At 40.6% G+C, this 65,613-nt stretch overlaps 2 protein-coding genes across 3 annotated transcripts in view; both read right to left on the reverse strand.

The window, feature by feature from the left end:
- Positions 1-13,408: 13,408 nt before the first annotated feature.
- Positions 13,409-39,416, reverse strand: Cpn1 (carboxypeptidase N, polypeptide 1). 2 transcript variants are annotated; one of them, XM_005407682.1, is made up of 9 exons: positions 39,012-39,412; positions 34,636-34,832; positions 29,993-30,148; positions 27,484-27,666; positions 25,267-25,378; positions 21,052-21,191; positions 19,269-19,368; positions 16,144-16,262; positions 13,409-13,684 (listed from the first exon to the last, which is right to left on the reverse strand). In XM_005407682.1, exons 1-9 carry the CDS (start codon positions 39,232-39,234, stop codon positions 13,535-13,537), a joined length of 1,380 nt encoding a protein of 459 aa, XP_005407739.1. In that variant the 5' UTR covers positions 39,235-39,412; the 3' UTR covers positions 13,409-13,534. The 2 variants fall into 2 exon arrangements, with proteins under 2 accessions (XP_005407739.1, XP_013361699.1); XM_013506245.1 differs by lacking the exons at positions 19,269-19,368; positions 21,052-21,191 and having other exon boundaries at positions 39,012-39,416.
- A 19,125-nt stretch (positions 39,417-58,541) lies between these two features.
- Positions 58,542-65,613, reverse strand: part of LOC102019826 (cytochrome P450 2C23-like) — a 39,624-nt gene continuing 32,552 nt past the window's right edge. Inside the window, exons 7-9 of the mRNA XM_013506229.1 lie at positions 65,002-65,189; positions 60,396-60,537; positions 58,542-58,974 (exon numbers count right to left, since the gene is read on the reverse strand). Coding sequence (XP_013361683.1) covers positions 58,793-58,974; positions 60,396-60,537; positions 65,002-65,189 — 512 coding nt within the window. The 3' untranslated portion in view covers positions 58,542-58,792. The remainder of the gene's footprint in view (positions 58,975-60,395; positions 60,538-65,001; positions 65,190-65,613) is intronic.

Below are 65,613 nucleotides of genomic sequence, written 5' to 3' on the forward strand. Positions count from 1 at the left end.
CCGCTCCGCCCCGCGCCCGCGCCCCCTGGCGGCCGCCCATCCGCTGCGCCTGCGGCGCGGCTCTGCGAGCGTCTGGGCCCGGGAAACTGAGACTCCGTCCCACCCCGCCTCGCAAATCCGGACCTCCGCCACGTGCGGGTGCTCAGTCTGACGTGCCAGGCTGAATAAACCCCTCGAAAGCTTTCCTGAACCTCCCCAGATTAAAATCTGCCTAGGTAAAGGTCTCAATGCCCCGCTGCTTGGCTGTCTTGCTTGAATTGCTCTGGGATGTACCTAGTGAATTCTAAGAATTCAGCGAGCCTGGCACGATGCGCAGGTGGCGGAGGAAAACTTTTATTTAAAAAATTTCATTAGATGTATTTTCTCTTTCCTGTTTTTTTTTAAATCGTGATAAAATATGCAAAACACAAAATTTACCATTTTAACCATTTTTAAGTGTGCAGTTCAAAGGTATCAAGTATATTTACCTTGTTGTGCAACCATCATTTATCTCCAGAACTTTTCATCTTCCCAAACGGTACCCACTAAACAGTAACTCATTCCCAGTCCCTAATAATCACCCCCACTTTCTGTCACCATGATTTCACTACTCTAGGTACCTTATATAAATGGAATCACAGTATTTGTCTTTTGCGTGGATTATTTCACCTAGTATAAAGTCCTCAAGGTTTATCCGTGTTGTAGTATGTGTCTGAATATTCCATCGTTTGCATATTCCACATTTTGCCTATGCATGCATCCTTCCGTGGACCTCTGGGTTGTTTCTACCTTTTGGCTCCTATACATAACACTATGATGAGCACAAATATACAAATACCTCCTTAAGTCTCTGTTTTCAATTCTTTGGGCTGTATATCCAGAAAGAGTGATGCTGGATCAGATGGTAATTCTGTGTATTTTTTTTTTAAACTGCCGTATTGCTTTCCTCCTTTACCGTTTGAAACAAATGAACACTATGGGAAGAAAATTTTGTATTTAAATATCTGGAGTTTGAAAGAAATATCTGGAGTTTGCTGAAATTTTTAGCAAATACTTCATTTGCCTGTGAAACAGTGATTGGTTTTCCCTACCCCAAGAGAGTAATTAACATTTCAAATCTAGTGTCTTTGTTTTTAGTAATATTACTCTATTACCCAAAGTAATAACGGCTAACTACAACTTTGTTTTCTGAGGATATATTTTCCTAATGTTATTTGGAGCCAAGTATGTCATATGAAGTAAAAATAAATAAAAATCAAGCAGTTCATTTCTAAAATAAGAACATTTGGGTGTCTTAATATACATCCAACCCAATCTAAACGTTTTTTCTTTTAAGAGCCGGTTTTAAAACCATCTGAGCCAGGTGTGGTAGTGCACACCTATAATCCCAGCACTTGGGAGGCTGAGGCAGGAGTATCATCATGAGTTCGAGGCCAGCCTGGACTACATAGTGAATTCAAGGCCAGCTTGAACTACATAGAGAGACCCTGTCTCAAAAAAATAAAATAATTTGATTCCTGAATCTCAGAGGTGAGTTCTTTAGTCAGTACACTAAAGTTTAAGAATAACTACCCTAGGACATTGCAAAGATTCCAAGTTATCAAAGGCAAAATAATACTCTTCCACCGAATATTGACAGAAAGACTGACTGATCAGCAAAAACTGACTGTGCTTTTGTGATGCATCAGGCCTTGTGCTAGGTGTTTGGGATTCAGCCTGATCCAGGCAGAAAACCAGCTCCCTGCCCTAAGTATGGAGGCCACATACTAGCTGGTGGATGCAACAAGCAATAAACAATAAACCAGATAAAAGTGATGTGGGGAGCTTGGTGAAGGAGCTAAACCAAATGATAGACACTAGTGCCTTAGGCGTCCACTGCATGTAATGAATTAACTTCCCCCTCTCAACAAGAATGGTGTGTTGGAAACAGTCCTGGAGAGAACTGAGGAAATAGTTCCTCAACACATGTTCTGCAGCCTGTGGGTCTAATGAGGAGTTCAGGCTGAATATGAAGGTGGCGGGGAAGTCCTTCCTGGGGATGATTTTCCTGAGAGATGAATGATGAGACAGAACGAGCCATGTGAGAGCTGAGATGCTTTTCTGATAGGAGAAACTGCAGGTGCCAAGCCTTAAAATGCAAACCAATGTGGCCAGTTTCGGAAAAGAAGCCACTGGGAGCAAGCGAGCCAGTACAATATTATGAGGTGTGAGTCAAAAGCAAACAGCAGTGAAGATCATTTGGGTGCGGCAGGGATGTGGTAAAGAGATTGAATTTATGATAAGTCACTGTGTTGGTACATGATAAGTATCCCCAGTTGAAGAGTCTGAAATGAATCGGAAGAGATTAGTGTGTGTGGAACTGCCTTGATAGCAATAAAGGTAATATCTGCATATGTAATATTAAACTAAAATGTGTACACTGCTCTCCCTCCCAGATAATCTGCAATAAAGCAAAACAGAGAATGTCTCAATTCCTGTGCATTTCAATTAATCTTATTGATTGAAACTACTTGGGTGTGTTATCTTTTGATCTAACCTGTCAGGATGTCCTACATCTGAACTTTCACAAACTGACAGCTGGGGATAGCTAGGCCCCATAGCAAAACCACCTCCCTCTGGCTTCCTCTTGCAGTGTATATGTGTGTCACAGCCATAAGCTGCTCTTAGCAATGGCAAGCTGATGACAGTTGCAAGCTGCTGAAACTAATCAAAGCGGCCTTGCTTGTGGAGTCAGCTAGCTGTTAATCCTGGAATAGCCAGGGGCCCAGCTGCAGAAGGGCCAGGAGCATAGATAAAATAATACTCTTTTATTCCTATTACTAAAGAAGGCCTGGTTCAACCACTTAGTGGTAAAATATAAGGACATAAATTTACTCACAAAATGTGAGGAAGAGGTATGATGTGAAAATATTATGAGTAATTCATCCACATGATTCATCCAATGCCAGAGCATGATAGCGTGGAGACTGGGAAAAGTAGGGATTTGGGATGGCTGGGGGTGTATAGGGAAATCCTGCATTCTCACAGAGAAGGCAGGCGTCCAGGTGGTTTTGACAGAGGGTCATCTGCTTGGGGGACTTGTACTAAGGCAGAGGCTATTTGGTTCCACTGAGGAACGGACTCGGTTGGCAAGAATAAAGACAGTTCCTGTTTTGTTCTTCCTGTGAGGAAGCATCTGAGTTCTAAGAAACAATAAGACTATCATGTTTCTCTTCAGGGTTGTCAGACATATTGATGTACTGTTGCTTAGGCATTCTTTGTGGAAGCTCGAACTAGTTTAATGGAAAACAGGAAATTCTTTCACGTTCAGAATTTAAAAACAGGCAAACAAATCTACCTTAATATTCAAAAGTAAAATATTGGGGAGAGCAACCTCATTCATCTATGTACCCATTTCACACTTCCTATTTACATGAAGAAACAAGAAAGAAAGAAGGTATCAGGGTATCTGGAAGGATGGAAGGAAATCAGAAGGAAGGAACAGAGAAGCTGAAATACTGAAGATAATTTTATAGAAAATGTTTATTTCAACCTGGCCTTATGTTAAGATCTTTTCTTTATTAGTAGGAAAAACTATCTCCCCAGAAACAGAACCAGGATTCTCTATTTGAATACAATCAATACTATACTTTCAAAAATAATGTATATGTCATCCAGTTGCTTTTCCTGGTTGTCCACATTAATGGAGCAAGGTAATCAAACTCATCTTTTCCTTCTCCGAATAAGATTGGTTGGTTACATTTAGCATATGTCATGAAGACAATCCAAAAAAGTAGTCCCTGTTATTATCCTTGGCTTATAACTGAGGAATCTGAGGCTCCACAAGATTAAATAACTTGAGCCAGGTGCATGTCTGTGCATGTCTGTAATCCTAGCACTGGGGAGGCTGAGGCAGAAGGATTATCATGAGTTTGAGGCCAGCCTGGGCTACACAAGGAGTTCAAGGCCAGCCTGAAGTACATAGTGAGACTCTATCAAAACAAAACAAAACAGTAAATAACTTGCCTTGTCTATCCACTTTCCACTTTCTCACCTTAGTTATTTCTATACTCCTTTTTGTTATCATTTTGTGCTCTCAGGGAACCATTATGGTAATTCCTCACTGTATGGTATGCCTCCTTCTTTTTTTTCCAGTATTGGGGATTAAAGCTAGGGCCTTCCTCATGCTAGATAACAGCTCAATCACTGAGTGACATCCTTGGCCATTTTACCCCTTTTATTCTGAAACAGGTTATTATTAAATTGTCTGTGCTGGCCTCAATCCTGAAAACCTTCTGCCTCAGCCTCCCAGGTAGCTGGGGCTACAGAGGTGTACCAGCATGTCTGGCATTATTTTTGTTTGATGTATTTATTTAAATTTACTGGCTTTGTTTTTTAAAGCAGATTTTTGTATCACACCTGTAGAAGATATAATTAGAAGATATAATTCGTAGGTGGTAATTATAAAAATAAATACAGTGGAGCTGGGTGAGGTGGCACATGCCTGTAATCCTAGCACACAGGAGGAGAGGATTACCATGAGTTCAAGGCCAGCCGGAATACATAGCAAGACCCTGCCTCAAATAGATAAATACATACATACATACATACATACAAAATTGTTTTTAAACTCTAGTTCTAAGCCCATGGTTTACACTATCATTTGTTCAAAAAAAAAAAAAAAGAAAGAAACTAGCCAGTATTACAGTATTAGGACCAAATAGAAACACTCCTCTTGATGTATTCAGACAGAAGGTGCTAGAGATTGTTAAGAGAATAACTTTTTCACTAAGTGATTCGCTGTTTGGATAGTGCATCCGCTAAAATTAGCTCCTGTATAAAATTATCTCAAGTACAGATTGTCCTCATGGACATCTTGAGTGTTGATTGTGCTTTTTATCCAGATTTTTAGAAATAACCTGATTGACTCAAGAGCAGGTAGAAGGGGCTGGGGATTTAGCTCAGCGGCAAAGAGCCTGCCTGGCAAGCGCAAGGTCGTGAGTTCGATTCCCGGTACCGGAGAAAAACCAAAAAAAAAAAAAAAAAAAAAAAGAGCAGGTAGAAGGCAAAGCGAGGGTACAAACCACCGATTTCCAGGGCTCAAAGTCTCTGCTGTGTAACATGAGCTTCCACCTGCTGAGTTTGTGAACTTTGCTCCTGATGGGCCATGTTTGCCTTCTTTGCAATACTTTATCCCGCGCAACCACGGGGCTTAGTGATGTGGGGACCTTCCATAGTCTTCCAAAAATGTGCCAAGAGCTGAATGTCACACTCCAGAGGGAGCTGGACTCCCCCAGGGCCTCATGGGGTGGCGCTTTTTTGCATGGCATGACGCTCTTCTTCCCCACACCGTCCTGGAATGCACTGCCTGTGTGAGCAGTCAGGCCCCTGACGTTTCCTGTTGAAAGTGTGGCCTAGTTCGTGCCTCCACCCCCATGCAATAATGGTCTGTCTGAGATCAGTGTACAACATTTCTCAGAAATGAGTCATCTGAATTCAGACTGGACTTATCCAAGAGAAGTAGGGAACTGGATGACAGCATGGATCCTGATTCTTGGCCTCTGACAGGGCTGACCTCCATCACCTCTGATCCTGGCAGAGTCGTTTGCCTCTCACTCTCCTCGTGGATGGTGAGTTCATTGCAGGCAGAACTATTGTACTTATCTTTGCTCCCCATTGTCTGGCACATAGGTCTCCCTAGTTCATTCTTGTTGAATGACTGGCTTTGCCTTAGTTAAAAGTCAAAGTAAACCTAAAATGATGCTTAAGGTCAATAAAACAGTAATATTCTCCAGACGGTATGGTGGTGCATGCCTCTACTTCCAGCACTCTCGGAGGGTGAGGCAGGAGGATTGCAAGTTCAAGCCCAGCAATTTATTGAGACCCTGTCTCAAAATGAAAAAAAGAAAAGGAAAGAAAGAAGGACTAGGGGTGTAGCTCAGTGTGAAGGCCTTTGGTTCAATCCTTAGCACTGCAAAAAAAAAAAAAAAAAAAAGTAATATTCTCTTGGTTTTTTGCTACAATCATCCAATAACTGTTCCTCTTTATTGGGTTACAACATATTAGTTTTTTAAAATGGGAATCTCTCTCCTATGCTTAGTACCGCCTGCTGTAAGAGTGGGCACATTGCCCCAGACTGACCAATCAGAGACATAACGGCAACATTAGGGGTAGATACATAATCTAACTTGTGTTTTGAGAGATCAGCCTGAAGATCAATAGTTTGTTACTGGTCTGGTAGAATACAAACTCGAAGGAGCTGTTGGCCATCTCAGTGTGACAGTCTCTGTATGATATAAAAAAAAGAGACATTCTAGATTACATAATAGGGACACCTGGCTCCAGCTATGTCTGAAGTCCCTGCTTATAAATTTTTAATTATCTGAGACACTGAAGGTCTCATCTTCACATTACTGGCTCACGAATGCTAATCTGAAATGAAACATTTAGCAAAAGAGAAAAAAACTGATTTGTAAGATTAATGCTATTAAGCTTTCATAATTTTTGGCATTAAAGTATTTGATATGTCAGTGGTGATAGTAGATAGCAGTTGTATTTTTTCTAGTTTTCCTTAATAGAAAATTAATGAGTCCAAAATAGACAATGAATCTTTTATCCCTTCATTTAAAAAATAATTTATCAGTCTGTGAAATACAAGTCTGCTATAAAGTATGTGTAAACGTTTGAGAATTTAAAAAAAGAATAAAGTGTGGTCATTCTAGTTCTTGGCTTATTTTTACTTTATCTGATTCTAGAAAGGGTTTAAAGAAGCTCATTAACTCCTTTGATCTCATGCTCAACATGGAGTCTTTGATCTGGAGGCCCCCGAGGGACAATCTAAAAGGTTAGTCAAAGAGGCCCTTTTTCTTTCCTGCTGTTGGTGACTAGGGATCCAAGGATGATTTTATTTGCCTCCTCCCTAGGACTGGGACCTTGCTAAAGGATGTAAGCAGCAAAAAACCAATGGCTCTGAAGGCTTTTTTCAGGCAGCTACCCACCGCCCCACAATGGCTGCAGCCCCCTGAGTCTCAAGTGAGCTTCAGGTGCAATAAACCCCATAAGGTGCAGCCAGAGCTGGAAAGGTGAGTTGTGGGCAAAGGAGCTTGTGAGCAAAGGCAGGAGAACAAGAAGCCCAGCTGGGGAAGGAGCAAGGCAAGGCGTGGAAGAAGGTGAGTGGGAGAGAACTTTTCTGAATGGTGGAATTTAACTTTTAGGAGGAAAGGGAGAATTGGTGTTTGCTTAGGCATTTGCCCAGTGGGGAATGTTTACTCATGGTTTAATAGCCAGAGTGAGGTTCCCGTTAAAATAGAAAGGAAGCCCTATTTGGGGCAGGAGGTGGCTATGAAGGAGTCTGTGCATGCTGCATCTTGGGAATGAGTATTGGGACATGAGACAGGTCACGGTACCAGGAATGAGGATGGCACTGTGGACACTGGAACTTCCGCTTCTCTGGTTCTCATGGCAGATTTGTTCCAAGACTTGTAGTCCCACATTTTAGATCCTTGTTTTTCGAGATGGCTGGTCTGGTGTGTAGGGTGTTTTCTGTTGCCATGGAAAAAGTGAGTCTCATTGGCTCACTTATGACCAGGCTTAGTGCGGTTTGGATGCTACACTGTCTTGGACCTGTGCTGAATTTAGACCTCTAGCACGCTGACATGGCAAGTCTGGAAAATAAGTGCCTGCGTGCATACACGTACACGTACCCTTAGAGCAGGAGATGGAGCTGCTAGAACCAGCCAGACTCTTCCTTGCTGCAAGGTTCTTGGGCTTCCTCCTTCTGCCTAGAACTTCTTCTGTCTTTCCCTTTATAAGTCTTCCAGTCATTGGATGGGGACCAATGTTGCCCCTAAAGAAGAGATGGGGACCTCAGCTCACCTGGGGCAGGTTCCTGACGTAGCATAGAAAAGCGTTACAGGGCGCTTCACTGAGAGGCATAGGCAGCTTCATTAGGCAGAATCAAATAAGTACTCAAAGAGAAAGTACACAGGGCTCTAGAGCTAAGGAACACAGTAGTCTGAGGTTGGGAATATTTTTATGGTCTTGGTGTATCTTTAAGACATGGTCTGGGATGATTATTTTTTGAGTTATTTATCATTTACCTAGTGTCTAATTCTTTAAGTCAGTTTTCTCACTAGTCGGCTAAGGTAAAAAAAGTTTGGAGACATAGTATCCAATTAATAATAGTGTTTCTTTGAGAATGAAAGTCTTTGGGGTTTATGGATTTAAGATAGGTAGCACAATTGTTATCCTCCTCCACCCACCTGAATTTGGGGCAGTCCTCCTTCAATTGTCCTGAGAGAAGCAGAAATAACAATAACAAAGCCAAGCTTGGCGGCACTCGCTTTAAACCCAGCACGTGGGAGCCTAAGGCAAGAGGATCTCCATGAACTCAAGGCGAGCCTGGGCGACGTGAGTTTAAGAGCAGCCTGAATTACATAGCAAGACACTTTCTCAAAAACAAACAAACAAACAAAAAAACAACAAACAACCCCAAAGAATAATAAAGACCCAGAGAATCTCTAAAGCTCCAGGCCAAGGGGCTGGGGATTTAGCTTAGCAGCACAGTCCCTGCCTGGCAAGCCCAATGTCGTGAGTTTGATTCTCGGTACCGGAAAGAAAACCAAAAAAATAAAAAAAAATAAAGCTCCTGGCCAGAGCATATCAGTGTTAGATCTAACACCCTGAACTTCAGTAACCTTTTCCGCATTCCAACTTCATTATTGGTTTATATGTAGGGACCACATATTAATTGTGTATTAAAATGGAGTGTAGTCTGGGAGAGTCATATGTACTATGGGGCCCAAGATGACTCATGCCCTCCCAATCATTTCTGTCAATCATATTCAGAGAAATGCGGTGAGAGGCACGCAGGGCCAGGGTGCACACCTTTTAATGTCTGAAAGTCTGATTCATTTTCATTCTTCTTATTCTTCTGTCCTGGCACCACTTTGCCCATTCATGCCGCCTTCTCATTTCTGCTGGCACGAACCCAACCACACCTTCCCTGTTGGCTTCAATAAATATATCTGCTTTTTCTTTTATCAATGGGTATACACTTGCAATCCTTTGTTTGCCATACACAGCAACCTGGAATCTATCTCTCCAATACACCATGCATGGTATCAGATTTATAGTATTGGAAGCAAAACACAGGCTGAACTTACACACTTATAATATCATTCAGGCTCTTAGAAGTGAGAACCCTGAAAGAAGAAAAAGTTTATTGGGTGAAAAAGTCACTGTAATCTTGGGTAACTTTGATTATGACTTCAAGCTACAGTTTCCTCAAAATTACAATTTTATTTTATTTATTTATTTATTTATTTATTTTTGGTATCAGGAATGGAACTTGGGACCTTGCACTTGCCAGGCAGGCGCTTGTACTGCTGAGCTACATCCCCAGCCCAAAATTACAATTTTAAAACTACGATTTCCTTGTCTTTTTGTTTCTTTGCTTTTTTTTCTTTTTTTTTCAGTTTTTGAAAATTTCCCCGTTTATTTTTATTTTCTCAAGTTGCTACAATGAAAATACACTGCTTAGGTAAAAAGATTAAATAATTAAAATTATTTATTCAACTGAAGACAAAAAAAATCCAGAATAAGCTTCACAGACTGAAACAAGAAGAGCAGGCAGGAGCACAGGCACCTCTCCTGGGAGCATTACCTATGCAGGGCATCCAGCGGACCTGGAGCCAGGAAGCTATCCCCAGTGGCATCAGAGGATCTCACAGTAAAGGCAAAAAAGCGGCATCTTGAGAATGCCTCCTGTGCTTCTTTGCTTTTTTGTGACAGGGTCTTACCATGTAGCCCAGGCTGGCTTTAAACTCCAAATCCTCCCTCCTCGGTTCTCCAGGTTCTGGGCTCACAGGCATGTGCCACCACCCGTGGCTTTCTTCTTACTTTTATTTCTCTATCTCACCTTATTTTGCTTCTTGCGCTTTTCCTATCAGCCTAGCATCATCTCTTCAGATCATTCTTCCCTAACCATGATATCTCAAGTCCTCTTGGCATTTCCTTTCTCAGTATCTCTTCTCAGATACTAATTCTTTTTACGTTTTTGCGTATTAACTTATTTTATTCTTATTTCTTCCTCCCAATCTCCCCAACTTCAAAAAGGTAGAAACCAGGTCACTCTGGTATGCCCACTATCTTCCTCACTTTTCACACAACGCCAGATTCATAAGTGAGACTCGGATATTTATCAGGTAAGTAACTGCTCTACCACCTAGATCCCTTTCTACCCACAGAACACTGCTTTTTAAAAAATTTTATTGGTACATTTTAGATATACATAATGATAACATTCACCATAGGGAATCTACACGATACATCTTGCTGCTGCTGTTTTTCTTTTTCTACAACAAAACCAATTCTCCAGCCCTCTGGACATCACCTGTCATTCGATTCTGACACTGACTACAATCCCATTCAGTTATGACACTAACTTGTAGTTATCATCAGCCCCGCAGGTTAAAGGTGTTGGTCTCACAAAGCTGCCTCCAGGGAAACTGGGAATCCTATGAGAAAAACGCTCAAAATCATTAATACTAGATAAAAGATGAAAAATAATATAGAGAAGAGAAAAAGGGGAAAGTAACCATGGAGATCATTCACTCAGAAAGTATAGGTGATGTTTTCTATCTTTAGGGACTGAGCAGAGCGCTGGGCACACAAAGAAACAACAGGCGGTCACGTCGTACCTGGGCAGAAGCCACGGGGAGCCGTCTTCGTGGGAACCAGCAGCGGGCCCACATGGCAGGCGGCGGCGTCCTGTGTGGAAACGGGGAATTCTCCTGTGTCCTCAGTGGAGAGGGGATTACTGTGTCATAAAATGTTCAGTTTGGAAGGAAAAGTGCCAGGAAGAATAAGGAACTAATAAAGGCCGTCTAGTAAATGAGGCCAGCATGTTTATAAAAAGATGGTGTGGACTTGGTCCAGTCTCTCAGGAAACTGCTCCACTTCCGAACTCATCTTGCACCCCGCATGCCTGATGCTCTGCCAGACTCACCAGCTGGCAGGTGGCCAGCCTGAGGGAGGCACCGTGGTCCTCCAAGGAGGGTGGACAGAAGGTGTCACGTCACCCTTACTGATTTATGAGAACGTCACTTTTAATTCAACAAAACTCCAAGTGAGTCAGATGTTCCCATTTTGTTTTCAGATGAGTAACAATAACTCGGAGAAAGTAAATGATTTTCTCAGGATCACACAACAAATAAGGAGCAGGCTAGGGTTCAGACTCAAGTCCATCAGGGTCTAAAACTCCTGCCTTTAACTGTGACTTATTACCTGCTTACAAAACACCAGCTATCCATGCTGGCATTCAGCGTGGGAGATTTCCCCTTTCAGATAAGATTCTAGATATAAAACAGGAAGGAATCAGCCAGGGAAATGTTGGGCTGGAAGTGAAGGGATCTTCTCTCCTGTCCCGTCAACTCTGTCCACCCTTGCCCCACTTACATGTGATTGAACATTTGTCTGAGTCTGTTTTGTGCTGCTGTAAGAGAATTCCTGAGGCTGGCTAACTCAGCAGGCACAGCAGTTTCCCTGTCAGGATCGTAGTGGCTAGAGGGGCCAAAGAGCATGACACCAACATCCTGGCTGTTACAACATGGTAGACAAGTGAAAATGAAACCACAGGCACAAGGGACCAAGGGCATGGATGGTCAGTCTGTGGTCTCTGCATTTCTAGAGAGAAGAACTCAATAAGAATGAAAGGGTGAACCAAAGGAATTCTGTGGCTGTACCAGAGGAAGCATCATGGCCACATTTTGCACACAGCTTTTTCCAGTGTCTTTGCACAAGGGAAACTGATTGACATACATACAGACAACCTGGAAAAATCTAGAGCATATACGGCAGTCTCAGGCAAAAAGTTTCACTGAACTACCAGGTATGGTGGTGCATGCTTGTAAACCCAGCTCTTGGAAGGCTGAGGCAGGAGGATTGTTGAGAGTTCAAGGGCAGCCTGAACTATATCACTATGCAACAAGATCGTGTCTCAACAAATAAATAAATAAATTTAGAAAGTTTCATTGCACTTAAAAGAGCTTTCTCAATACTTGCTTCTTTATAATAACCAGAAGAGAACCAAAGAATATGGGATAAAAATTGAGAAGAAAGTGGCTGTGGTATAGCTCTGTGGTTGAGTGCTTACCTAGTAGCGCAAGGCCCAGCACTGGGGGAAAAAAGGTAACAAAAATTAATCTTTTCACTTAAGGAGAGAATTCTCTAAGTGGGAAAAGACTCATTTTCTTTTGTTTTCCTTTTGATTGCATGCTGAGAAATGGCTCAGTAATAGAGATATAAATTCCGTGTCAATCCTAACTGGCAGCTGGCAGAGGAGTTTGAGGGCTTCTGACGGGTGTGGAACTATGCACACAGAGGTGTAAACCACTGGGCAGTAAGAAAGAGCTGGGCTAATTAGGGGTCCTGGTGGGTGAGGCAGAGCCTGCCCTGTCTCACTGAGGCTGAGCCCTAAAAGGAGGTGCATAATGCCGAACCTCCCCCCAGGCCTGGGGACAGGGGACCCCGGAACCCCAATATATTCAGTGAGCATTTATGAATCTGTTCTACAAAGTGTGCATTGAAAAACTATATATCCCTTCAAAATCTTTAGTAACATCTACTGTGCTCACTAACACTTTTATTTATTTGCTTATTTATTTTCGCCATTCTGAGGATGGAGCCCAGGGCTTCATCCAAGTGTACTACTGAGCTATACCCCAACCTTCCATAATGCTTTTAGCACAAATGGGTTCATTCTGGGAACTCAGAAAGGTACAAAGCACTCTGTACCACTGGGCCCAGCACCCACACAGAGCCCAGTTCTCCTGGGGCATTGGCATTATACCCCCACACACAGAAAATGTCTTGAAAGACGCTAAATGTTGCACGGCAAATTTTCTTCTCAAGGAAACTACTGGCTGTGGTGGAGATGACCTGCAGGATTTCAGAAGCACCAAGTTTTACTTTGGGCGCAGTATTCATGATGGATACCTCAGCCTTGGTCATCGTTCAATAAATCTCCGTGGAGCCCCTGCTCTTCGCTAGACTCTGCAGACAGAGTGGCCAATCAGGCAGAACCAGTTGTTGCACGCACTGCGCCCGGGCCTAAGTCAGGCTCTCAGAACCAGAAACATTCTGAATCCTGCTGGATATATGCACAACTGGGCCAGTTTTCATCCCCCTATACAAGTATTTGTTGTTTTGTGGCAGCACTGAGGATTGAACCCACGGCCTTTGCTCTGAGCTACATCCACAGCCCTTTTTTAAAATCTGAGACAGGGTCTCACTAAGTTGCTAAACTGCCCAAGCTAAGTTTAAAATTGCGACCTTCCTGCTTCAGCCTCCCAGAGTGTTGGGCTTATAGTTGTGCGCCATTGTGCTTGGTTTCTGATTCCTTTCATGACAGCCTAGACAGGGCTTGTCCTGGAACAGATTGAGACCATTCTGAATTGGTCCGAATAGGCTTATATTTAAATATGTCCCAGATAATAAAGCAGAAAGCATGCCCTATGGGATCTGAAAGCAGGAGTACAGTTTGTGAAGTACCGCCCCAGGCTCGGCTCCTCGGGTTTCAGGCAGGGCCTCTATGTGGCTGCTTCACGGCCATGTCCTTCTTTCTCTGTGTCCTGGGCTGCGCTTTCACTCTGCCCCCTTGCCCTCCGCTGGGAGCTCTCCTCCCAGGGTTCACTTCAGTGATGCTTCTCTTGAGATGGAAGTGAACCTGAAAAGGAAAGAGCAGAAGCTGGGAGGCCAGTGCAGATTCTCTTTCAGCACTGCAGGCTCCGAGGCCCGAGACTTGGAAGAATCCTTACAGCGGTGACCCAGAGCAGAGCAGTGCTGTCCTGTAGACTCAGCTAATACTCTTCCCCAAAGCAGTGCAAAATCACTGGTGGTACGTAGGGTGTGGCTGAACAAATTATACATTTATTTTATTTGTCTTAGAAAAAAATATTTCTACCCCTTAAACTATGATTTCACCAATACCGTTCTTTGGACAAGAGCTATGATTGATGGTGTCCTAATACCCAGCTCCCCTGTGCTGACGGTGAGTCACAGTGGCTCTGCTCAGGCCTGCCAAGTGCCTCACCTGAGCCGCACTGCTTGGCAACAGAGATAGGAGAGATGACATAGATTGCGGTACGGATCCTGAGACCCTAAATTTCCACGGGCATCTGCATCCTTTTGAAGGAAACAAACTGGGGCTTCCCTTCTGGCCAGGCACACATGAAACGATGCCTTTGACTGACGGATGTGCGGGGAGCAGCAGAGCTCTGGCAGGCAGCAGCAAAAGAGGGAGTGGTGGCGTTCTCACCGCACCACACGTCCCTGGGGCTCGCCTGGCTGCCCCGCCCTTGGAACACTTGAGCTGCTGAAGCCAGCTGGGAGTTAAAAACATGCCCCTGACTGAGAGGCCTCTGTGGTGCTATTTCCTGCCCTTTCCACAAAAAGCCACAGCCGGTTCTGCTATTTCTTTAAGAGGGGGAATGGGGGAATCAGAATTGACTGTGCTGTACCATTCTATTTAGTAGTACAGAAATTTAGGAAGGAAAGGAGGGCTGAAGAGGGGAGAGAGAGAGACAGAGACAGAGAGAGAGAGAGGGAGAGGGAAAGAACAAAACAAGCAAAGGACACAGGAAAACAAAAGGAGCCACACATCTGGACGCCATGGGGAAAGCAATGAGAACACTGGACCTTGGAAGACATTTTAGCGTGTCTAAAATAGGAACATGAAATCCATTTAGTAAACAGTCTTTTTTCCTTTCTTTAGCCAGATGGCTATCTGCTTTCAAATGGGGAGAGAAACAGACTGTTCTGATCAATAAACAGACTCTTAGTTGTTACTGCCTCCAGCTACTGGCCCGTGATTTGCTTTTTGGGTGTAATAAAGAAGAAAGGAAAGAGGCTGCACTGGTTGGAGAATTGGGATCAGCTCAGTTTGCAGTGGAAAAGTTACTTTTCTTCCTGCATCTGCAAATACAAGTAATTGTAATATGTAAGAGTTGGTAGTAGAGGGGCTGAGGTTGGGATTATCTTGAACTTTCAGAAAATTTTTCAAATGACTTAATTTTTTACCCTGATCTGTTAAAACTGCGGGGTACGAACACTGACCGTGGCAGTGAGCCGTTAGCTTAGGAGGCAACTCGAAGAGCCTGTGGTGAGTTTAATGCCTCGCTCCCACCACTTTCTCATGGAGTGACACGGTATGACTTATTTTCTCTAACTCTCAGGCCCCATGGGCAGAAATGAGGGTACTTATTTACCGTATAAGGTTGTTGTGAAGGGCAGTGATGTAATTCTGGAAAGCTCTCATACAGTGACTGATACACAGCACCTATTCCACAAATAGTTCCCATTGCTGTAATTAAAAAGATGCTCCGCTTGCCTTCGCTGTGCTGAGAAAGGGAGAGGGAGCCTACTACACTCTACAGCTGTCAGAGATGGAGGAGGACAGAATGAGGGGGCCTTACGAAGGCACTGGCTTAGGAAATAAGGTCCATAGATGGGCATTAAGCAGGACCCCATCTACTTTCTCATTTTAGACACCTAAGGATTAGTGTACTTGACCTCTGAGCTCTTAACGCTCCGAGAGTCCACTCTACTCTAACCTAATTGGAAAAGTTCCAGGCTGCAAATCAAGGAGGTTCTTCACTTCTTGTCCTTCCTCTACATGGCCACAGAGACGCGGGGTGCAGCTGGCTCTCAGCTGCAGCAAGCAAAAACCCAGCCTGCGTGCACCCACGGGGCACTTGAAGGCCGTAGAGCGCCACCTGGTGACAGTCCTTTCTGATGGCAGTGATAATACAACTATAGGAACCAGGGGTATCTGGGCCAGCGTTCCGGGATTTACAAACTAACCTTTGTTGAGCGCTTGCTACCGTGTCAGTCACTACTAAACGCTGCATGTGCAATTTCTCTTTTCAGTCTCTTGCAAAAGAGTTACTATTCACGCCAGTTTGCTGAGAAGAAAACCAAGGCTAAGAGATTAGGCAGCGTATCCAAGTTAAACAGAAAAATGAGGAAAACCCTAAAGGATACAGGGAAGTACATAACAGGAGAGTGATCAAAGAAAACTGAGGATAGGAGAGAACGAGGTGAAGCTCAGCAAAGATTATGCAACTGGTTGTTGAGACATGGTAAAAGTGATATCTGAACTGTTGTGTGAAACACAGCCGGACTCACCAGTGTTGGTTCTGCGGGACCCACAATTGCAACCACTGTCTCTGGGTTGAACCCGGGTGCTGTGGCTGTGACAGTGTAGGTACCTGGGAGCAGCAGCCGGAAGTAATCACCACGTTCACCTAAGAGTTACAAGGACATAACTCAGTCTGCTGACGAAAGACCCAGCCCAAACGCAAACTTGATTTGAAAGGGGATCTGGACATGTTAGCTGACCACAGGTTTGGTTTTTCCTAACAGAATGATAAAACTGACGCAGAGCTAAATCAGTCATAAGCACGGTCCTTAATGGGAACAGCTGCTAGAAAGAAGGTTGATTGTGCTCTACACTGAAAGATTTGTGTTCTTTTCTAGAGGCTGTATTTTAATACAGACTCATTTCCAATACAGATTCAGTAGGAGAGAGGAAAGGTTAAAGTTAATTCTTCACCTGGTTAAGGAAATCATTTGAGACCTCTGTTTTGATGTTTGACAAGCCACTCTGAAGAGATGGTGTTTACTTAAAGAAATAAGAATGAGAACTATGGTTTTAACTTGCAGGGAGGCTGATTTTGCTAGACAGAGAAGAAACTGTCATGCTAAACACAGTTACTACAGAAAAGCATAATGTTTGATAAAATTAAGAGCACTCAAACAGAGGCTAAGTCAGAAACCTTGGAAAAGCTGCTCAGTTGAGCAGTGCACAACCTGCCTCAACAGCCATGGCAATCTTAAATTGGATAATCTGTGGTCAGTAGTGTTGTACGCATGTTATTTTATATGTAGTGGGAGGAGTGGACTAAATGCCTACCAAAGATCTGCTTTGGAGAATCATATTTTTAATATCTCTTCCGTTACTTTCAAAAGTATGCTAAAGGTGAAATAAAAATCAAAAGAAGTCTATTTTTCTATGGCAACATAGCATTTTGGCTAATGACTTTCTGTTCTTGTGGCACCATGATATCTTTAAATTTTCCTTTAAGTGCACAGTAATAGATAATTGCAATAATAAATGCAATAAAGAATGATGCAGGCAATAATGAGGAAATCTTTTTTTTCTACCACCTATTAAAGGTCTATAGTAATTTACAAAAATTCTTTAGCAAAGGCAGCGTGTTATTATGTATATATCGCCAGGCATAGTGGAGCACGCCTGTAATCCCAGCACTCGGGAGGCTGAGGCAGGAAGATCGTTGCCAGTTCGAGACCAGCCTGGGCTACAAAGTGAGCTCAAGGCCAGCCTGAACTGCATAGTGAGACCCTGTCTCAAAAAGACAAAAAAAAAAAAAAAGAGTCATATTATGTATATATCGAATAGTTTAAGTCATAGCCCAGGGGCTGTCATTTTCTTAATTGATGGCTCACACTCAGGAGTAGTTAGCATTGTATCAGAAAGACCCCATTCCAGAAGCATCTAGGAAGGGCCCAAAAGCTGTCTTTATCTCTAATCATCACTAAATGCTTTGCTAAGTAGCATAATGAATGCTAGCAATAGGTTTTCTCATTATTTCATCTATTTCACTAGTCAACTTGTTAATTTTAGCACAATGAATGTTGCTAAGTGAGCACCTCTTGATGAAATCAGTGGCATTCACTACTGATGCCTAAAAAGTTTGAGAGACAATTAAATATTTACTGATCTCTTATGTCCTTGCTTAACCGGAGTATGAGAATTAGCGAGCCTTGAAGCCTGTGCTGTTAGGGATGGTGCCTGAAGTCTGATTCCTGAACAGCATGGATCCAGCTACTGGATGGGAGGATTCTGGTTGTCTGATGCCTATAGGCCAGTGATGGTGAACCTTTTAGAGCTTTCAGTGATACCAACAGACTGCTGCAGCACGCATGTCATAGATTTGCCACCACTGCTATAGGGGATAGAATTCTGCTTTTCAAATATTTTCTTTCCCTTAAAGAACATAAAGCAGAGGTTTCATCTAGCTTAAACAGACAGCCTGCTTGGTAATAAATATTTGCCTGGTGAAAATGTGGCTGAATCTTGCTGGATTTGAGGTATGGTGAGTTAGGGAAATTTCACCTACCCTTAACTACTGCTAACCATTAAAAACAAACAAGCAAAACCCTCAAGGATTGCGCAGGATCAGGTTGAGTTGGGTCAGTCAGCAGCACCATTCTTCTGTGAGATAATTTGTTACGGTTTCTATCTAAATGTCGCCTTAAAGCCTCATATAGTCATAGGCGGGGCTTTTCAGAGGTGGTTGGATCTAGGGTGTATGATGCTGGAATCAAAGATGTGACTCTGGGATTGATTCATGATAGGATGCTAGGATTAAGGCTGCCCCACCCTGCTGTGAGTGCTACCCACCCTAAAGGTGTGTAACCTGGATAAACTATAAGGGATAGAAAGAGGGTCCCTGCTTGCTGCTTGTAGCTTGCTGCTTGCTGCCTTGCTATCTTCTCTGCCTGCCATGAACTATTTCTCCTCTGCGATGCCCCTCTGCCATGCCTCCCTGCTTTAGAACCGGCCAACTATGAACTGAAACCTTTACAAACTGTGAGCCAAATAAGCCTTTCCTCCTTTAACTTTGGGTGTCAAGTATTTTGTCTCAGCAATGAGAATAGTAACTAAGACAAAATTCTGTACCCTTCTAGGAGGTTCCAGGTAACTCCAAGATCTGCCTCCATCAATCTTGCCCTGCAGCAAGTCCATTTAAACCAATGTTTCTAATTTTTCCCCAAATAGACATGTAGTAAAATGCATGAGTCAGGGACAAAACGAAACTTGAGTTTTACAGCCCTCTTTTCTACCACATTTCACACCAGCATGTGAGCCTCTAATAGCTTCCAGCCCAGAAATATTTCCAACAAAGTTGTGCGCGACAGTGACTCCTGGAATCTAATGAGAAGTTACGTTTTCCTTCCCTGGTCCTTGCCTCTCAGGGATTTCTTGCTGCACAAGTGAAAGGTTTTTTTGTTGTTTGTTTGTTTTTGTTTTTTCTATTTAAACATCTTGGTTGCTTGATCCAGCCCCTGAATTTACTGTCCTTCTGTCCAGTAAACCCTTCCTTCCTTTGAGCTCCACCCCAGTATCTTTGTCCTTGCTGGTCTCATCAGCTTTCAAACTGGCCTGTGAGTTCTGCTGAAGATAAGGAGTGAGACTCCCTTCCCACTCTCACGCAATGGTGACCCACCTGTTGTGACATCATGATTAATCCCAGTGACAGAAATGACAGCCCCTGTGAGATTATTATTGTTATCATCAAGCACCATTCCCTTGATGCCCTGGTGAACCTGTAGGAAGAAGTGAACACTACAGAGTTATGATCACAAAACAGGTACAGTGTTTAGCGTCTCAAAGCCATTTCTCATGTTTTCACATTTGATCTCCCCAAGGTGGAAATAGCTCCTTCACTGGTCCATTCTCCCTCGCCCCAGTAATCTCTTCTCAACAGAACAGACAGAGTAATCCTATAAATCTGAGTCAGATCATGTCACTGTCCTACTCAAGACCTGACTCACTCAGGGCAAAGGACAAAGGCTACAGTTCTTCTTCTTTTTTTTTTTTTTTTGTGGTGCTGGGGATGGAACCCAAGGCCTTATGCATGCAAGGCAAGCGCTTTACCACTGAGCCACATCCACAGCCCGAAGGCTACACTTCTTATGATGGTCTGTAAGGCTGAGGTCCCTATGAGCAAGCTGATCCTGGAGACCCACTCCAATTCTAGCCACAATGCTGTCCTGATCTTGGACTTTTTTAACTAAAAAAGCTTAATTGTGACAAAATAAATATAACAGAAAGTGTACCATTTTAGCCATTTTAAGTATACAGTTCAATGTTATTAAACATATTCATAATATGCAGTCAGCACCACTACCACCCACCAGGACTCTTTCCAGCTTATAAAAATGAAACTCTGTACTCATTGAACAGTAATTCTCCATTTCCCCTCCCCCAGCCCTGGAGGCCTCCACTCTACTTTCTGTCTCTATGATCTTGATTATTCTAAATGTCTCATGTAAGTGGAATCACATAGTATTTGCCTTTTTGTGACTGGCTTATTTCACTTAGCCTAATGTCTTCAGTATTCAGCCATGTTGGGAAATGGACGAGAATTTATTTCATTGTAGGCATTCTCTACATTTTTATAAATTCATCCACCAATAGGCACTTGGGTTGCTTCTACTTTTTGGTTGTTGTGAAAACTACTGCTATGAACAAAGGTGTACAAATAGTTCTTTGACACCCTGCTTTCAGTTCTTTTGGAAACATATCCCAAAGTGGTACTGTTGGTTCCTATGGTAGTTCTATTTTTTTATTTTCTGATGGGTTGCCACACTGTTTTCTATAGCAGGAGCATCATTTTACATGTCCACCAAAGGTGTGCAAGGGTTGCAGTTTTCCCTTATCTTTATCAACACTTGTTAATTTCTATGTTGTTGTTTTATAGCAGCCACCCTAACGGGGGTGAGGTACTATTCCACGGTGTTTTTGATTTGTATTTCCCTGTGCATTTTTCTAGAGTTAAGCATCTTTTCAGATGCCTATTGTTGGCTTTACATTTGTTGTTGTATCCATTTCAGGAAACTGTTTTTTCCTGGATATCTGCATGGTTCTCTTCCTCAACTCCTTGAAATCTCTGTTTAAAAGTCCCCTTCTCAGTCCCCTTCCTACCTTCTCTCTTTTCACATGTTATAAAACTTTCTTATGTTGCTTATTGTGTGTTTATTGTATGTCCTCAACAGAAAATCAGTTCTGTATGGATAAAGATGTTTTTTACTCAATTCCTACCTTATGGTAAATTTTCTACAGATAGTTGTGGTCAGTCATATTGAATGACTAAACCTCACCTATAGAAGCAATTCAAATGTATTGAGTCATAGCAAAATCAGACTATAGCTACACAAAAAAGCTAGCCTTCCACTAAAGGACACTTCTCTTTCTGTAATCATGAAAGCTGAAAAGTGAGATTTTACCTGTTCCAAGAACTGGATTAGGGCTTCTCGATTACCAAGCCACTCCCGTTCTAATTCCTCTTGGGGGGGAAATTTATTGCAACTGAGTTCCAGTGTGATATCAAAGCAGTTGGTGTGGAGATAATTAAAATCTTGCATTCCTGGGGGGAAAGGGAGTTGGCAGATTTGTACAAATAGGTTCTCACCCCATCTTATCTCTTTTTAATCACAATTTCACACCATGACCTTCATCATCTTCTATTCTCCCTCTTTTTTGTTTTCAAACCAGGGTCTTGCTATGTAGTCCATGCTGCCTTGAACTCACTACATAGTCCAAGCTGACCTTGAACTTGCGGTGATGATCCTCCTGCCTCTGCCTCCTAAGTGCTGGGAATATCTATGCTACCTCTTGATGTGTGTTTACTCTTCTCCATAAATTCTTTCCCAAGGTTCCCAGCTCACATGTATTTCTCTCTTTCCAGTATACTTTATTAATGCCCATTCCATCACTTACATTTTCTGGTTTTTTTTCTACTTCATGACTTAATTTTCCAAAGTCACCTTATTAACTGGACCTGATTATTAAGAGTATATACATGTACTGCTTTTAGGAGAAGATATTTTTTCCTTAAACTATGATGTTCTTCAGACCTGGGGTGAGGGGACTACAGATGAGATTAATATTTTGCTTTCATAGCCTTCACACCAACTGAAAACACAACACTACTATGAAAATAGTTCTCACTGAGAAAGTGATGCATGAAAAAGCATAAGGCAACAGTATTTTATTTTTTCTCCACTAAATGCTTGACTGCTCTGATCTTCTATGTTATTCAGTTGGATGTACTATTTTTAATGTTTCTGATTGTTAAGGTGGCATTTATGTAACAAATTCGTTTGGACTAAAAATTATCCATTTAAAGATGTCTATATTACCCAAAGTGATCTGCAGATTCAATGCAATCCTCATGATTATTTATGAAGAAATAGAAAACTCTATCCTAAAATGTATACAGAATTTCAAGGCACCCCAAATAGCCAAACTAACTTTGAAAAGGAACAAAGCTAGAAGATGCACTTCCTGAGCTTAAAACTTATTACAAACCTCCAATAATCAAAAGAGCATGGTATAAAGATAGACAAATACAGTGGTACCTTGCTTTACAAACTTAATTTGTTTTATAATTTTGGGGACAATAGCTGCACCTGTATTTGTTTGGGGAAGATGGCCATAGCTGTGTTTGTCACCCAATGGCAACTTTATTTGTCACCCAATGCAGAATTTGAGAATAGAAGCAGTCATGAACCAAGGAATTACTGTAGACCAGTGGAATACAATGGAAACTCTTGCAAACATAGTCAAATGATTTCTGACAAAGGTGCCAAGGCCATTCAATTGGATAAAATAGTCTTCAGCAAATGGTGCTGGGAAAACTGGATATCCATGTGCAAAAGAAAGAGGAGGAGGTGAAGGAGGCAGAAGAGAAAAAGGAGAAGGAAAAGAAATGCGACTCTAATAACACCATATACAAAAATTTATTTAAAATGGATTGTAGACCTAAATGTAAGAACTTAGATTATAAAACTTTTAGAAGGAAACATAGGTCAAAACTTCATGACATTGAATTTGTTAGTTACTTCTAGGCTCTGACACCAAAGGTACAGGCAACAAAAAACAAAAGGCAAATTGGAGTTCAGAAAAACTGAAAAATTTTATATAAACAAAGAGAACGTTAACAGAGTAAAAAGGCAACCTATGGAACAGGAGAAAATATGTATAAGTAAAGTCTCTGATAATGGCTTAATATCCAAAATACATAGAACTCCTAAAATTCAACAATAAAAAACAAAAACTATATTAAAAGATGAACAAAGACTCAAATAGGTATTTCTCCAAAGAAGACACACAAATGGCCAACAAGCACATAAAAAAATGCTCAACAGAACTAGTCACTGGGGAAATGCAATTCAGACTACTATGAGATGCAGCTTTGCACCTATTAGGATGGTGTCTATAGATACACACACACACACACACACAAAACACAGGTTCCTCACCAACTGGAACCTGTATGCTAAATATACACTTGATCTCAGCTGAAAGGCCAAGAAGCAGTGTGTGCACTGAATATAAAGTGGTACAGCTGCTATGGAAAACAGTTTGGTGATTTCTTTGAAAAATACAGATGGAATATATGACTCAACAATTCCACTTTTGGAAATATGTCCAAAAGCACTGAAAGCAAGGTTTCAGAGAGATACAAGCACACCCATATTCGTGGCAGCATTATTCACAACAGTCAAAAAGTAGAAACAACCCAAGTGTTCACTGATAGGTGGATGTATAAACACAGTGTAACAGATACAATGGATATCATCCAGCCTTCAAAGGAAAGAAGTTCTGACAGGTGCTGCCACACGCATAAGCCTTGGGAACATCATGCTAAGTGAAATAAGCCAGTCACAAAAAGACAAACAGTGTATGATTCCACTTCTCTGAGGAACTCTGAGTTGTCAAAATCATAACCGCGAGAAGTGGAACGGTGGTCGTCAGGGACCGCGGCCAAGATGAACAGTGCTGGAGGTGGGTGCTGCCGGTTGCACAGCATCACCAATGTAACAGTAAACTGCATACTGAAATGAAGAGAGAAGACTGTATCGTGTGTATTTTACCATAGTAAAAACCGAAACATAATTATCCATTTAGCCAATTTTCACTTGCTCTTGGAGCAGACCAGAGTAAGAGGGAAAATAGTAATTGTAGTTCATTATATTGAGAATCACCTGACGTTCGAACCTTCCAGTGAAACAGATTGCAAGGTCTTATCCCAGAGTTTCTGATTCGGTGGGCCTAGGTGGGGATGGGGTCTCAAAGTTTATATTTCTAACAAATCCCCAACAGGTGTTGATGCTGAGGAGCCGTAGACCCCTCTTGGAACAATCACTTTTGATAAACTAAATCTTGGAGTGGTACCGGCTTAATTTAGAGCACTCACCCTCAGGGGCACGGGCCCTGCTTTCTCAGGGGGGAGGAGGGGAGGAGGGGGAGAGAGAAGAGAAAGAGCAAGTGTAATTTGAAAAAGTACATTTGCTGTTTTTGGTGTGGAGGGTATATATCCTGCTTTCATAATACAAACTGAAGAAATCAGTGTATAACAAAATCTTCTCCCTTGTGTTCAAGTCAGCTTTGGCCGCAGGAAGTCTACCTTCCTAAGACACGGCAGCTCCTTAACTTCCTTGCCGTTTTCCACAGGTGCGGCCAGCGGCTCAGCTTTCACCAGTGTGCTACCTGGGCTGACGCCAGTTCAGACTTGAGAGGATGGGGAAAGACAAACGATTTCTGAAAAAACCTAGCTTTCTGCCTCAGCCTCTTGTCTTTGCTTAGGCGTCCTATGTGCCACAAGTTCATAATGAGAGGTTTATTTTGACCTTGTCCACGAGCCAGGCCCAGAGAATGAGAGAGAACTCTGCTAGAGCTCTCTTCTCTTTGAGGCTATGTTATCAAGGGTCTGTGCCTATGGCGACCTCCTGCTGCGGAGGTGGGCAGTTAGGGTACTGAAGAACTGGTGTTGTCAGGTCAGCTTCTTTGGTTGTCAGTTGTTCTATGAAGCATACTCTACGCCACTTTTAAAAACCTAACATTATAATCCAGGCATTCCCAATTGCTGTACATGTGCTATTTCATTTAAACAATCAAAATTACGAGGCAAATATTATTATTCTAAATTACAGATGAAGAAAACAATGCACTGGGAGGTTACTTAGTCCAAAGCCACATAAGTGGGCTCTTAAGTGGGCAAACTGAGTTTCAACCCATTACTTTTTTTTTGTTTTTTGAGAAATGGGGTCCTGCTATGTAGTTCAGCCTGGCCTTGAACTCACTATGTAGCTCATGGCAACCCTCTCGCCACAGCCTCTCAAATGCTGGGGTTACAGGCATGTACCGCCGCACCTGGATCCAATTTACTCATAACACCCTTCACCAATTGGTCCCATTAGGTCTTTTCCCCTATGCCCTAATCTATTGCATAAACAACCAGTTCTATAGGACCACAGTTTTAAAGAATCACGAGATGACACCAAATGCCAGCCTGAGACTTTTCCATGTTTTCAGGTCTCCATGAGAGTACAAAATGCTGCACTATTCCCATTGGTTCCTTGAGAAAACTGGTCAGTCAAAAGGAGAAATGGGCACTGTTTTACCTAAATGCCAGCACTTCCCAGGACCTTTCTTACCCTTGCTGAGAGAGTACCAGGAAGCCCCATTGGTGATGCCATCGGGAAAGTAATCCCCACAGTTCCAACCCTGGTGCATCCAGCCATGTGCATAGGAGTAGACCTTGGCCAGCTGGAAGGAAAGCAGGCAGAAAGTGACCCTGAATATTCCCAACTCAAATGGCAATGCTTACACTTAAAAAGTATAAGCCAAGAAGCTCTACCAGGTATAAATACTGTATACTTTAGTGTAAGGTCATATGATCAGGGATAGATGGTGTGTGCATATGTGTGTAAGGGTGTGAATGTGGGTTAGTGTGTATGAATACGTAAGCCTGTTGCTGTGTATATATATATATATAAGGGCGTGTAATGTGGACTGGAGTTAAGAGGTCTGCATTCTGATTTTTCCACTTTCCCAGTGCTGTTTCCTCATGTGCAAAGGGAGGGTGCACCAGATGATGCAGTGCCTTCTAATTGTACCATTTTCTAGCTGAATGTTATAAAAGAAATCAAGGAGCAAGTAGAGCAGTAGTACCGTTTATTGGCTGGCAAGAGATACGTGTTGGAAGAATATGTTCAGATTCTCTCTATAATTTTCTTTCATTACTTCTTTTGTTTTGTTTTGAGTTTTGAGATAGTCTCACTGTTGGAGACCACGACAAAGTAGCTCTGAGCAGGATTTAATATTAACCAATTGGCTTTCCACGTTTACTGGTGAGTTGTCTGAAGCTTCGGCACCTTGTCTGAAGAGAGGCAGTAGACTCATAGTAAACAAACCTCTGTGAGTCCCTGGTCGCCCTGAGGCCTGTATTGGCCTGTGAAGCTGTGACATCTCAAAGGACAAGATAAGGCCACAGCTGAGGACGTCTGGCTCCAACCTCAATTAACTTAAAGGAGACTGTAGCTGCAGGCATCTCACTTCTGCTGAGAAGGCCCTCCTGGAGATAACACAGTTCTCCTAAATTAACATAATGTATTACTTGGAAAAGTCCTGCCCAGATTCCCATTTTCTTGAGTATCCCCCTCCTTTGTTTGTAAATCAAATAAATATGGGCTGCCCAGAAAGGTCTTTGTCTAGACTCAGAGAATATCAAAACTGTAAGAGAGTTAGTCCCTGGAGCCCTGAAATCATTTGCATTGTCTCATTTATTTAAACCTTTGCCATCCACTTGCTTGGGAGATTACGGGCCAGCCTGCAATAGCTAAGGGTTACTTAACCCAGTATCTCACTATGTAGTCTGGGCTTCACTTGAACTTGCTATGTAGCCCTGGCTGGCTTTGACTTTGTGATCCTCCTGCCTCAGCCTCCTGAATGCTAGGATTACAGGTGTGTGCCACCGTACCAGATTCTTTGCTTTCTTATACTAGTTGAGGGGCTGGGGGTTTAGCTCAGCGGCCCAGCGCCTGCCTGGCAAGTGTGAGGTCGTGAGTTTGATTCCCGTTACGGGGGGGGGGGGGGATAAAAAGATGACATAGTAGTTGATGAAATGAGATTACTGGAGAAAAAAATATAATAATACACTTGCTTAGTAAAATTTTTGGTATTATTCCCTGTATAATTCATTCCTTAATGACTATCAATATTCATTATATATCAGTATATATGTATTTCATATAGCAATTACATGTCAATGTATAGGTATTTTATATACCACTACATAATTATATAGTAATATATTTGCATATCATATATAATTTTATAATTTAGTTGATACATTTTATTAGAAAATAATAAATTTATTATATTATTCAATATATTTAATACATTATGGATATAAAAATTAGTATATATGTTAATACTGTATTGTTTCAAATAGTTATTTAAACCTTTTTCATGTGCATGGTCTCATTTTCATTAACATAGGCATATTAATATAAAACTGTCAATCAGGTTCCCAGAATCCATATTTAGAAGTCAATAGCTTACCGAGAGCACTATTAGCTTTTTGGCATATTTCGTGTTATTAGATTAGGTATTTTTTACATTGTGGTAATTATATTATGAAGCTTTCCTTTTTTATATTATGAAGCTTTTCCTTTTAATTTACTTTTTCCTGAATTCATGGCTTATTACTTACAGCAAAATGTAATTTAGTAGAGTGTAAGACCCCAACAAGCCGTGGTATTATCTCTTATTTTTTGTGGCCTTGTTCCTACGGGGGTCCTGTGTCACTGATGTGGAGCCCGCCCCGAGCCCCGAGTTCCCCTGGCAGGACACACCGCTGTTCTGCATACCTTCCGGAAAAGCTTATCGTCAGGCGTGGGGGTAGTGGTAGTGCGGTGAGAACTTCGGAGCCGATGTCTGAGGGACTTGTCGTACGGGTAATTGGCCACTACCGCCCCGCCATGGAGGTTGGCTGACAGAACAAAGTTGATGGAGTGCATCCACCGGATCACGGCCCGGGTCTCAGGCTCCACCTGTGACAAGAGGAGAAACTGGCGAGGAAGTTGCAATGGGAGCTGCCCCATGGCCGCTGGGATAATTGTGTTGGGAAGAGGAGGCAGCATATCTGAAAAAGTCAGTCCCACAGGTAGGAGAAGTGTGGCTGGGGAATTCTGACCTTTGGAAACCTGGTTACAAAAATTAAGTTCATAGAACCCCATTTCAGAAGGAAACTTTATGTGGAATTATAATATACTAAGTAGTTACTCTAAAGAAAGCCCTGAATCCATTTGCACTTGCAGTATATATAATTTATAGCCCTCAGTGATTTTTTTCTCCTTTCAGGATGGACATTTAGAGATTATATGGTATTAATGTGTTATTTGCTTCTCCTGGACCCAGGGTCAGCTCTGAAGGCCCCATCTTCCAATCCCAAAGGGGATTGCAGGGACAGTGTTGTGTGCGCCAAGGGTCATACAGCTGGGGAAGAGGAAAAACTGTAAGGGTAAAAAAAAACCCATAAAGTTTAGACTTCCTGAACCTCTTTCTAGAGCCGTCTATAGATATATCAAGTTTACCACATGTGAGAGAAACTTCTCTATAGACTGCTGGAGTTCTCTATCAATAGCTTAGTGTAGTAGAAAGGATGTTGGATTAAGAGTTGAAAGGCTGGGTGTGCTGGCCATGCTAGTACTCAGGAGGCTGAGGCAAGAGGATCTCTGTGAGTTCAAGGTCAGCCTTGGCTATGTAAGTGAGTTCAAGCCCAGCCTGCAATACATAGTGAGACCCTGTCTCAAAAACAAAACAAAAGAAACCCAAAGAGTTGGAAGGCTCAGATTTTAATCCTGAGTCTATCAGTTATTAGCTATGCAGATTTAAATTAGAGTGGTGCTTCATTTCACAAACAATTTGGTTCTCAAACAAAAGCATCTAACATTTTGCTTCCATTCACAAACTCCACATCAGGTGACAAACCAAACCATGGCCATCTTCCCTACACAAACAGAACTGGTGCCATCTTCCCCAAAATCATAAAACAAATTAAGTTTGTGAACTAAGGCACCACTGCATTTTATCCACAAGTGTAATATCTATAAAGCAAAGATAGATAGCACTAATTGATGCATTTACCACACTGATGATCTACTGAAATGCCGGCCATGAAAAACTTCGTGCAACAGGCATGATGGTGCACACCTCTAATCCCACCAGTCTGGGAGGCTGAGGCAGGAAGATCACAAGTATGAACTCAGTTTGGGCATCTTAGTGAGACCCTTCTCAAAATAAAAAAAAAATTTATGAAGGCCTTGTGTTCAATAAGTAACAACTATAATGAGAGAGAGTGAGAGAGAGGCAAAGAGGGGGAGAGAGAAAGAGAGAGAGAGAGACAGAGAGAGAGAGAGAGAGAGAGAGACTTTGTGAAATTGCTAAGTACCATGTAAGTACATGATATTGTTTTCACTTCCTTCACCACTATCACCACTAACATTAAACATTTAGTGAGCATTAGCAGGTGATTCCTGGAGGGCTCTATACTGGGGGAGGGAATAAATACAAAACAGCATAAGATACTGTTGTGGCTTGTATCTATTTGTCCCCTTAAAGCTTCATGCAGCCATAGGTGGGAGTTTCAAAGGTGGCTGGATTAAGGGTGTGATGTTGGAATTATAGGTATGGATAATGGAAACCCCACCCTGTGTGTGGGTGGTACCAATCAATAGGTTTAAAGCGTAGATGGAATACAAAGGGACAGAAAGAAGATATGCTGCTGCTGCTGCTACTCCTCCTCCTGTGGTTGCACTGCTGCTGCTGCTATTTGCTGCTGCTGCAGCTTTCTACTTTTGCTGCTTGTTGCTGCTTTCTTCTGCCTGCCCTGCCATGAACTGTTTCTCCTCTATGCCACCCTGCCTTGGAACCAGCTGACTATAGACTGAAACCTCTATAAACCTCTGAAACCTCTATAAAGAACCAAAATAAACCTTTTCTCCTTTAACTTTTTATGTTGGGTATTTTGTCTGAGCAACAAGAAAAGTAACTAAGACAGATACAAATATTGCTGTAGAAAAATTCACAGAGGTAAGCTGATGTTCAATTTTCCTGCTTGTTTAGTTAATGTGAAGATTATTTAGCAATCTTTCTGCAAGAATTTTTTTTGTTTGTTTGTTTAGACAGGGTCTTGCTATGCAGTTCAGGCTGGACTTGAGCTCACTTTGTAGCCCAGGCTGGTCTCAGACTCGCAATAATCCTCTTGCCTCAGCCTCCTGAGTTCTGGGATTACAGGCATGTGCCACCATGCCCAGCTCTGCAAGAATTTTCAGATGCTGGTTTACTTGCTTCTATTTGCAAATTTTAATCTCCTACCTGATTTTTCCAGTTGTCTGGAAGAGGCAAGTGATGGTTGGGGCCTCCGTACTTCTCATTGTAGTAGAAATAGGTATTGAGGTCAGGGAAGTTTCGGTTTAGGTCCACTCCATTTGCATTGTTTCTGCCGATCAGATATCCAGATGTGTTCGGGCCCTAGGAGAAAGTTGAAGAGATGAAAAATGAAGGTTTCAGACTGAATTTTCTATTTGGAGAACACTGTATAGCTCTTTTAGTTACTTGTTTAATCTATCAAATGATGTAGCATTTTCTTCTTTCACTTACCCAAAGACCCAGCGATGTGTTTCAAATTTTCCTGAAGGCCCATTGCTGGAGCAGAGATCCCAGGAAAAGCTCTAACAAGTGTTGGGTGTTTCAAGACCATAAAAGTGTGGAAACTTTTGTTGTTATTGCTTTATTTTTTGTGAGACAGAATCTTGATATGTAGTTCAGGCTGGCCTTCAACTCACTGTTTAGCCCAGGCTGGCCTCCAACTCCAAGTGATCCTTCTGCCTCAGTCTCCTGAGTGCTGCAATTACTGGCATGTACCACCATGCCTGGCTGATTGCTTTTAAAAAATAACTTTATGGAGATATAATTTACATACCATAAAATTCACTTGTTTTTAATGTATAATTCAAGGATTTTAATATGCTTACAGAGTTGTACAATCATCATCACAATCTAATTTTAAACATTTCTACCACCCTCGAAAGAAATCTTACTCCTATTTAATCACTTCTCATTTTCACTGAAGCCCTAGGTTATCATTTTCTTGTTTTTTTTTTTTTTTTTTTTCTTCCAGTACTGGGAATTGAACTCACGACCTTGTGCTTGCCAAGCAGGCTCTGTGCCACTGAGCTAAATCCCCAGCCCCTAGGTTATCATTTTCTATCTCAATGGATTTTCCTCCTCTGGACATGTCACGTAAGTGGGATTATACATCATGTATTCTCCCCACCCCTCCCACTGTGCCTAATGTTTTTGAAATTTGGCCATGTTGTAGCATGTGTTAGCATTCACTCCTTCTGTTACTAAATAGTTCTATTAAAGAATTTGTCACATTTTATTTATTCATTCACTAGCTGACAGGCTGTTTTAGTTTTCTAGGGCTGCTGTAACAAATTACTACAAAGTGGGAGGCTCTAACAACAGACATTTGTCCTCTCACGGCTCTGGAGGCTTGGAATTCAGGTGTCAGCAGGGTAATACTTTTGGAAGCCTCCCTCTTTGCGTCTTCTTGTTTTGAATGGGTCCAAATCTCTGGTATTCCTTGGCTTGTAGATACATCCCTCTAATTTCTGTCCCCACCTTTACCTGGCCTTCTCCCCGGTGTGTCTGTCTGTCTTTATAACTTCTTTCCTAGAAAGGCATCAATCATACTGGATTTAGAATTCACCCAATCCACTATGACTTCAGCTAATGATATCTATAAAGGCTTTATTTCCAAATAACACCAGTCACAGGTTCCAGCTGAGCAGGAATTGTGTGTGTGTGTGGTTTGTTACTATCAAGGGCACTTGGGATGTTTTCACTTTTTTGGCTAATATGAACAGTGCTGCCATGAGCATTCATGTGTATGTCTTTGGTTGGATTTGTTTTTTTCTCTTTGGATACATATGTAGGAGAACTGCTGGGACATGAGTCTATGTTAACTTTTTGAAAAACTGCTGAGCTGTTTTCCAAAGTGATTGCACTATAGTAAGCAACTCTCCTCCTTTTTAAAAAAATTAGGATCCTTACATTTATTCTGAGAAGTATTAACTTTCTGGATCCCTTAATTTCTCTGCTCATACATTAGATTTTATCTTTATTTGCTCGTGTATTCATTCAAGTCAGTCAGACATTTAATCAACCAACATTTCCTTAAGTCTTTCTCAGTTCAAAATTATCTAATAGACATTAGGGAAAGAACTACCTTTTTTGTTTGTTTGTTTTGTTTTTGCCGGTACCAGGAATCAAACTTGGGGCACTTGCCAGGCAGGTGCTGTGCCGCTGAGCTAAACCCCCAGCCCCTAGAGAAAGAACTAAATGGGACATTATTTTAGCTTTCTAGGCATTCACAGCATACATGGGAGATAAAGAGAGATGTAAATAATTAAATATATAAAGTGGTAGAAAAGAGGCCCATTCAAAATTGAAATGCCATTTAATGTTTTGTGTGGCACTGGAGAAGGGCACTAGAGTCCACTGCAGCCCTGTGAACTGAGAGAGGACAGCTCAAGTTGTTGGCTGTTCCTGCAAGGGTGAATGGATCGTTGAGGGCAGCTGAAAACTCAGATGTCCTACCACTCAGATTTTCCTTAAGAAATCTTCATTGATCGTAGGTTTTTCCTTTTATTGTGACATCTTGATTATATTTTATTCTCAGATCACACTGAGAATGTAACTTTTTAAAAAGTTCTTTTAAGCTTCCTACATCAATTCTGTCCCGGTGGAACCATTGATCCGACTTTTAAGTTTGGCATTCACTTCTAGAACGTGATGATTTTTTTTATGCTTCCAGGAGTTTTCACTGCTTGCACATTCTTAGCAATTTAGCTCTTAACTGTCAGTACTAACAGCTGTGGGCTTCATTAGTTGATCTGTCACATACACTGGTCTTCAGATGGGCAAGAAGTGGCCTGCGGTGTAGCTCAGTGGTAGAGCACTTAGCTAGCATGTGTAAGGTTCTGGATTCCATTCTCAGCACTGCCACTGTGGGGGGAGGGGGCTTTCCCTAAAACAAGTTTCCCTTGACAACAGGGAGGGTGACATAATGGTTTCCTATTACTGCTGTAACAAATTGCCACAGATTTAGTGGCTTTGAACAGCACAAATATATTATCTTAATGGTTTGGGAGATCAGAAGAATAAAATGGGACTCACAGGACTAAAAGCAAGGTGTTAGCAGGGCTATGTTTCTCCCAAGGGCTCTACGAGAGTCTACATCCTGACGTTTCCGGTTTCTAGAGGCCATCTACATCACTTCTTCCATCCTCAGAGGTAGCAACGTAACACCCCCAAATCTCCCTCTGATTCTGACTACCAGCCTCCTTCTTCCACATGTAAAGGACCTTTATGGTTGATTACACCGGATCCACTTATGTAATCCAGGATATTTAAGTCAAATGGTTAGCAACCTTAGTTTCAACTGAAACCTTAATCTCTCTTGCCAAGTAACATAAAAAATTCATACGTTCTATGGATTAGGATGCAGACATCTTAGGGAGGGGCTTATTCTGATTTTCTACTTGTGCCTTTAAAGTCTGGTAGCTAGGAAAATCTCCCCTGTATAATCATGCAGACCGGTTTCCTGTGGACATACCAGGCAGCAATGTTGTCTGAGAACCTGATGGGTCCTCTCATGTTCAAGTTCAAGGTGTGCTCCCTCTGAACAAGAACATGCCAGGAGGGCGGAGAAGACTGGCTTCCCGGACACAGCTCAAGGACTGGTGGGCTGGCAAGAAGTTTCCCCACTTTCTGCTGCTCTTTGTATTACAGAGGATGTGGATAAGGATGAGTTGGTTTCCCAGTTTCCCCAGTATAATATAGGGAAAGCTAATGAAAGAAAATAACTGGGTTGGGGTCTTCCCCCACATTCCTTTCCAATTTTCCTGCTATTTGGAAAACTCAAGTATTGAGGCACATTAGTGGGCCCTTCTCTGTTTTCAGGAGTGGGTAATGTTCTCTTTTTTCATTTGTTGAGTCATTTCAGCAGGAAGTTCTGAGATGGCAAGAGTCAAAGTTGTGTTTGATTCAACATCCTGACTGTATTTCCCTATCTGCCTCCGTTCACCCACAGCCATATTCTCAAGTAGCTTTAAAACATACTTTAACTTAACCCCCTCTAGCTCCCCCACCTTTATTTAAACATAGATTTTAGAAGAAACATATCTATGGTGCAAGGCAGATAAATGCCTGGCTTTACCCTTGAATAGGTCTAGGGCAGGACCTGGGCATCTATATTTCAAAAATCTTCACCTATTATTTTGATGCATAGCCACAAAAAAAATCTATTGATTTAAAGTAAGACACACTGACATTTTGAATTTATGTTAGGAAACAAGTAAAAAAACTCCACAGACATTTTTCTTGCTGTAGACATAACTCCAAAATAAAAAAATTGAAAAGCTTATTATATTAGTAGAGTAACAAACCCTCCAGAAATATAATAAAGAATAAAGAATTGACAATTAATTCCCCACCCTCCAATCTGGGGAAAGTGTGATCTCCTTGGTATTTTCCCCATATACACAAATGGGAAGGTAGTGTGGGACGGAGAAGGGTATTCAGGAATAAGTAAAAGTTCAGGAAAGGGTATATTTTGCCTCATCCCTTCACATCTGGATAGTATTTTCCAGGTTATGTGAGATGGCAAGAGTCGAATTTGTGTTTGATTCAGCATCATATACTGACTCATTGATCCTCACAATAAAACCTTGAGGTCAGGCGGCACAGAACTGAGGCTCAGACCAGCCCACCGGTATTGCTCAAGGTGCTACGGGAGGGAGCCTAATTCTTCATCGTTCACTATATTTCTGTTGGTTCCACCCCCGCCTTCCCTGACATTTATCTCTGAGCAGCGTTCACAGCATGCCAGGGAGCATACTGCCTATTGGGGTTTACTTTCCTTTCATGGATGTAGTTGCTCTTTCTCATACCTGGGCAGCAGCCATCTCATAGCCGTCTGGGTTCATGGAGGGCAGGATGTGAATGCGTGTGCCCTGGATGAGCTGCATGATGCGTTGGTTCCGGTTCCGGAACTCTTCACACAGGAATTCCGACAGCTGCAGCAAAAGCTCTCGGCCCAGCACCTCATCGCCATGCATGTTCCCCACATACTTGACTTCCGGCTCCACTACAAGTGAAGAAATGCACGGGCAGAAAAAGAAAAGATGGGGAAAGCTTGGATGTGCCACTGACCTTGCAGTAGGATCTGTTCAGATCCATTCAATAATGAATGAAGGGAAATCTCAGGCTTTAACTGAGTCTTTGCCAATAGTTCTTGAGCCCCTTCCTAACCGACTGCAACTGCCGACGTTCCCAGAATTCATGTCAGGGCTCATAATGCCTACCATTAATTCAACCTCCATTGTGCGTTGATGTTTATTGTTGTTAATCTTCACAGGCCTGTGAAGTAGGCACTTTTAAGCTCAGACTGAAGAAGAATGGGAGATAAAAGAGGTTAAGTAACATGTCTGAGGACTTTTAGCTAAGAAAAATAATAGAAGTCAAAGCCCAGCTAGCATTTGCTGTGCCATTTACCTTAGCACACTGCTTTGCAGAGACAAATCCTTCAGGATGAGGATGGTATTTCCCTAACACCTCTCTCTAAAGTAGTCTTGGTGATAACATAACCACTGCTGATCATTCCAGTCGAAAACTTAATTTTCCTGGCATGTGGGAAACTAAAATCCCTCCTTCATATCTGAGAAGGCCATGTCCTACAGCACAGAATAAGAAGTTTATTTTTGTCTCAGTACTCTCCTCTTTGATCATCTTAACTGAGAAATCATTCTTACTCTTTTATTTTCATTTATTTATTTTATTTACATACTTTAAAAGAATTTTTTTTAGGGGGTGGGGATTTAGCTCAGCGGCAAAAGTGCCTGCCTGGCAAGCGCAAGGTCGTGAGTTCGGTTCCCGGTACCGGAGAAAAACCAAAAATAAATAAATAAATAAATAAAAATAAAAGGAAGGAGAGAAACCAAGTGACTTTTTTCCCATTCAATATTTTCCTGCTTCTATATCTTTTTTGATTCCACACTCTTCATTTCATTCTTACTCTGTGACATCATCTTGGGTTCTGCTTGTTGGGAGCGAGCTCTTCCTTGACTTCCCTTCTATGGAATTTACCGCAGTCTGCTCTTGGTTTTAACAATTTTTTAAACTATTTTTGACATGCCTTATTTCCTTTATTGGACCTAGCCTTGGAAATGTATATATTTCTTAATTTTCTTTAGAACACAGTCTATTATTGTGTATCTTAGTATTCTTACAGCAGTATTTTCCAAAAGAATGCTTGGAATGCTCACAAGGGTTGTCTGGCAGATTTTCCACAATGTGTGTTCTTTAATCTTAGGGTATTTCTTTGATCTTAGATTTTATCAGCGATGGTGAACCTTTTAGAGCTTTCAGTGACAACAAACAGCTGGCTGCAGCACATGTTCCATAGGTTCACCACTGCTGGATTATGTCTTTCTTGTTTTGCCTGGTGTTAAAATGTCTTTCTTTTAGGAAAGCTTGGTGATAGTAGATGACTGATAGTTTTCTTCATATCCTTATTCAGTAAAATAAAATTTGGAAAAGTTATTTCAGATGCCTTCAATCTCTTAATTTAAAAAAATATTTTATTAGTACACGTTTGCAGTACCTAATTATTACATTTATTGTGGGTAGTTAGTACATGTACATAACGCATCCTAGTTATTTTCCTGCTCCTTACCCCTCCACTCCCTCCCTGCTCCTTCCCGCCGTGGTCCCCTTGCCATTTGCAAAAGCTCTACCTCTATGTTTTTCTAATTTCTTTTCATCTCCTTTTTTCTGCTCTCTTCCCCTCCTTTCATCTCTTGTTCCCCTCCCCATTTGAAAAAGAGCTCCTACTTGCTATTATCTAGCTTTTATTTTGCTCTTTATTTATATCTTGGGTTTTACATAAAAGAGAAACCATGCACTATTTAAACTGTGTGTCTAACATCATGGCCTCAAGGCGCCCATTTTCCTATAAATGCCTCAGATTTACCCTCCTTCATGGCAGAGCCGTTCTCCACTGTGTGTCAGTACCACATCTTCTTTATCCACTCATCTGCTGACACACATTTTGGTTCAATCCCTTTGCCCCCACCCCTGGATCATGGTAATAAATCTCCCACTTGGTCTCCCTGCATCTGCCGAGCCCTAGTAGTCTATTCTCCTAAATCAAGGGTTTATAACAGTTTTCTGTAAAGGGCCGGATAGCAATCCTTTAGGCTTTATGGCCAATGTTGCTTTGCAACTCTTTCAGTAGAAGCAGCCACCAACAGTGCAAAAAACAAACAGATGTGACTGTTCCAATAAAACAATCACCAAAGCAGGTGGCTGGCCTTGGGCTGCAGTTGGCTGATCTCTGTTCAAAGTGATCTTTTAAAAATTTAACTCTGATCACATAATTCTTTAGTTCAAACGCTCAGTGGATTCTCACATTACTCAAAGTAAAAGCCAAAATCTTTGCAAAGTCCTACCATGCCCTACCTGAGCTCCTGTTGCCAGGCACCCCCAAATACCTGGTTCTGTCCTCTTGTTCTCCTCCTGGCCATTCTGCTTGAGACACTGTGTCGCCCTCACTCTCCCTCGTGTGTGTGACGCAGGCTCTGGCTCCTGGAGCCGTGTGTTTGCTCTTCCTTCTGCCTGTCACTCCCCTCACCCCCACATCAGCATAGTGTGCTCCCCTGTCAGATCTCTGCTGAAAACCACCTCAGGGCAGAAGTCTCTCCTGGGCATCGGCAGCCTTCCCAGCTCCTCCTCATACTCCATGGCAATCCTGTCTTTCCTGGTTTAGTTTTTTCTGTAGCATTTATTTCCATTTGACATAATATGTACTTAATTACCCATTTATTGCAATGTTAGTCCACTAGAATTTAGGCCCATGAGGTAAGGTCTTTGTATTATTCTTGGTTGTACTTCTGGAGTCTACAAAAGTTCTATCGGTAAATATTTATAGGATGACTGAATGAAAGGAATGAGTGAATGAACAGCAAAATTGCAGGACTTCAGAGAAAAGAGCAGTCGATGAGGGCTAGTGTATGAAAAGTATCAAGGAAGGCCTTGAATGCTAGAAAATACAAAGGCAACAAAAAGAGGATATGATGAGGGGGACTAACCCTATGTTCACTGACAGCCACAGTAAACGTGGGATCTGAGGAAAAGCAGGTGTCTGCTCTGCAAGTGCAGCTTCAGAACAAGGCTCTTATCCCCATGTAAGAACACGGCATCCCACAGGCCTTTCCTCTATGGGATTTTGAAACTGTCATGGCCAGAATACAGTACGCTGGGGTTTTCAAGAGTGAGAACATTATATCAGTGTTTAGGGAAATCATTCTGGCATCTGAGTGCCAGATGGAAGGTTCAGAGAGTGGCAATGCTTAGGAGCTGGAAGGCGCTTTAGGCATCAGTGCAGTGATTTAGGCGCACTGTGATGGAGGCTGGGTTAGGGCTGGGATGTGGACATGGAAAGGAAAGAGTGATTTGGGGTTGATCGTTTGAAGGAGGAACTGATAAACTTGAATGTCACAATTGCTCTAGGTAAAGCAGCAATTTGAAACAAATGACCATCATTATGCGCCCACAAGTGCCATTGGGTCTGTACTTACAGACATTGGTGCTATCCACAACAGACTAGGAAGTCAAGCAGTGATAGGATGACTCTGCTTTGATGAAAGAATGTGCCTATGAGAAGGGTAAGTTTGAGTATGCACTTTAAAAGTCTGCAAGGGCATACCTCAACACATTAACAATGGTTACCTACAAGCGGTAAGATTGTAGATGGATTTTTTCTTGTGTAATTTCTCATTCTTAACCCAAACATGGGCTGTTCTGATAACAGAAATAAACTAACAACAATAACAAAAATAATCCAATGACTATAGCTAATCCCCCTCTCTCAAGTTCTGTCCAGGACACCATGCTCTCTCGCACTGCCCTTTCCAGGTGAGCTACTCTTAAACCCTCGTTTCTTGGCAAAGCTAGAAGGGTTAATGATTTGTGCAATGCTTCGGAGCCATTGGATAATGAAAGATGACTAACAAGAAAAATAAAAAAAGAAGGGGAATGAGAGGGAGAGAGAACGGTCGGAAAGGGGACAAGACAGAAGAGTCGCTTTGTACTGCTTAGGTATTAAGGAAACAGATCCCAAGGGACAGGGAAAGACTTCTCAGGAGTTAAGGAAGAAGTCATATTTTACAGGCGAAGGGTTCCCTAAACCTTCCTAGAAACGATTCCAGTTACGGTATTTGTAAGGGGAAGGTCCTGCTCCGGACACAGAGAACCGCTCAGGACTTACAGAGCTCGTGAGTCCCAGGGTAATCACTGAATTCCAGCACGTACAGCAGTCTCCCCTTCACGCTGCGCCCGATAGTATAGATCCGCGTGATGTGGGGGCACTGGTTGTGCACCTTGTACAGGGTCCGCACAAGGTCATCGTACCGGTGGTGCCGAAAGGTCACAGGGGCGACCAGCTTGAAGAGAAGAAGAAGGTGCAGGAAGACAGAGAGCAGGTCTGACATCTTGCTGGGCTTCTTCAAAGAGAGCAACAGACATGTGCCTCCTACTCTCCAAATTAGCCTCTGTACCGGTCGGAAACGAAGGGGCCAAGGTCTAGCTTTGCCTACTTTCCCTCCAGGAACTCAGTGTGACAGCGCCCGAGAGGACACTCAGGATTGTCACTCTCAATGCTGAAAATTATTTATGTAGCTCTTGAATAGCCACTCAGCTCTTCACGCTCTTTTCTCCTCCTCTCCAAACCCTGGAGAACCTCTTGAAAGGGTTACTGATTAACTGGACTGTAAACAGACTTCAATAGAGAGTGGCTATAACCCTTAGGTTCCCAGAGGGTTTTGAGAAACTTGGCTGTGCCTGTTCCCTTTGTTACAGCTGACGAAAAGCGCTCCGTCCCCTTTGATCTTACCCACTCCTCCTGCCCTGCATCTCCCCAACCAGAGCTTTTTCTTGTCCCTCTTTTTGCCCTCAAAAATCTTTCAACGGACACCATTCAGAAAATGAAAGTACAAGCTACTGACTGGGAGCAAACAAATGTAAATCCATATCTGATAATATACCTATGCTATACAAAGGACTCTCCACACACTAATAGAAAGACAACAATGCAATTAAAATTAGCAAAAGATTTGAATACAGTACTTCACAAAAGGGAAATACGAGTGCCTAATAAGTGGATTTAAAGACGTTCAACATTACTAGTTACTAAGTGCAAATTAAAACAATGTGAGATTCACTTCATCTCCACTAGAATGGCTGTCATAAAAAAGAAAACAACAATTCTTTGGAGGAAACAGGAAGACAATATAACCCTCACATATTATTGATGAGAACGCAAAACAGTGCAACCATTTTGGAAAAGTTTTGCAGGCTCTTAAAAGATTAAATATATTTTTACTACATAACTCTGAAATTTCACTTCTAAGCATCAACCCAAGAGAATTGAGAACATACATCCACAGAAAAAATTGTATATGAATATCCACAGCAATATTATTCATAATACATAAAAGCAGAAACACCCCATATCCATTTACTGCTGAGTGGATAAACAAAAAATGATGTATCCGTACAATAGAATATTACTTGACAATAAAAAGAAGTGAATTACTAAACATTGTACAACAGAGGTGAATCTTAAATAATGACTACTAAAAAAGGCCAGACAAAATAGACTACACTTTGTATGATTCACTTCACATAAAATGTTTAGAAAGGCAAATATATAGAGAATATATGTAGATTAGAAGTTGCCCAAGGCTAGAAGTGGGAATTTGGAGCAATTATAAATAGACACAAGACTTCCTTTTTTCTCACAGAAATAGCAACAATTTTATTAGGCAGAAATAAGGATATTACAAGATATTTCACATTTGTGTGGTAAATAACATGCTAATCATATACAAGATCAATGTTATCATTTTTAAATTTTAAACAGAAAAAAAGCAAGAAAGAACAATAAAGAAGTTTCAAAACAGGCCAGTAGGAAAATAACCATAATCAACACATTGCATATTGTTATATTCAGAGAACAAAATGTAGCACAAGATATACAAGATACTAGCACAGAACTTTCCCCTCAGTGAACCAAGAGAAACCAGCTATATAACTATCTTAAGTGTCTTATGTAAATTTTCCCCTTCTTTTCTTTCCAAGATTTCTGTTTAGGGTGATAGAAATGTTCCTAAAATTAGATTGGAGTTGTGGCAAGTTGTTGTACAACTCTGCAAATATTCTAAAGTTCATTACACTTATAACAGATCAATTTTATAACGTGCAAATTATATATATATATATATATATATTGTTTGTTTGTTTGTTTGTTTTTGTTTTTTCCAGTACCTGGAATCGAACTCATGACCTTGGGCTTGCCAGGCAGGTGCTGTGCCGCTGAGCTAAATCCCCAGCCCTGCAAATTATATTTCAATAGAGCCATTTTGAAAAGGAAAACAAACACAGCCCCCAGATAACTACATATAAATTTACTATGCAAACCGACGGTTCCATTGCTAGATACCTACTTGAGAAAAGAAAGACATACATGAGAGTGTTCGTGGTAGTGTTATTTTTTATTTTTCATTAGTACGTGTTTGCAGTATATGAGGATCGCATTCCTTGCGGGGAGTTGGTCCGTGGATGTAACATATCTCAATTCCTTTTTCATCCTCTTCCCCTGCCCCCTCCCTCCATCTCTTACTCCCCTTCCCATTCACAAAAGATCTACCTCCCTGTTTCCTATTATCTATCTTTCATTTTGCTCTTTATAGTTTGGGCTTCTCATATGAGAGGAACCATGTGATATTTAAGTTTGTGTCTGATTTACTCCATTTAACCCTATAGTCTCAAGGTGCTTCCAGTTTTCCACAGTTGCCTCATTTATTCTTCTTTATGTCAGAGCAGTCCTCCATTGTGTGTCAATGCCACATTTTCTTTTTCCATTCATCTGTGGATGGACATGTAGGCCGCTTCCAATATTTAGCTCTTATTAATTGGGCTGCTATAAACATGGGCATATATATACAGCATCACTGTAATATGATGTCTTCAACTTTTTCAGGAAGATACCTAGAAGGGAAACAGCAGGTCAAGTGGATTTTCTAGTTCTAGTTTTAGTTTTTTGAGGAACTTCCATAATGATTGTACTAGTTTACGTTCCCACTAACAATGTAGAAGGGTTTCTTTTTCTCTGCACTCTCACTAGCATTTGTTATTATTTGATTTCTTGATGATAGCCACTCTTTATAGAGGAGGGTAGAATCTCAGTGTTGTTTTAATTTTCATTTCTCTAATAACCAGAGATGTTCAACATTTTTTATGTATTTACTGGCCATTTGTATACGTTCTTCTGAGTAGTATCTCTTCATTTCTCTTGCCCATTTTTGATTAGGCCTTTTATTTCAGAGGGGTCTAGTTTCGAATTCTTCATAGAATATATTAGTCCTCTGTCCAATGGCAAATAGATGGCAATTTTTTTTCCCATTCTGTCAGTTGTCTCTTCATTTACTAACTGATTCCTTTGTTGTGTAGAAGATTTTTAATTTAATGTTCCCATTTGTTGATTCTCGCTGCTATTTCTTGTGCAATTGGGATTCTGTTTAGAAAGTCCTTGCCTACACCTACATCTTCAAGAGTTTTACCTATTTTATCTTGCAGCAGATTGTTTCCATTTTAACATTTAGATCTTTGATCCATTTTTATTTTACTTTAGTACATGAGAAGAGATAGGAATCTGGACTCACTCTTGTGCATGTGGATAACCAGTTTTCCAGCGCCATTTACTAAGGCAGCTCTCTTTCTTCCAGTGTGTGCTTTGGCCCTTTTGTCAAAGATCAAGTAGCTGAATGTGCCTGGGGTTGTTTCTGAATCCTCTGTTCTTCCATTGACCTGCTTGTCTGCTTTGTGCCAGTACCGTCCTGTTTTTATTGTTGTAGCTTTGTAATATAACTTGAAATCTCAGATTGTGGTGCTTCCTATAGCAGCATTATTCATAAATTCAAAGTGGAAACTACTCAGATGTACTAATTGGAAAATAGAAAATTAAAATATGGCATATCCATACAATTGAACACTATTCATCAATAAAAAGGAATGAAATATTAGTACTAGGCTACAACATGAAGGAATTTAAAAAATACTATGCTAAATGAAAAAGGCAGAAACAATAAACTACATATTGTATGATTCTCTTTATATGAAATATCCTGTAAAAGGTAAACTAGTAGAATTGGAAAGTAAAATTGTTTGCCTGCAGGTAGAGATGGGATTGAAGATTAGCCATAAATAGTCAGGAGGGATCTTACTAGAGTGAGGGAAATGTTCTAAACCTGGATGATGGTGAAGATTGCATAAACTGGTAAATTTACTCACTTAATTGTAAAATGTGAATTTTGTGGTATGTAAATTATACCTCAGTAATTGTTTAAAGAGAATAAAAAATAATAAAAAAATTAGAAACAATACAGAATTTCACTAAACAACATGATAGGAATTCAACAATGATTGTTATATTGCATATTGTTGCCTTCAAATTAGTTGTTCAGATTATCAGACATAAGCATGCAAAATTGGTCAAAAAAGTTAAAAAGAAGAAAAAAATTTAAGTATTAACTGTTCCTTTCCACAGACCAGTAGAAATCAGCAGTACAATTATTCCAGCTATCTTATATATAGGAATGGATAAAAAAGATGTGGTATTTTTATGCAATGGAATATTACTCAGCTATAAAAAAGATAAGCTGCAGGCTTTTATAGGTAAATGAATTTAATTACAGACCATACTCATAAATGAAATAAATCAGATTCACATGTGTAAACATTATATTGTCTCCCTAGTATAAGAACCTAAAAGAGTAAATAAAATCTGAAAGGTACAATAGATACTGTGAAAGGGAAAGAAACTGGTCACAGGGAAGGAATAACTGGGATGAAGGAAAGGAGAAAAGAAAGAAAGAAGGAAGGGAAAAATATATACATGAAGATACTCAGTAATTTTTTTTAAAGTTTCAGTGGCTTTCAATGCACTATCATGTAAAATCCAAACCGAAGCCTGGCTTCCGCAGTCCTTCCTATCAGATCCACTTATGCCTTATCATCCTGCCCGTCGCTCCAGTCACTCTGCCTATGGCCTTCTGTGCATGCCCTCATTGCAGACTTCCCTGTCACCATCCATGCTGTTTCCCTAAGGAGATGACCCAGGTCTGGATCCGGAGTCTCTCTCCTCCCTTTGCAACTGCTGCTATAGCCTTTGTTTCTCCAAAGCTATGGCTTTGCCTGTTTTGCATTGAACTCAGTGCCCTTTTCTGGTATTAGGGCAGAGGGTAGCCCTCTTGAACCACTGTTTGCTTCCTGAAGCCTGATCATCAGCCTCTAGTTAGGAGCCCAGCACAGGTATCAATATTTGTTGCCTGGGGGCTGGGGATTTAGCTCAGCGGCAAAGCGCCTGCCTGGCAAGCGCAAGGTCGTGAGTTCGGTTCCTGGTACTGGAGAAAAACAAAAAAAAAAAAAAAATATTTGTTGCCTGAATAATGGCCAAAGCCATTATTGACTTATCCCCTTACATCCAGTAGTCCTGTCTTTAGTTAATTTTCCCAAGGAAAACCTATGCTTTTATAATTGGTCAGTAAAAGCAGCTAATTCCTCTTGCATATTTTGGGTGAACACATAATATATCTCGTCCATTGTAGCTCATGTTGGGTCCAGAGGGTCAGCCCAAGATTAATACTAAATTCCAGTACCTTACCCACACTGTTGAAATTCCAGAATTTCCTCGTGAGATCTGGCCACCCTTAGATGGTGAAGGCAGGGATCAAGAGAGAAGGCTGAGAGGGCATCACGCACTCCTTGATCTAGGAAGAATGAGAACTACTGTCACTACTGAGGACTTGGCTTACTGGCCCCCACATCACCCCGAATGGTTCCTCTCTGGGAATAATTCCCAGGTCTCTGGTAAATGGCTCTGTAGTTCTTCATGCAGACCTGGCCCATCCTATATAAATGACTCCCCTTCTCCAGTACGAGGAGGCACCTTCCTGCCTGGTTGTACTGTGGGTTGTTGTGCTGCTACCAGGGCTGAGGCTGGGATGCATTCTCTGGAGTTCGGCATTCAGTACCAGAGTGTGTGCCCTCAAGTCAGAGGGCCTCCATCATCTTTCAAAGAAACTGGAAATAAAGGAAGCATGGGCTTGAGTATCAGAAGGACATGATTTTAAATCCAAGTTCAGTCCCTCTTAGGCCATTTGATTTTGGGAAAATGACTTAACTTCTCTAACCCTGAGGGTTTAGTTTGTTTTTGGTGTAAGGGTAGGGAAACACAGCTCTTCCCCCAGGAGTTGTTGTGTGGCTCAAATGAGGTGCTGTGCGTAAGGTCCTTCATAGTGCCTGGCACATAGTAAGAGCTCCATAATAGTAGTAGTAGTAGTAGCAATGTAATTGTTTACTTAAGTGTCTACCCTGCTAGGTGATGGGGTAATTCAAAATAAATTTATTCAACACACACACACACACACATTGAAAGTTTTACTAACAAAAGCCAAAGCTTTTACAAACAATACAATTTTCCATCCATGAAAAAACAACAAAGATCCTGCCCCATGAAGAGACAGACACAACCAAGAGAGGGAAAGTCAGTCTCTGTCCTTGTAGACAAAGAAAGAGGCACAAGACTGAGGTGAGTGGATGTGACCACATGGGATTACTGAGCAGGTTCACCTCACCTGGTTCTTTAGGGGTGGGGACGTTCAGGGAGGGCTTGCTGGAGGATATGTGGGAGGTGAACTTGATTACTTCTAGGCTCCTGCCTCTCCCAAAATGTCCATGTCCTAATTTCGGGAAGCTGTAACAATGTTATGTTATATTGGAAGGGGGAGTGAGGTTTGCAGATGAAGTTAAGGTTACTAATCAGCTGTGATGAGGTGAGGAGCGTATCCAGGTGGGCCCCATGTACCTGCAAGGGTCCTTACAAGTGGAAGAGGGAGGTAGGAGAGGCAGAGGCAGAGTGATGAGATGTGAGACTCAAGTGGCTGCTTGCAGGCTTTGAAGATGGAAGAAAGGGCCCATGAGCCAAGGAATGGGAGTATCCTCTAAAAACTATAAAAGGAAGGATTCTAAGGAACACACTTTAATTTTAGTTGGGTGAGACTCAATTCAGACTTCTGATCTCTAGAACTGTCAGATAATACATTTGTGTTCTTTTAAGTGAATACATTTGTGGTCACTTTTTACCTTAGCAATAGGAAATTATATATCTTCCAACGAACTTAAAGTTGGGACAAAACTTGGGCTCTTGAAGGGAGGCTGAAGAGAAAGCTTAATCATCCGACATCTCCCTAGGATCTTGACTCAAACCTTGGGAGCCAGCCCTACAGATGGCTGTGAAGGCCCAGACCAAAGGGCATTTTTAGAGTTCTCTGTTTCTTCTCCTCACCCTAATTTTAGGCATTTCCTTCTTTCTGGGTTCACATTGTTCTCAAAACTGTCTCTATCTGGACCATCAAGTCTCCAGTCTGCTTTAGGCAAATGTTAATAATGCTTCATAATTCCATATTGCTATACAGGGTACCAACTACTTCCTTATGCATTCTTCACAAAAGCCTGGGAAGGAGGGTGCTCTAATCTGATTTTAAGGGAGAAAATTTCCCAGAGTCAGTGGAGGAGGGCATGATTTTCTGATTGGCCCAGTTGGCCCAATATTCTGCTAAACTCACTTCAGTGAATACAGCGATGGAACACGGGTGGAAATCCACCAGAAACGTGTGAACAGAGAAGGTTACATGAAAATTGGAAAGGGTTGGGAGCAGATAGAAGAATAGTTACCCACAGGGAGGACATCTTCTCTCACCCTTCTCTGGAGCCTAGACAAAGGGTAGAAAATATAAGGGAAGGAAGAGAGTGACAGGGTGAGCAAGACAGCAAGAGCAAGAGAGAGCCAGTCCTGTGTAGGCAAATTTAGCAATCTCCCCAACCCAGATTCTGGTGATCTTAGTTATAAGGTTTTTTTCTTTGTATACTTGCAGAGCAGTATCGATATAACTTAACCCTGTTTGATAAATGTTAGTTGAATGGACCTATAAATGAATCAGCAGTCCAGATTGATTTAAATCACCGTGCACTCTTTGAGAAGTGTTTGGGTTTCAGGTGCTATGAGATGGTAGAGCAAAGGGAACCCAGCTGACTCCAGGGAGCAAGGAAGGTCAGTCCCTAAAACAAACAGAGCCCTTTCCAATTCTCCTGCCTGGAACGTACCTCTCCCGCTGTTTCCTACTTCCGATATTAGCACAGTCGTCAGCATAGTGATCAGCTATACAGTGAAAACTTTCCTTACTATCTAAAGAGAATCCCAGTGGATACTCGGTTTTATCTTCTGATTGTCTCAGTCAGTGTTTGGCTTCTCAGTCTGTAACTACCTTCTTTGCATGTTTACTTACCTAGTTGTTTGTTAGCTGTCTCTGCCAGTGAAAAATAATCTTCATGAGGGCCAAGACTAATTTATCTTTTTATTCACCAAATCATCCTAGCACCATGTGCTGAATTTAAAAACAAATGAGGTTATGTATGACCTGGGATCTGAAGTTACGTACGAAATGAATAGATGTGAACTGGATAAAAGGGTAGAGAAGCTTGGGGTAAAATGGAGAGAATTTCTGAGATGAAAGAGCTTGTTGGCTCTTCTTCCTCAGCCTGGCCTGTTGAAGTCAGCCAGTGTTCTTTCTTAAACTTTTTTCTTGTATGCAGTCCTAGACGGTCTATCTACAAATCCCACTATAAGCTGGTAACTCTCCAACTGGTCTCTTGCTGCTACCTCTCTGAACTCCAGATTGCATTTCCAGCTGCCTACCTCACACCTCCAGTAGGATTTCTAATAGGCGCCCACACCTACTGCCCACTGCTGCATCCCTGGAGTCAGCAGTGCCGTACAGACACAAACTGTGCCACCTTCTATCGAGAGATCGTTATATCCTATTTACATGACAGAACGGCTAAAATGTAAATACTTACTCAGATGAAATTACTATTACTCTTTGGAAAATCTGGAGAGTAATTGGCTTTCTGATTCCAAAATACAAGAACTCTCTACAGTACCATAATGCCTCCGCCTCAAATACGTTTGGCAAATTGCACCAGTCTGGTGACTATCCTCTAGGTCACCTGAAAAGTAATTCTTTGTAAAAAAAAAAAAATGACTTCATATGTTAAAAAAATGACTTATGTAAAAATGAAGTGTCCTTGTAAAAATGCAGATAACACAGGAAAGTACAGAGACAAAAATAAAATGTTACCCTCAAACTGTCAACCAGCCATTGCTACCAGTTGGTAAAGATTAATTTTGTAAGAGTTACTCTTAAATTTTTCTCCCTCTTTCCTATGCTTTCCTAGTTTGGTAAACATTACCGTGATTAACCCAACTGTTAGATTAAATACCTAGAACTGATCCACAATCCCTCTCTTTATCTCACTCTCTATACCCGCAAGTTATACTAATTCTGCTTGGAAATCTGTCAGAATTGGACAACTTCTCCCACCATGACCGCTGTTGTTATAGGTCAGGTCACCATATGCTTCCGCTTAGATAATGATAGCAGCTCCCTGAGTGTTCTCCCTGCTTCCAATTTCATCAATCAGTTTATTTTCCACTCAGTAGCTGGAGTGTTGTAAAAAAAAAAAACCCATAATATCAAATTACTTTTCCAAACAAAATATTTCCATGACCCATAAAAGTCTAGTAAATGATAGCTGAAATGTCCTTCTATTCCTTTTTTTTTTGGTACCAGGAACCGAACTCAGGACCTTTCAGTTGCCAGGCAGGAGCTTATGCCACTAAGCTATATCCCCAGCCCATGTCCTCCTATTCCTTGAACATACAAAACTCATTTCTGTCCCAGGGCAATGATATTTTCCCTACCAGGTATGCTCTTCTAAATTTTTCATAGCTTTTCCATTCCCATTATTTAAGTCTATTCTCAAATACCTCTCCTTTAGAAGTGCTTGAGAGCTTGTCTTGACCTCTTCACCAAAACTTGTCCCCACCTGCCTTCCCTTATCATTCTTGTTTTTTTTTTTTTTTTTTTTTTTTGCAGAGGGGGGTGGGGGTTGGGCCGTGGTTTCTCCAGTACGGGGAATCGAACTCACGACTTTGTGCTTGCCAGGCAGGTGCTGTGCCGCTGAGCTAAATCCCCAGCCTCCTTCCCTTATCATTCTTAATACCTTGATCTGATATGGGGTTCATCCATTGTATGCATTGTTACCTGAATATTTCTATATATTTGTTTCTTATTAATTTTTTGTTTATATCCTCCATTAAAATATAAATTAGATGACAACAAGAATTACTGTCAGTTTTTTCACCGCTCTGTCCCCAACACTTAGAACAATGGGCCCATAATAGGTGTTCAGTAAATGTTTATTGAATGAATGACATCCTACCTCAGGACTAGAGGGCTGGTGAGTGTGGGAGTGTGGCGGCTAAGGAGGCCATGTGCCAGAGGGGAACAGAGAGGTGAACACACTCCTCATTCTCTTGGCAAGGAATTCAGATTTTATTCCAAGAGTCATTCATGGGAAGCCCCTGGGAGCTTTATACAGGGGAATGATGTCAAATTATCTTCCTCTTCCCTTAAGACCTCCTTTGCATTCTGATGACTCTGGATTTATGTTAGTTACTTATTTTAGCATATTCAGTATTGTAACATTTACATTCAGTTCTCTGCCCATAATAGTCACAGTTATTTAGGTCTTATTTTTAAAATGACATAAATTTATTATCAGTTTTCAAAAACTGGCTTTTTTTCCTTTTCTTCTGCCTATTTTCTTTCAGAAGAGAAACAAATTTTATGGTTTTTCATCATCATATGCTAAACAGAAATTTTGTAGAGAAGAAAAAAGAGCTCCATAGAATATAACTCAAATATGAAAGAAAATTCTTATTTCATGATATTAGGTTGATACCTTTTCAAAATTCATTTGGTCTTCGGAGTAAGTTTTTCTTACCAGACAAAGTCATAAAGATCAAACATGTCAGAGCCCCTGACTGCTCTACTGGTCTTCACAGCATATATGAAGTCCTTTAGGAAAGACACTGGTGTCAATATGTCTAAGAGACATCTACACTTCCATGTTCGCTGTAGCATTATTTACAGATGCACTGATATAGAAACAACCTGAGCATCCATCAGTGAACGAATAAAGAATATATACGTAATATATTCTATTTATACATAATAGAATACTGTATAGACTTAAGAAAAGGAAATCCTGCCACTTGTGACAATATAGCTGAACCTGAAAAGACATTAGGCTAAGTGAAATACGTCAGGCACAAATACCACTTGGTCTTACCTATATGAAGTGTGATTAAAATTATGTGTGTGTTTAAATAAAAACTGTTACAGTAAAAAACACATTACCATTAATGCCTCTCAAAATGAGTCCCCTTGCTCCAAACACATTTATCCCACTGTTTTTGCTACTTTCTGAAGCGGTTCTGGAAGTCCCCTCTCATAAGTGTTTTTCATTCTGCTATTGTGGCTGCCTCGATATCCTGAACTGATTAAAAACATTTAATTTTCATGGTAATTTTGACTTTTGAGAAGAGCCAGAAGTCATATGGTGCCCGGTCCAGTGAACAGGTGGACGAGGACACACTGATATTTTTAGAGCCTGCCCACTTGGCAGCAGTATTCACTATATTTTTACTCAGACCTCATAAAGACATGCACAAAAGACAATTTCCAGAACTGATTCAGAAAGTAGCTAGAGCCAGATGTGTTGCCACACACCTGTAGTCACCACACTTTGCGAGGTTGAGGCAAGAAGGTCACTGCAAGTTCGAGTCCAGCCTTGGCTACATAGTGAGTTCAAGGCCAGCATGAACTACGTACTGAGGCCTCATTTCAAGAAACAAAACAAACATGCAAAAAAAAAAAAAAAATGGCAAGAACAATGGAATAGGTGTGTTCTAAGAAGGGAAAGTGTTGTTTTGAGGGGCAAAGTATTTTACTGTAATACATTTATATGTAAACATTTTTAATGTACAATTTTAATGCAAATATTCACTTCATATACTTCACTCATACTTCCTATGTGGAATCTAAAAGAAGTTGAACTCAGAGAAACAAACAGTGAAAGAATGGTTCCTAAAAGATTGAGGTGGCAGATGGGAAAGTGGTGATGTTTGTTAAAGGGTACAAAGTTTCAGTCAGATAGGAGAACGTGTTTTAATGATAAGTCTGTTGCTTTAGTTACCAATAACATACTGTATGTTTTAAAACTACTAAAAGAGTAGATTTTAAATATTTTCACCAGGCATGACGGCAGATGCCTGTAATTCCAGCACTAGGGAGGCTGAGGCAGGAGGATTGTTATGAGTTTGAGACCAAAGGCTACAAAGTGAGCTTAAGGCCAGCCTGAACTGCATAGTGAGACCCTGTCTCCAATAAAAAAAAAAAAGCAAAAAAAGAGAAATATTTTCGCCACAAAAAATGATGACTGTGTAAAGTGATGAATATTATTTAGCTTGGTTGAACCATCCTACAATATATACATGCATCAAAACATCACATTGTACCATATATATTACTGTATATTATATATACAATTTCTAGAATAATTTCTCTTCTGATGTATTTTTTTCTTCTCAATAATTTCCACATGCCTCCCTTTCTGATTGTTACTCATCTTTCAATGAATTTTTCTGTTCAGGTCATGATGTTGAAAAACAGGGTAGGGAGGGCTTAAGGATGTGCAAAGGGGTGTCTCCAACATCACTTCAAGGCTGTTATCTCAAAGTACCTCTCACCAAACGTCTTACGCTGTGTGTTGTTAAATCTCTCAGAGATTGGCATTCAGGACAACGGTGTGACTCAAAACAACTTACTTTACTCAGCTGCTCTGTTGTAATCTGGTGACCCCGCATGCCTCCTCTTCATCCTACTTCACAAAGACAAAAGCTTCAGAAGATAACAGAATGACGTGTGTCACCCTGGCTGTTCTTTAATCACCTCCCTGCTGGTTCTGCATTCCTGAGTGCTTTTCTACATGTTATTTTATTTTCCAGAAGGTGTTACCTAGCCTCCAACAACCTGTACCTATTAGGATTAGATACAGCTACAAATGATAGGAAGCTCTAGATAACTGTAGCTTTCTTTCATTCTCACATAAGTGAAGTTTGGAAACAAGTAGTCCATGACTACTGTTTCTTGGCCAATCCCAGCGCACATGTTTTCCTGTGCAACAGAGTTTCTGACTTCTTGTATGTTCACATTCCACTACCAGGAGGGAGCACACCTTCTTGCTTTTAAAGCTTAACTCCCACTCTTGTGCACTTTTGTAAGAATATGAAATGGCGTATGTCTTAGTTACTTTTCTCATTGCTAAGACAAAATACCCAACACCCAAAGTTAAAGGAGGAAAGTTGTATTTTTGACTCACAGTATGTAGAGGTTTCAGCCCCTAGTCAGCTGGCTCTAAGGCAGGGTGGCGTGGCAGGGGGCATCGCAGGAGAGAAACAGTCTGTGGCAGAGCAGGCGGGAGACAGCAAAGCAGCAAGTCTCCCTTCTCTTTTCTTCCACCCACATTCACACAGAGACTTGCACACCTATGTGTATAGCACCAGTGAGACCTCCCGCCTTGTGACTGTCCCATGAGAGAATCTCAGGAAGATGACATTTAATTTTATAGAAGCTGATCTCCCCTAGAGTCTGTATTAACTCTGTGTTATCATATATATTGGATCAAAATTTACTTCATTTGCTATTCTTCATAGTTTTATTGTTTTAGAACAGTTTTTCTTGTTTTATCAAAGGTGAAATTTTTAAAAGTTTGCTCTTTTGTTTTTAATTGCTATCAAGAGTTAGAAGTGAACTCAAAATGCCCTCCCCTTTTTTTTATTATCTTCAACTAAAAGTTTCTAGAATATTTTTTAACACATCTTTTTCCAGATGCAGCCCTATGAAGTCTTTCTGGGTTTCCTTACTTTTTACATCTAGCCCAGCCTCCATGCTAGATTTTGCAGTGTTCCCTACAAATAGCGTATTCCTCCTCTCCAGAAAATCCACCTCCCAAACCAGCTACCCCCACTGTCTGCTGTACTCACGTCTCTATTTCAGCAAAAGTTTTGTGTAAACTACAGAGTGGTGTGTATATGTTAGTTGTACTTCTTAGTGTACTGTCTGGGTTAGGATGGTTTCCCCTTTTTGCCTTTTTTGCAGGGACATTATCTGCAACCTATTTGAATCTAAACTGATCATCCCATCCCCTATAAACTGTTCCTCTGGGGAAATGGCACCACCTATTGCCCAAGTAAAAATGTGGAAACCATTGTATATTTTTCTCCCTCACTTCCTACATGTACTCATTCCCTAAGCCCTTTTGATATTTCAGTCTGGAGATCCTCAGTGCTGCCATTTGTTCTTTCCCTGTACTATTACTGTCTTCTTACTATATTCATTTGTCCTTGCCTAAATCATGACAGTAGCTTCCTATATACCTTCCTGCCTGGGATTCTACCACTTCCCACTGCACACATCCCACAGCAGCCACAGCAGTCTTTCTTCTCTGCAACAACCTCGTCTATTGCTTGTCCCTCCCTTCTGTTCAGATCCTTTATTGGTTCTCCATTCTCCCCAGCTAAGACCAAATGTCTTTACTTAGCAGAGGCCCTCCGTGGCCTGATGTTTACTGTCTTCCCAGCATCAGAACCTGTGTTTCTCCCCAGGACTACTTCTTCCTCTTCACCATGCCTTGCACTCTGCAATCTTCCAAAAGCCTCTCAGTTTTTGAGCCTGTTTTCTCCCTCCATTTGGAGATTGGCTGACATCTGTTTGTGTTTCAAGAATATATTCAAACATTGGTCTCTAAGCCTTTCTTATCACCTGTATCCATCTGATTTCAGTGTCCTTAAAAGCTTTTACAAACACTGCATTATGCTATTACTGTTTAATTATTTGTCTTCTAAGACTAAAACACAAGGTCTTTAAGGACAGGGACTATATCTTGTTTCTGGTTCCCAGCTCCTAGCCTGTAACTGGAATATAGCAGATGTTCATGCTGAAAAGCAGTCATAAATAATGAACTGTTTCTTCATTCACATTTGTTGACTTCAGTGTGGGAAATGATGACATGGAATTCTGAAAACCTGGGCTTGTCCATACACCCCCACTAACCCTGCTTCCAACAGGGCAATCATCAGTTCAGTGACGTGTTGACTCAGACTGCCCTCCAGCTAATGGAAAGCATGCATAGCATGGACTCTGGATCCGTTCTGTGTACCAGTGTTGCCCAATTGGTAAATAGTCTATACCTGTGTGACCCTCCTCATTGGGAGTAAAGTGATTTGAAAAAACTAATATGTTTACCCATCTTACATGGATGAGGATATCAGGGTATCAGGCAGGTTTACCAGGAAAGAGGTGCATGGCTCTAAATGACCTGGTCATTTGGGATGAAAGGGCTGCCACCTGTCAGACTTCAAAGAGCAGTCCTATTAAGTGGACAAGTCAAAATAGGCCAACATGTAGTATGGACAACTATATCTCATTGATTCTAAATTGCTCTTTTTCACATTTAATGTCTCTGAAACTGGAATATGTCTTAAAATAGTTGGTATCTTAAATTCAGGTAAATATTATAACAAGAAAGTTTAAGATTGAGGACCAAAATTATTTAGAAGCTTATACATGATTTAGGGTTAGGAAAAAGTTAGGGAGGCATAGAGGATATTTATAGCTCTACTAGGTGAATTTTGGAAATGTCTTGAAGAGTTGTTACCTGTGGTGGCAAGAAAACTCCCTACTGGCATGTGGGTATCAGTTTCCAAGTGAGTCAGTAAAAAATTTAGATTCAGGAGATTGGAGGTTTTGAGCATTTAAAAAAAAAAGAGTTCAAGAGTAGGTCTAGCAGCGCCAAACCTCCAAACTCTGTAGAGACCAAGTCCTAGAAGAACCAGTGGATCCTGTTTTAAATGAGAACATTCCAGGAACTGAACTAGGGAAGATCATTCGAGTACTTTGGGCTAAAGTCCTTTTGGCTTTATAGATGAACCCCCGTGCTCTCAAGTGGGCTCTGTAGCAAAGTGTCTTAAGTACATGGACTTTGCTACCAGAAACTGAGATTTAAATCTGAGTTTTGCTATTTTTATCTAAGTAAACGCAACCAAATTTCTCAACCTCCGATCATCAGTCTTGATATCTGTATACCTCTCATACCATTGGAATAAGGTAAAGTTGGAACAAGGTAAATGGGAATAAGGTAAAATCAGTGTCTGGTTTAACGACTGGAAGATATTATTTTCAATAGATTCCTGAACTTCTCTGAGGTAGAATCTCTTAAGGACTTCATATTGTGGGTCATGGAATGACCCTGGGAACTAAAAAATATTGGCATCATATATAATACAAACTAACTATATATAACTTTATAATTAGTCCTGTCTTATAAATGGAGGACCTGTTGCTTGCACTGTTTTGTTATTAGGCCTTTGTTCTATTGTGATATTATTCATGGGTAACCAGGATAAATGTCAGTACAAGAAACTAAACTGTCTGGCCTAAAAAAATGAGGGAAAGTGAGGAGAGGGAAGAGGAAAGGAAAGTTAGCTTGGTGATAGGGAAGCGGTGGAAAAGGATTTTAAAGGAGAAAAAGAGAAGTGGGAGATTCAGACTGATCCTGGGAGAAGGTGAAGAGAGATGTTTAAAGGAATTTTACAGGAAGGTTTGTTTTGTGATGTGTGGGGGTATCTTCTTCCACATGCCCAGAAATTTTCAGCCAGTATCTATACCTTCAGCACTTTTAAGGGGGTTTTGAGAATTTATTTTAAAAAAATACAGCAAAACATCACATGTATACTATAAGCATGCACAATTTTTATTGGCTAATTTAAAAATCAACCAAAAAAAGAATGAAAAGAAAAAATATTGGTGGCTATGTAGAGGGGCTGAGATAAAAGCAAGAGGAAAGTGGCTAAGGCTCTCATCTCAGGGAACCTAGCTGGCAAATTCAAAACTTTCAATGGTGTGGGAAAAGCTGAGTGACAAAGGACAAAGCTCCCTTCGGCTGGAAAGGAGGCTGAGGGTGGGAGGAAGACAGGGAAAACTTAGATGTTAACAAGTCACATTCACATTTAGATCCAAAATTTGCTATCTCAAAATCCCCAGCTCTTTATAACTTAAACACTTCAATTCTGTTTTGTGTGTGAGGTTAAGTATGCATAATATTGACTGCTTTAACCATTTTTAAGTGAACAACTCTGTGGCATTAAATATAATCACATTGTTGTGCAACCATCACATACCACTATCTCCAGAATGATTTAGCCTAGCGGCTCAGCGCCTGCCTGGCAAGCTCAAGGTCGTGAGTTCGATTCCCGGTACCAGGAAAAAAAAACAAAAACAAAAACAGAATTTTAAAAGTCGTCAACTGAAACTCTATACTCACTAAATACTCTCGTTCCCCTCTCTTCTCCTGGCAGCCACCGTTGTATGTTGTCTCTGTGAATCTGACTATTCTAAGCACTTCACGTAAGTGGAATCATACATACCATGTTTGTCCTTTTGTGCCTGGCTTATTTCCTGTAGTAGAATGTCTTCAAGGTGTGTCCATGTGGTAGCCTGTGTCAGAATGTCCTCTCTTCTAAGGATGAAAAATATTCCATTTATGTATAGACCACGTTCTTTATCCACTTATCTCATGATGGACATTTGGAGTGTTTCCACCTTTTGGCTGTTGTGAACAATGCTGCTACAAGTGTACAAGCATCTGTGTGAGTCCCTGATTTTAATTATTTTGCTACATAAGTAGGAACTTGGCTCTACCTCTTTAAAAATGTTATAAAATAGAGTTCAATATTATTCCTTTGACTTATTTTTTAGTGTTTTAGATTCATAGCAAAACTGAGCAGGATGTGTGCTGGAGATTTCCCATACACTCCCCACTCCTGCAGAAGTAGAGTCTTCACCACTATCCACATCCCACACTAAAGTGGTGCATTTGTCATAAATGATGAACCTGCACCCGAAGTTCATAGTTTTCATTAGGGTTTACTTGTGGTGTACTCTCCGTGGGAGGAATATATAGTGACATGTATTGATCCTTATGGTACCATACAGAGAATTTTTACTGCCCTAAAAATCTTCCGTGCTCTGCATGTTCATTTCTCCCTCTTCCTATAACCACTGATCTGTGTTTATTATCTCCAAAGTTTTGTCCTTTCAGAGTGTCGTGTGGTGGGAATCACACAATATGGAGCCTTTTCAGACTGGCTTCTTTCACTTAAGTTTCCTCCGTGTCATTTCACAGCCTGCTTGCTCATTTATGTTTACACTGTGTCAAGTCGTGTCACAGTTTATTTGTCCATTCACTTACTGAAGAACAACTTGATTCATCTCAAGTGTGGGCAATTATACAGTTGTTATAAAGGTGCATATGTGGGTTTCATGTGCACATAAATTTTCAACTCCTTTGGGTAAATAGTAAGGAGATTCACACTGAATTGTATGGTGAGATTAGGCTTAGTTTTATGAAAAACTGAAACTTTTTTCAAAAAGGCTGTACTCTACCATTTAATATCCTCACCAACAATGAATGAGGGTTTCTTTTGCTCCACATCCTTGTCTGCACTTGGTATGGAACAGTGTTCTGGCTTTTAACAATTCTCAAGGTGTGTAGCAGTAACTCTTATATTTGAACCGCACATCTGTGATGACATATGATGTGGGGAATCTTTTCATATGCTTATTTGCCAACTGCGTATCTGCAGTGCGATCTGTTCAGAACTTTGGTTCAGTTTTTAACTGAGCTGTTAATTTTCTCTCTGTAGAATTTTAAGAGTTCTTTTTATATTTTGGTTAACAATCCTTTATCAGATATGGTTTTTTGCAAATATTTACTCCAGTCTGTGATTTGCTTCCTCATTCTCTTTCTTTAGTTCTACTTTTATAACTTCTCTTCCTCCTCGTGTCTGGCTGGCTCCTGGCATTTAAGCCATCCTTTGGTGGTATCTGGGGCTCACTGCACTTCTCTGGGCCACCACGGGGCCGCTGTATTCTCTTGGCAATGCATAGTTTTTTCTTGCAACTTGCCTCCTTGCTTTTCAGCCTCCAGTCCCGCTTTTCAGCACTTCCTGAAGAGGACACAGCTGTGAACATCTGAATCCCACCTCTGGACATGGTTTGGTTCCTTCTCCAAGGAGGCTTCTTGGGTTACATTTAAATCATAGTTGCAAAGACATAAGGTAGAGAAAGGAGAGATTTGTGATAGGGGTTATCATTTAATTTTACTTATTTATCATATCTTGTTAGACTGCCTATAGCTCAAGAAGAGGGATTTTTGAGACTTGAAATAAAATCACATATACAAATAAAATGTATTGCAACAGTAAAGATTTATTTGGTGAATGTGGCAAAAATCATGTAAGCACTTTCAAATGGAAATAGAAAGGTGCACATAGTCCACTGTATTAATCTATTTCAAAAATGACAGATAATTACTTTATTTCCAAAGCCACCAAAAGAGTGAAGGCTCCACTATTTTTTTTTTTTTTTTTTGATACCGGAAATCAAACTCAAGACCTCACACTTGCCAGTCAGGAGCTGCTCCACTGAGCTAAATCCTCAGGCCTCTACTATTTTTGACGGTCTCTGATAAAGGCTTCTGAGGGCCTGGTCTTGGTTCTGTTGGAGCATGGTTTATAAAGTACATTATGGGTTATAAAAATATTGGCTGTCCCTTTACAGTTTTCAAGACCCAGACCTTGGGCTGGGGATGTGGTTCAGTGGTAGAGTGCTTGCCTAGCATGCACAAGGCCCTGAGTTCAATTCCCAGTATTTCTCTTTTTCTCTCTCTCTCTTCTCTCCCTCCCTCTCTCTCTCTCTCTCTCTCTCACACACACACACACACACACACACAAGACCCAGTCTTTTCTGTTATCAAGAAATTTATGGATTGAAACAAATATCCATCTAATTTTACTGAGTAGCATTTCTCTCCTAGGCAGTATATAAAGTGGAGAATTAGATTATATCTAGAAAAAAGGGAAAGCAATTACTTTGATTGGAGTGGCTAAAAAAAAAAATTCTTCTTTTATCTAGGTATAAGACACAGCTTATAGGGTGGGGGGATATTGACAAACCCAGTAGTAATGGGCTTGGTATCTATTTCCTTTGGCTCCACCAAGGACTTCAGGGAAAAGTTTTGCAGAATGCTAGTGATAAACAGGAACAACTGCATACGCGCCAAACTCTCTCCAACACAGGCCCTTTTTCCTAAAAGGAGGAAAACACTGGCATTAGCTCTTCCTGTCCAAAAGCCATTGAAAACACTGAGCAGAAGGGGAACACTCAACAATCTGCTTGTAGATAAATCGGTACTCTACTTTGAAAGGATTGTCAATACATATCAAAGTGCTCTAAAGAAATGCTCACTGTTCAGTAAGTCTCTGGGAATTTATCTGTGGGAACTAGAGATCCCCCTGTACAGCTAGTTGCACCATCATTTATGATGTTATGACCTGGATAAAACCTAGGCATCTATCTATAATAGACTGGTGAAATAAATCATTGTTCATCTATCATGCAACACAACCTAAAACTGTGTACATGGAAGTTTACCTACTCCTATAGGCCAGTGGAGGTGAATCTTTTAGAGCTTTCAGTGATACAAACAGCGCAGTGAAGCACTTGTTCACCACCACTGCTATAGGCTATCTTTTGTCACAACATACTAAGTGGAAGTTGGTTATTAAACACACTATACAGAATGAACCAACTTTTATTTTTAAAATATCCATTATATGTACCGAGGCTTTTTTTTTTTCTTTTCTCCTTTCCCCCATCCCAGTTGTTCTTTCCTTTTGAGCAGTTCCTTTTCCTTTCACAATATCTGTTATACCTTTTGGCTCTTATTTACTCTTATACCCAGACATTTGAAGTATACTTAATAAAATATTAAGTGATACTTTCATTATGGGGAATTACAGACAAATACTTTTTTTTCCACTTTTTTGCTCTTCTACATTTTCCATTTGTATATTGAACACTTTTTAATCAATTTTGTTAGAAATTAAATATTTCATTTTATTTTAAAAAATACTACAAAGGAATATATAGGATAACAAGGAAAAAAGAACACATGCTGGTCATTCCTAATGTGTCTTTATGGCCTATGGGAGATAGTAATTGAGAGGCAAGCAGTTCTTAGAGGCAAGAATGTGTAGGATTCCAAATTTTGGAGAAGGAAGATGTAGGTGACCATGATTCTTCCATGGACTCTGCCTCTAAGAATCAGGAAATTAATAACAGTTAACAGTTAAAAACAAAGAAAAAATAATCTGTACTTTTTGTTTTGGAAAAGTCAGTATTACAAATGGAGAAATCAGCAGAGAAAAGTTTGCAAAAAACAGGCCCCTTTGTCATGGGTAATGAATGCATGACATCTGAATTTGATTAACTTGCTTTGACTTTTTAAAAAAATTTGCATTACAAACAACAAAATAGTCCCTGGATTATTTGCCTGATCCTTTTCAGTGTACAGATTTTAATGGCTCCATCCAGTTTTTGGAGGTTATAACAGTTTAATTGACTTTGCTATCATCCCAGGGTTACTTACTTATGCTATAAATCAGTGAAAGCTCAACATTGCTCAAAATGTGCTTGTGTGTTGTCTCGATAGATTAATTTGTATTTACCCAAGGAAAAAGGCACAAAGTAGTCTGTTTTCCTGAAAGAGCCATTTTCATCTAGAAAGTGTCCTGGGTCAAATTTCTCTGGATTGGGAAACTCCTGGCAATCCATCAAGACCGAAGACAGCAGTGGTAACACAGTAGTGCCCTGGAACCAAGAATGAAGAATCTGTAGCACTGTATCATGTTTATCTTTCATTAATACCAATTCAAATACTCTTAATTTTAGTGGATTTCATAGAGCTGAGCATCTTAATGCTTGCCTGGTGAGGGGTTGTCTCAAGGTACAGCTATTTTATATAAACAATCACCCAATAATAAGTTGCTATGGTAGAAAGGCAGTATTATGGCCAACATGAAGAATCAATTGTTGAAAAACCAAAGTTTGCAACCCATATTGTCTAATCATGAGCATCACTTGAGTTGTTGCCTCAAACTAGGACAGATCACTTTTTTACTATTTTGTTGTTGTTGTTGTTCTGGATTTATGTGCGAGTAGAAATAAATGAGATCTTGAGTTTCAGAGCTATCGAATAAAACCCTACTTTTCTCACAACAAGCTTTACTCCTTGCCTCCTAAGAGTTTTGTGAGCTTTGGGTGACAGAACAGTAACGGTAACTGCTCTTTATACTGGATGCGTCACATTTGCCTGACACTGCTTAGTTGTTTATAGATCTCATTTCATTCTCTTATCAACTATATCCAGTACATAGCTTTTTATTTGCACTGTATAAATTAAGAAATTGAAGTTTAGAAGAGAAATAAACTTTCCTTCACATTGGCACTTTTGGCTGGTGGCACAGTTAGAACTTGAATCAAGTTCTATCTAATCATAAAGCACTCCTATTTAAGTGAAAGCTTGCTTTTTCCATTTTTTACTTGATATTATATCTCAAACTTTATTTGTACAATTATTGGGACCAGAAATACATGCACATGGTATACAGTACCAAAACATGTACATAGTGGAGTGAACTGAAGAAGTGCCCCTCCTTTTCCTATACTGACTTGTTGCTGGGTCTCCTGTTTGACGTAATCACTCTTCTCCATTTAGGACACAGCTGAGAGATATTATAAGGATTAAAAAAAGAGAACAGATACAGACCCCACTGCTTCCACACAAATGGTAGCATACTAGCATACTATAGTGCTCTGCAACTTGCTTAGTACCCCATTTTTAAATAGCTCTTTTAAATGGACACGTTTTAAAATGAAGCTTTTCTAGTCTTCAAATATGAAAAATACTACCACAATGAATATCTTTATTTTGGGGGAAATATACACAAAAGATAAATTCCTAGTAGTGTAACTTCTCTTCAAGTTGTATGTTTTGAATTTTGATAGACTGCCATACTGCTTTCTGTAGAGGTTATACCAGTTAACACTATCATCAAGAATAAGTTTTTAAAATATCCTCCCAATGCTCAAGTAAAAACATATACTTTTAAATTTTTTAAAAATGTTTTATTTTGTGAGTACATATGTACACATTTAAAAAGCTGTAATTACTTTTATTCAAATTTTAAGTTTGTTTCCCTCACACTGTTATCTGTTTGTTTGGAGATTAATTCATACTTACTGTAGGAGTTCATGTCCTTTTTTAGGAGTTAATCCTTTGCTCTTATGTACTATTCAAAATTTCCTCTCAGTTTGTCTTCGGTATGTGTATATGTGTGTATGTGTGAGATACTGAGGGTTGGACCCAGGCCCTCACATATATGAGGCAAACACTGTACTACTGAACTACATCTTCAGCCTTGCCATTTGTCTTTTGACTTTGTTTTACTAGGCAGACTTTTTGTGTATAATCAAATCTATCAGTTTTTAAATTTATGGTCCTCTTGGTCCCTTTTTTTTGGTCAATGCTAGGAAATCTTTTATCACTCACCGATTTTACAGTTAAATATTCTGTACCTATATTTAAGCCATCAATAATAAATTTTCATGTAAGGTATAAGGTAGGAATTTATTATTTTTTCAACTCCTTTGGGAATTTTTATCTATGGAATAATCTATATTTTTCCTTAAGGTTAAAATGAAAAAGGACTTTTTAGAAACAGTACTAAGTTTCCATCCTTTACCTTATCTAAAAGGGACACATTCCAAGACACCCAGTGAAGACCTGTGGTCACATATACTACCAAATCGCCTACATATACTATTTTCTCCTATGTATAGACATCTATGTGAAAGTTTAGTTTATAAATTAGGCATAGTAAGAGATTAACAGTAAGTAATAATAAAATAAAACATAATTGTATAAATTTATGTGAATGTGAGTTTTATGTTTATTTCTGGAATTTTCCATTTAATATTTGCAGATCATAATTGACCATGGGTAACTGAAACTGATGGAAAATGAAACTATGAATAAGGTAGACTACTGTAATTAGATTCATTTCTAGACTTTATTCAATTAATCTGACCACCTATCCAAGGAGATACTACATTAAAAACTGTGCCTTTATATTGTGTTTTAATATTGGTAGGACTTATCCCTGACTGCTCTTTTTTACGTATGAAAGTTTGGATTTGTTTCTACCCACAAACTAAGTCTTTAGATTTATTTTAAAAAGTTACAGCTTTCATTTACATTAACATTTCAAAGTTTTCTTTCTTAACCTTTTCTGTTTTTTCTTTGAGATAGGGTCTTGCTGTGTAGTTCAGGCTGGCCTTGAGTTCATTCTGTAGCCCAGGCTGGCCTTGAACTGCAGTGATTCTCCTGACCAAACTCCTGAGTGCTGGCATTACACGTGGTGTGCCACTATGCCCGGCTAAAATGTTCTTTCTTTACATCTTTAAAATTTTTGAGTTTTACTCTCTTTAAACTTTGAAATTTTAGGCTGGGTGTGGTGGCACATGCCTGTAATCCCAGCACTTGGGAGGCTGAGGCAGGAGGATGGCTGCGAGTTCAAAAGCAGCCTGGGCTACAAAATGAGCTCAAGGCTGGCCTGAACTGCATAGTGAGACTCTATCTCAAAAAGACAAAAAAACAAAAACCAGGGGCAGGGGATTTAGCTCAGTGGCAAAATCGCCTGCCTGGCAAGCGCAAGGTCGTGAGTTCGGTTCCCGGTACCAGAGGGAAAAAAAAAAACCAAAAAACAAAAACCCAACAACTTTAAAATCTTGCAGATTTCTTGTTTATTCCTAAGTGTTTTATCCATGTCATTTTTACTAATGAAAAATTTCCTTCATTATGTTTTAAAAAATAGTTTGCATTTTATATATAGTGGTGACTGATTTTCAAAAATAATAATTTGTGGGCTGGGGATATAGCTCAGTGGCATAAGTATCTGTCTGACAAGCTTGAGGTCATGAGATCAATTCCCAGTACCAAAAAAAAAGAAAAAAATTTGTATCCAATCATTGTACATTTCTTCTATTTTGCAGTGGCACTACAGTTAATTTTTGTTTTCTAGGTGTAATTACATAAACACAAAAATTTCAATTTCATCTTTTCTTTCCTTTTTTTTTTTTGTCTTTTTGAGAGAGGATCTCTCTATGCAGTTCAAGCTGGCCTTGAGCTCATTTTGCAGCCCAGGTTGGTCTCGAACTCTCAATGATCCTCTTGCCTCGAATTTCATCTTTTAAAATGAAGTATCTCTTGCTACTTTTTCCCAATTCTAGTTGAATAACATTGGCAATGTGAATAGCTTCATTTTACTCCTGATATCAATGGCAAGGCTTCCAGTTTTACGTCAATAAACACGACTTAGGATACAATTTCTCTAGTGAAGGAGGTATTCATCTATTCCTATTTACTAAGGGTTCAAAAAGCCGAGAATGGATGTTAAATATTATTGAGGAGATATTCCGTATAATTGAGACTATAACACAATCTCTTTCACAAATTCTATCTATATGGTGAATTGTCTTAAGGTGTATTTCCTAGTGTTGGCCTCTTGCTATATTCCTGATTATATTATCATGTTAGTGGGGTAGTATTTTTAATCTGCTAGACTTATGTGTTAATAGACTTTGCACTGACAATTGTAAGTAAGATTGGTAACTGTTTCTATTTTTGCAGTAATTTGGTCATGTTTGCATGTTTTCTTCCTCTTCTATTCCCTGGAACTGTTTTTATATAAATCCCAAACACTTAATCGCTATGAAGACTAACAACATTCCCAGTTTGCATGTAAACATTTTGCTACATGCTAAGTGCTTACAAATGTTAACTGTCAAGGGCAGCAATTTCCCAAATGTACATGAGATCCTGGTAGGAGAAAATTAGGACTAAAACCAGTGAGACATGGCTTCATTAAACATTTCCAACTCTTCCTCCTCTTTTAAAATTCATAATGAAAAATCAGATTTATATTCCCATGACCATCTTATTAGTGGAAATCACTGCTCACTTAATACATTTGATCAGAGTAGGAAAGGGCCTTGGAAGCTCCAGGCCAGCCTCCCCTATTTTAGGAAGGCAGAGACAAGGTCCCAGAGGCAATAGGAAGGCCTGAGAGTATACTGCATGGCAGCAACAGCTTTCAAACCCAGGTTATGTGACTGTAGCTTGTCTCAGCATTAGAACTGAAAAGTCTCTCCCAGACCCTACAAAGCGCCACATTGCCCCTTGTATTCCAGTCAGTGTTCCCAGGCGCATCTAACCTTGGGGATAACATATTGTCTGAATTTCGTGTCCCGGGTTACAGCATGGGGCAGATTAGAAGGGAAAAGGGTGATGTATCTTTGTATCTCATGCAGAACGGCCTCTGTATAGGGCAGCTTCATCTTGTCCTTCATGCTGGGGCTTTGGTTGCGTCCAATCACACGATCAATTTCTTCATGAACTTTGGCTGCGGGAACATGAATTGTGAATGCTACTCAGTTATGTTTCCCAGAGACCTGGAAATGCTTTGGAAATGCTTTCAAGGTATGATAGGAAGTGGCCTAGAAAACACCTCCAAGGTTAAAGGTTTGTTGGTAGGTAGCCTCCTGCTCTGCTCCTGATAGAATTTCTACTCTATTTTGGTACAAATTCCAAAGATTGTTCTGCAGGAAACAAAGGATGAGTCAGGCATGTCTTACTTTCCTGTCTTGTTTGGTTTGTTCTGTACCAGTGAGAAGACCTACGTAGCAGGGATTATGGCTTACCTTATGATTCTTAGTAAAGCAGTTATAGAAGGAAGATGCTTAATCCTTACTCTACTGGAACCATCTTACTTGCTTTCTGTGGGAATGGCAAATAGCATCTTTTTTTTTTTTTTTTTTTTTTTTTTT

This window comes from Chinchilla lanigera, unplaced genomic scaffold, assembly GCF_000276665.1.
Source record: "Chinchilla lanigera isolate Chin_1 unplaced genomic scaffold, ChiLan1.0 scaffold00106, whole genome shotgun sequence".
In the NCBI taxonomy this organism is placed as follows: domain Eukaryota; kingdom Metazoa; phylum Chordata; class Mammalia; order Rodentia; family Chinchillidae; genus Chinchilla; species Chinchilla lanigera.

What these genes read in the sequence shown, in the direction of transcription:
- Cpn1 (XM_005407682.1), bottom strand. Translation starts at nt 39,234, where the DNA reads ATGTCAGACCTGCTCTCTGTCTTCCTGCACCTTCTTCTTCTCTTCAAG. An exon ending in CTGGTACTCTCTCAGCAAGG is followed by an intron (nt 21,192 to 25,266) that starts GTAAGAAAGGTC and finishes CTTTCCCCCCAG; the next exon opens with GAATGCAAGATTTTAATTAT. An exon ending in GTCCCGCAGAACCAACACTG is followed by an intron (nt 13,685 to 16,143) that starts GTGAGTCCGGCT and finishes TTTCCTTTTCAG; the next exon opens with GTTCACTTCCATCTCAAGAG.